Source organism: Staurois parvus, unplaced genomic scaffold, assembly GCF_062004578.1.
Source record: "Staurois parvus isolate SC_StPar_1 unplaced genomic scaffold, SC_StPar_1.0 ptg001488l, whole genome shotgun sequence".
Classification (NCBI taxonomy): Eukaryota; Metazoa; Chordata; class Amphibia; order Anura; family Ranidae; genus Staurois; species Staurois parvus.
Genome location: NW_028319284.1, coordinates 145,906 through 217,994, shown reverse-complemented (window position 1 = coordinate 217,994; position 72,089 = coordinate 145,906). Strand labels below are relative to the sequence as shown.

The 72,089-nt window shown below is 42.3% G+C and overlaps 1 long non-coding RNA gene and 2 pseudogenes across 1 annotated transcript; 2 read left to right on the top strand and 1 right to left on the bottom strand.

Moving 5' to 3' along the window:
• Nucleotides 1–28,607: 28,607 nt before the first annotated feature.
• Nucleotides 28,608–28,925, bottom strand: LOC149435574 (small ribosomal subunit protein mS34 pseudogene; annotated as a pseudogene).
• Nucleotides 28,926–37,078: 8,153 nt separating this feature from the next.
• Nucleotides 37,079–51,125, top strand: LOC149435573 (uncharacterized). Its single transcript, XR_016308452.1, has 3 exons — nucleotides 37,079–40,773; nucleotides 42,105–42,190; nucleotides 49,718–51,125. It is a non-coding gene; the product is annotated as an uncharacterized LOC149435573 (long non-coding RNA).
• A 6,517-nt stretch (nucleotides 51,126–57,642) lies between these two features.
• Nucleotides 57,643–62,680, top strand: LOC149435572 (E3 ubiquitin/ISG15 ligase TRIM25-like; annotated as a pseudogene).
• The last annotated feature ends 9,409 nt before the right edge of the window (nucleotides 62,681–72,089 follow it).

Genomic DNA, 72,089 nt, shown 5'->3' with positions numbered 1-72,089 from the left:
TAAAGTTTTTTTTTTTAACTTAAAGGTAAACGTCAGCAATTTAGTCACTTTTTAAAATGTGCTAGCTTATATGGGATAAGGTCAACAAAGTGCATGACACTTCACAGACTTTCCTTTAATTCTGGTGCTCCAATGCTGCACCTTCAGTTCCTGCAGATTCAGATTCATATGCAGCCTCCCTGTCAACCCCTCCGCTCTGCTGAAGCGCTATGTATTATGTGAACCCATTCAGAAAATACAAAGCCTTCTGTGAATGGACAGAAGAGCAGAGGGATGAGCAGAGAGCTATATGAGAAAGCAGGATTACTCCTGGATCTGTTAGACCCCTGATGCATTCTGTGCTTGCAGTGCCTGTAGATGGAAAGGACAAAGTCCCTGAATTGAAGTTTGCCAAGCTGCTGCCTCTGGGATTCTGAGGCCCTGAGCCCAAAAGTGCTCAGAGCTAAGCGCTTCCAGGTTTCAATCGAAGCGGAAGAGATTAGCCAGCACTCTTTCCATGTGGAACTCACCTGCAGGGATGCCAGGCACACAAAAAAGCTTCATGACTACATGTCGGTAGGAGTGATCAGGTAGCTTTACATCTACATGTAAAGATATAAAAATCATCTGTATTTTCTATGTTTAGCCAATCAGATTCTGTTGGCTGTAAAGCCACAAAATCACTTCTATCTGCTGGCCCATATTTACCCTGCACTTGTGTGCACTTGGGATGAGTTTTAGCAACAGTGGAGATGTTTGGAAGTGGGGCTGTGTACATATGGCATTGGTCACAAGACAGTTAAACAGTAAAACAAATATAAAAAAAGAAAACAAATCAACTAATATGCATTTTTATAACTTTATTGAGATGTTATGCTCTTGAAACAGTCTGATTAATTTGTGTTCCATCAGCTTTAAAAGAAGGTAAGTGAGATGTGTCCCATTAGAAAGAAAGAATAAAAATATTTCTATCTTCTATTGGATGATTTTCCCTATAAGATATGAATAAAGTTTTAGTAAAAATAAAACAACTTCAAAATATAAAGTTTCATCTAAGCTAAATATCGCCCCTAAAAATGTTTGAGCCTATGCTGCCCCCAAATGCACACAGGAATGTCATTGCACCCATTAGGGGCACCTATGTATGAAAACTAAAAATTCTGAATGAACCCTCTACACACTGCTAAACAACCTTTCTAGCAAACTTTGCATAAAAATAGGGATTTTTAGTTCACATAGATTGCAATACATGTTTAAGCTGGTCCACTGCATCACCATAACCACTCTCTGGCCAGTCTCTTCTCTGCTCAAAATGCAAAATACTTGCTTATAGAAAACTTCAGTTGATATTGTGCCAATATGGGGCAAATAGACACAAGATGTAGAAGAGCTATAGGTTGAAGTCTGGTCACTGATCTGCACTATGCAATATAAATTAAATATACCTGTGCTCAAATCCCAACAGTTATACATTTACATGCAGCGGGCAAAATAACTATTGAACACGTCACCATTTTTTTAGGTAAATGTATTTCTAAAGTTGCTATTTACATGAACTTTTCACCACATGTCGATAAAAACCCATGCAATCAATACATACAAAGAGACCAAAACAAATATGTTCAGGAGATAAGGTATGTGTAATAAAATGGAATGACACAGGGACGAAGTATTGAACACATGGAGAAGGGGAGATGCACAAAGGCATGGAAAGTCAAGACACCAACTGACATCTTTCAGTAATTAGAAAGCAATCCTGTCCATTGTCAATGCAAATGAATATCAGCTGGTTCAGTCTCAACTGATGGCCTATAAAAAGGTGTCTCATTTCCAAGGTGTCACACAAGAAACATCTCATGATGAGTAAAATCAATGAGCTCTCTCAAGACCTTTGCAACTTTACGGTTGCAAAACATACTAATGGCAGTGGTTACAGAAGGATTTTTAAACTTCTGAATGTTTCTGTGAGCACTGTTGGGGCCATAATCCAGAAGTAGAACATCATTTCACCATAAACCAGCCACAACCAGGTGGTGCTCACAAGATTTCTGATAGAAGAGTGAAAAGTATTTTCAAAAAGGTTGTCCAAGAGCCAAAGACCACTTGTGGAGAGCTTCAGACAGAAAGAGACATTTAAAGTTTGCTGCACAACATTTAGACAAGCCTGTGAAATACTGGGAGAATATAGTCTGGTCAGATGAGACCAAAATTGAACTCTTTGGATGCCATAATACACACCATGTTTGGAGGTCAAATGGCACTGCACGTCACTCCAAAAACACTATACCAACAGTGAAATTTGGAGGCGGGAACATCATGGTGTGGGGCTGTTTTTCAGCATACGGTACTGGCAAACTTCATGTCATTGAAGGAAGGATGAATGGAAAAATGTATCAAGACATTCCTGATAAGAATCTGCTGCCATCTACCAGGATCATGAAGATGAAACGAGGGTGGACATTTCAGCAAGACATTGTTCCCAAACACAAAGCCAAGGAAACTCTCATTTGGTTTCAAAGAAAGAAGATAAAGCTGCTAGAATGGCCCAGTCAATCACCTGACTTGAATCCAATAGAAAATCTATGGAAAGAACTAAAGACCAGATTTCCTAGAAGGGGCCCACGGAACCTTCAAGGTATGAAGACTGTGTGGAAGAGTGGGCCAAAATCACATCTGAGGAGTGCATGTGACTAGTTTCTTCATACAAGAGGTGTCTTGAAGCTGTCATTACAAAGTAAGGATTTTGAACAAAGTATTAAACTTCAGTTAACGTGTTCAATACTTTTTCCCTGTGTCATTTCATTTTATTACACATAACTTAATCTCTGAGAAAGAGAGATACACACACACACACACACACACACACATTAGGTGTCTAAGGAGCATGACTATATGTTACCAGTAAAAATACTAAATGAACCCTCTGCATGGTGCTATAGCCCCCTTCTAGTAATCTTTGCATGAACACAGCAATTTTTAGTTCACATGCATTGCAATACATGTTTAAGCTGGCCAACTGCGTCAAAGTAATCCCTCTCTGGCCAGCCCTACTCTACTCTAACTCTAGTCTACTCTAACTCTAGTCTACTCAAACTAATTTTTTTTTTTTAATATATATATGTATATGTATTTTATATATATATATTTGTTTATATTTGTATATGATTTATAGTTTTTAATTTTATTACCATACTCCTAATCTTCTCTACCGTAGTTTACTCTAGTTTACATTAGTAGTAGTGGTAGTAGTAGTAGTTTACATTAGTGTACTCCAACTCTACTCCACCTCTTCTCTAATTCCTGCTACTCTTCTCCTACTCTACTCCTCTCCTGCTCCTTCTCTACTCCTCCTCCACTTTTTACATTTTTACTAGTTTACATTAGTAGTAGTAGTAGTTTACATTCGTGTACTCCAACTCTACTCCAATTCCTGCTACTCTTCTACTCTACTCCTCTCCTGCTCCTTCCCTACTCCTCCTCCACTTTACTCCTCCCATATCCTGCTTCTACTCTACTCCTCTTCCTATGCTACTCCTCTCCTTCTCCTCCTCTTTCTCTACTGTACTGTATCTCTAGCCTGCTGCTGTACTCAATACTTACCTCCTCATATTTGGTATATGATTTGTTGCATAGTGAATATGAAAAATCAGTTGTTAGAAATTGGATGGTCCAACCAAAATGATGCCTATGTGGGTTTGGGTGGTTTTGGTGGTGGACGCTTGCGTTTCCTGGGAAATCGGGTAAATTTTTGATTTTCCAGGCATTGAATAAAATGTGGTCTTAGGAGCTTTATATTGTACTTACACTCTGGATTACCTCCAGGAGTCAAAAGCTCAACCATATTTGCAGCTGAATACATGACACAACTGGGATCATTTGCTGCCTGCTGCTGCACTTTTAATAATATAATGTGTTTTAGTGGGTCTTTCAGAAGAACTCTATAGCATTCTTCAGTCTGTTTAAAGGCAGCTGATGTATAATCGATCACCAGTTGACTGTCGGCCATCACCACCCGTTTACCATTATAGGCCGTTACAAAAACATGTCCTGGCAGTAGGTGTAACTGAATGGTTGGTTTTAACACTGGTATTACAAGTGAGCCAACCATTCTTATGTGCATGTTCTGTGTGTGTTGAAATTGATTTTTCATTATTTTGACTACAGCATGGACAACAGCAGAGCTGACAGGCTGATCATTTTCAATGTTAGCCTTGTCCTGCATGCGGAGTCCCAATTGTGGGATCCAGGCTGCAGTAGGGTCAAGTTTTAAAACCTTCGCCTGTGGCTCGCTGTCTTCACATGGTGGCCTCTTTCTTTTCCTCTTTCCACGATCCTGCTGGCGTTCCAACGTAGGCGGGTCCTTTGTAGAGTGGCTTGTTGAAGCTGAAGAAGATAAATCATCTAACATATTATTATATGCCGTGCTACTTTGCTATATATTTATATACAGTATATATATGTGTTTTTGCGTTTTTTGCACACGTTTAAAAAATCATTTAGGGCCTAAAGATGACACAAAACTCCAAAACATTATATATATTTTCTGAAATCAGAGACCTTAGAGCAGGGGTCCTCAAACTTTTTAAACAGGTGGCCAGTTCACTGACCTTCACACTGTTGGGGGGTCGGACTATAGTTTGAAAAAATATGAACAAATTCCTTTGCACACCGCACATATCTTATTTGTAGTGCAAAAAAACAGGAAAAAACAATACAATATTAAAAATGCACTGCACACGGTAACGCACTGGACACCGCAATGCACTGTAACTCACTGGACACCAAAATGCACTGTACACTGTAATTCACTGGACACCAAAATGCACTGTACACTGTAATTCACTGGACACCAAAATGCACTGCACACTGTAATGCACTGTACACTGTAATTCACTGTACACCACAATACACTGTAACGCACTAGACACCAACATGCACTGTACACTGTAACGCACTGGACACCAACATGCACTGTACACTGTAATGCACTGGACACCAACATGCACTGTACACTGTAACGCACTGGACACCAACATGCACTGTACACTGTAATTCACTGGACACCAAAATGCACTGCACACTGTAATGCACTGTACACTGTAATTCACTGTACACCACAATACACTGTACACTGTAACGCACTGGACACCAACATGCACTGTACACTGTAACGCACTGGACACCAACATGCACTGTACACTGTAACGCACTGGACACCAACATGCACTGTACACTGTAACCCACTTGACACCGCAATGCACTGTACACTGTAATGCACTGGACCTGGTGCATTGTATGCTCTCCTCCTCCTCTCCTGTTGCTCCTCTGGCTGCAGAGAAATCAGCCTTAACCACTTCCAGACCGGACACTTTTACCCTTTTCCTGACCAGGGCAATTTTCAGCTTTTAGCGCTATCACACTTTGAATGACATATGCGCGATCATGCAACACTGTACCCAAATGAATTTTTTACCATTTTTTTTAGATAGATAAAGCTTTATTTTGGTGGTATTTATTCACCACTGGGATTTGTATTTTTTTTGCTATGTAAATGAAATGTCCAAAAAAAATTTTTTTTAAAAATTTTGCAAATAAATAATTTTTCATCATAAATCTTAGCCAAAATTTATTCCGTTATCTTTTTAGTAAAAAAAAAAAATCCAAATTAGTTATAAGCAAAAATTATAATTTTTAAACATTTTTTTTTACATTTTTATTTTATTTTTTTATATTATTATTATTATTATTATTTTTTTTTTTACATACTGTCACCCTAGCACCATGGTGACACTGTACTACTTGTGAGGGGTGATAAAGATTTTTTTTTTTTTTTTTACACTGATTGCTTTTACACCCATATAGGATGTAAAAGCAATCATTTCTCTTTCTCTCTGTGTGCATTCCTGCACTCATTGAGAAATACAGAGTGAGCTGTGATTGGTCACAGCTTGTCACATGGTACAAGGCTTTTGTGAATAGCCTTGTACCATGTGACCTCTGTGATCATTCACAGATTTCACACATAGTAAGCAATGATGTCAGAAGTGACATCTTGCTTACTACTTTGCATGTGATCACTGATTGGCCAATCAGTGATCATATGATCGGGACCTCGTACAGAGGTCCCGTCCGACGATCGGTGTTTCACTGTGTCCGGAGGACACAGCAGGCACCGGATCGCGGTGCTGCGCGCTCCCAGTGAGCGCGCACAAGCAGGGTGCGGGGAGGCCGTTTATAGACGGCCACCTGACCCTGCAGTGCCAACGTCCGGCCGTTTATATACAACGGCCGGTCGGGAAGTGGTTAAGTCAGGGGGTGATTCTTCACCAGGCTGCCGCATGCTTGGTCCTCACAGCCGAGAACCCAGCAAGCAGCCTAGCTATTTGCTGGCGCCATATTTTTTTTTTTTTTTTGGGTCAGGTAGATTACTTTGGCGAGCCATTTTGAGGACCCATTGCCCTAGAGAATAAAATAGTGGTAGTTCCAGTTTTTTTTATGTCACACGATATTATCGCAAAGGTCTATGAAATGCAAAATTTCAGTAAAAAATACACTTAAGTTAATTTTAGGGCACAAAAAGCAAAAAATGATCTATTTTTTTAGTAAAATATAAAAGACGAGGTTGCATCGAGTAAATAGATATCCAACATGTCGAACCTTAAATTTGCACACACTTGTGTAATGGTAACAAACTTTAGTAACCCTATATTTTCTATAGGTGACACTTTTAAAGCCCCTTATAGGTCATCAGTTTAGCGTTACAGAGGATATCTCGTGCTAGAATTATTGCTCTCATTCTGGCGTGTGTTGCGATATGTAACGTGTATCGCAATCATCGTTTTCATGCGTAGACGCCCCTGCGCACGCTTTTATGTTTGTACGTGCGTACATATGTGGGGGTGGGGAGTCCTTGAAAAATTTGTTGGGGTTATATATTTGGATGTAACTTTTAATTTTTTAAAAATTAAACATTTTTTTTTTTTTACTTAACTTTTTTTTTCATCACACATGGGACAAAAAGTGATGATTTTTGGTGACAGATTCTCTTTTTTTAAAAACATACAGGGTCTAAAAGACCCTGCATGTCCCTCCTGTGCTCCACTAAATTTAATGCTGTGCATATCGCAACGCATTACATTTTATTCCAGCCTTGATGTCCGGTAATCTGCCAACGGGGACCCGGAAGTGACGTCACATCACTTCCAGGTCAGGACAAGAAGGGGAAGGGAACAGATGTGTTCGCTCTCCTCCCTCTGCTATACACGTTGGCAGTCACTGAAATGGTCCTGAGCCCGCAGATGGGCAAGCGGAGCCGGGGCAGAGGCTGGCAACATAGTAGGCTGTGTGGAAGCAATCGGGCGGCAGCGTTGCCACCTGAATGCTTCCACCTGACAGATGAGCCCTGCTGCTTGCCCGGAGCAGGGCTACAGGTAACAAAAAACTACCTGACCGGCGCCCGGAACTACATGTCCTCGGCGTCGGCCCATATGAATTACACATCCCTGAGAGAGATATACAGTCATATATATAAAAGCAAAGTGAAAACCATAGATATATGTAAACCTTAACTTATAGCAGATATTCAAAGCCCAGTTCTATCCACATAAAAACACTTGTGATTGGTGCTGCTTCTCCTTTAAAATGCTCACTCATCATACTGTATGGACCCCTTAATAATAATCAGGTCTGAATGCACGTTGGATGTAATCTCCACACTCTCCTGGTGTTATACTCCACCTTGCTCTTCTCCAACCTTGGAAGGTAAAAATATCTGTACCGCCAGTTAGCTCCTTTCCTTTAACCATCAGACTCCCAGAGTTGGTCACCAAACTGTCACTTCATAAAGCTCATGTGGTGACACAGACCAGAAAGAACCCTCATCATTTTCCATCTGTATTATTTTTAACACACATATAAAAACATAAGCATATGTATTGACATTGCCCTGTGCCTGATCCTGCACCTGGAATGACAAGCCTGCATAAGCTGTAAGGGAACCCCGCTGCTCCAGTACTCACCTGGAGCCAGAGTGTGTCACAACTTAAGCAGAGGTGAGGTCACCAACTGAAGTCACAACCAGGGGCGGACTGACCCTTTGGAAACTCGGGCACTGCCCGAGGGCCGGGGGTCAGTAGGGGGCCCCATGAGATGCCCCTGGTACCTTTTTCATAGACTTTTCTGAGTTTGGGCAAGGACACAGGGGCCCCATGATCTCCTATTGCCCGGGGGACCCATGAGTTGTCAGTCCGCCCCTGGTCACAACCTACACATTTTGTCACATCCGAACGTCATCAAGCAGAGGTATGGCTGCGACATCCTCCACTCGCTAAGAACTATTTTACAATGAACCATCTGCATGTAAGTTAGCCAGCTGGGCCATGATATATTATTATAAGCAATTATTTTTTACAAATATCATGTGGAAGAGCAGGATTACAATTAAGAACAAATAAGATCAACCAATTTGTACCCAGTAATAATAAAAATCCATAAACCTTTATCTAAGAAAATTGCCGTTTAGTGATGTTGTAATACATAACCATCATCATCAAAAATGCATATACAATCTAATGTCATCTAGTGGTCATTTATGAAAAATAGTAAAATAAAAAAAAAATGAAAAAATGTGTGCTCCCCATTTATAAAATCGCTATCAACACCTATCTAGCTTAGTTTGAATGATAAAATCTCAGAAGTATGAAATATCTCCTCCTTGATACTGGAGATAAAACAATTGAGATCTTTTTCTATCTTCAAATCCTGTGGGCTCAGGGCTTCCAATTTGTAAATCCCCTGGGTTTTCTTTCTAGAATTATTCCCCAGTTGTGTTTTCTTCACTATTTTTCTTTGCATATTAGGGTCACCTACACACACATATATATATATATATATATATATATATATATATATATATATATATATACTGTATATGGCTTGTTCTTTATTCTAGGAAACTATATTCTAAAATTGAGTGATAATTCACAGACTTATAGGTAGAGCTGCCTAGAGGGTACATCTGAAAGCAGCGGCTGGGTTCATTTGCTAGTAGCACACTAAAAAAATTAGAGCTTTCAAAAATAGACGTGTTAATAGTTTATGTAATTTCCATTTTGCTCATAAAAATAAACAGCAGAGAATCCCAAATCAAATCAATATTTGGTGTGACCACCCTGTGCCTTCAAAACAGCATGAATTCTTTAAATCTTCTAGGTACACTTGCACACAGTTTTGAAGGCACTTGACAGGTAAGTTGTTCCTAAACATCTTGGAAATAACAACAGATCTTTAGATGTAGGCTGCCTCAAATCCTTCTTTCTCCTTATGTAATCACATACAGACTGGATGATGTTGAAATCAGGGCTCTGTGGGGGCCAAGCCATTATTTTCTGGACTCCTTTTTCTTGTGTACACTGAAAATAGTTCTTAATGACATTGACTGCATGTTTGAGGGTCGTTGTTCTGCTGTGGAATAAATTAGGGGCCAATCACACACCACAATGATGGTATGGCATGATGGATAAGTATCTGCCTGTATTTCTCAGCTTTGAGAACATCATTGATCCTGACCAAATCTCCAACTCCAAATCTTCAGCTCCATTTGCAGAAATACAGCCCCAAACTTGCAAGGAACCTCCACCATGCTTCTGTTACCTGCAGACACTCATTATTGTACTGCTCCCAAGCCCTTTGCAAACATACTGCCTTCTACTACAACCAAATAGTTCAAATTTTGACTCATCGGCCCAGAACACCTGCTGCCATTTTTCTGCACCCCGGTTCCTATGTTTTCATGCATAAGATATGGAAACAAGGCCTAGGCGACTCAACTATGCATGAAAACTGGCGTGCAAAAAAATGACAGCAGATGCTGTGGTCCAATGAGTCAAAATATGAAATATTTGGCTGTAGCAAAAGGCAGGTAGTTTGCCAAAGGGCTGGAGTGCGGTACAATAATGAGTGTCTGCAGGCAATAATGAAGCATAGTGGAGATTCCATGCAAGTTTGGGGCTGCATTTCTGGAAGTGGAGTTGGAGATTTGCTCAAGATCAATGGAGTCCTCAATGCTGACAGATACAGTCAGATAATTATCCATCATGCCATACCATCAGAGAGGCGTGTGATTGGCCCAAATGTATTCCTCAGCAGGAGAATGACCCCAAACATACAGCCAATGTCATTAAGAACTATCTCCAGTGTAAACAAGAACGAGAGTCTTGGTAGTGATGGTTTGGCCCCCATAGAGCCCTGATCTCAACATTATCATGTCTGTCTGTGACTACATGAAAAAACAGAAAGAGTTGCGGCAGCCTACAGCCAAAGAAGATCTTTGGTTAGTTCTCCAAGATGTTTGGAACAACCTACCTGCCGGGTTCCTTCAGAAACTGTATGCAGGTGTACCTGGAAGAATTTATGCTGTTTTGAAGGCAGAGGGTGGTCACACCAAATATTGATTTGATTTGGATTCCTCTTCTGTTCAATTACTTTCCATTTTGTTCATTAATAAAAATAAATGATTAACACTTCTATTTCTGAAAGCATTCCTTATTGACAGCAATATATATATAAAATCTGTCTAAAGCTCCTCAAAGTATAGGTGGAAGAACTACTCACCCCCCTGCCTCTAGGTCAGGCTGTTCTCTAGCTCCTACCCACTCCTAGCACAACCCCTTGTCTGAGCCGCCCCCTCCTTCTAGCATTGCTCTGCATCTGCCTGAGCTACATGCAAACAGCCTATAGAAGTAGATGCATGTCACAATCTGGATCATCTGCACGGCCCTGTGTGCTCACAATCTGCATTTGGGGCTGCGCAGCGATCACATTTTGACATGTGGCTGTGTCATTGCAGCTGCTGCATCTGCATCCGCTTCTGTAGTTTGTTTCTGCATCCACCCTGAGCTGCATGCAGGCAAAGGCAGCCTGCACACAGGATGGGTGCCAATGCCCATCTGAATGAGGCTTTAATTGCGATATTTGGCATGGATGCGCTTCATATTGTTGCGCTCTACTACTCCGTGCCTGGTGGGTGACAGAGAAGTTGAGGGCTCATGCACATAGGCCCTCTGAGCCATATAGTGTAATACCAGGCATATCTTTGCCATAGGTCTTATATATAGTTGTCTGCCAACAGCCTGTAGAAATCAATACCAGAATGATATCCGCAGCAGCTGTATTCATATTTACACATCCCAGCAGTAATTCCATACAGGGACAAATACCTACAGGGATGCAGAGCATATGTCCCTATACACATCAATCACAAAACTGCAGTACCACGGGGGATGGGCATTAATAAATGGGAACTGCTGCTGCACCTTGGCATTAATTTCTACTAGCTGAATGCAAGACCTGTTATTTGCTAGCACAGGAACATGCCCAGTTTTTATACAGTACAGCTCTCAGTTCCCATGTGCATGAGCCATTAGAGCACATCTTTGCATGAACGATAACCCCCACTGACTACGGGAATTATAGGTCCCTTCTAGCAACAATAGTTACCCCAGCAGCAAGAATATATACCCCAACAACAACAGTAGATGTATGAGCAACAATAGATAGCAAGAATAGTTACCCCAGCAGCAAGAATATATACCCCAACAACAACAGTAGATGTATGAGCAACAATAGATAGCAAGAATAGTTACCCCAGCAGCAACAATAATTAGCCAAGCATCAAGAAAAGATAGCCCAGCATCAACAATAGATACCCCAGCAGCAATAATGTGCCTCTTAGCAGCAACAATAGATCCCCATTCTGTTCCTCAGCAGCAACAATAGATCCACATTCTCTATGTACCATGAACAATTAGTTATGGGGAAACTGTGCACTCAGCGAGGACACTAGGAGTGAGCACAGGCAGCAAACCTACAGGCAGCAGAACTCTCTCAGTCCCTGCAGCCTGTTCCTGGCTCCCCTGTCAAGGCATATCCCCTACCCTATACAGGGAGAGGGCAGCTTCACATAGATCTCTGCTGGAGACGGTCAGAACTGCTGCAGCCGCCGGCCAGCACTATAGAGGCAGCGTTGGCAAATGCATCCGTCTGCTTACTCTGTGGCCGGCACAGCTGCAGAGAACTGAGAAAGTCCCACTCGTTCCCCGCGTACATCAGTGGGGGTGTCAGACCCTAGTTCAGCCAGAAGGAAAGCCCTGTGTATATATATATATCTATCTCACACATGGACATGTTTTCTGTTCAGCATTAGGGACTCAAGCCTCCACATCACAAGGACCCAATGATGAAGAGAACTGAATGACATGTCACTTGGGACACTTCAATAACATTCTAGCAAAATGTAAACAACCCCGTCCACCAAAATGTGATCTAGTGAATGAATTCTACAAATTCTACATAATTAGGGGATTAAAAATGCATTGTATGACAAGTGTATTATAAGGAAAAATCTATTGTTGCTATTAGCAACCAGTCAGAATTCATTTCACAGCCTGGTGCAGCACTGACAGCTAGAGGCTGACTGGTTGCTAGGGGCAACAAGAGATTTCTGTCACAGCACACTTCTCCTACATCATCCCCAGACAGGGCTTTCAGTGATTGCTGCATAGGGATGATGGCAGGCTGTGCATAACACACAGCCCTGATACCCAAAGGGATGCTGGGACTTGTAGTCTGCACAGACTCCAGCCTCAGACTCATCACTACATCCTATATCATGGCATATGGGAGGGGCCTGGAAACCACAGGGCAGGCCTACCACACCAAACCCCACCCACAGGGAGAATAACTAGTCCTCTAGAGGAGGGGTAGGCCTTGTAGGTGGGGCTAGCACTGTAATTGGGATTACTGGTGGGCCATTCAGATTCCTAGGGACACTGCTGGGGACAGGCCCATCAAAACAGAGAAACGGTAACCATAGCAACGGTTTAAAAAATTTATTTAATAACACTCACTTATTGTCTCTGGGCGTTCAGACGTCATCTCCGGTCTTCTCTGAAACAAAATCACTGTAAAATCGCTGTGGATGTGACTAGAAATCACCAGCTATTCTCCCTGCTTCCCTCCTCTCCAATCTCTCAAAGCAGAGTGAGCTGTTGGTGTCAGAAGTGACAGTTGGAGGTCACCTGACCCTGACCGACCAATCACTGGAGACTTTCTTCATTTTCTTGCACTCCGGCTAAACTGCACGATTTGTGGCTCACAATGACTTTATATTCCTAATAAATTATATATTTTCCGAAAGCAGAGACTCTGGAGAACACATTGATGCTAGTTTCAAATTTTTATCTTACAGCATACTAGCACAGCGGTTTAATAAACCCCCTATTGTTAGTAAAAAAATGTATATAAGTTAGTTTTGATGTATACAAACACTAAAAAATTCTCATTGTTTGATGAAATATAAAAGATAAGGTTGAGCCAAGTACAAACCCAACATGTCAAGCCATAAAATTGAAATGGCAACAAACTTTGATACCCCAAATTATCAATAGGTGATGCTTTAAAGGGCTCTTTGCAGGTCATCAGTTTTGTCTTTTTAGATCTGTCCTAATAAAGAAATGGTTTTATCGGATGGCAGTCATTCCTCCATCCTCAGATATAAGCTAGACTAGCACTTGATAGTCCTGGCAGACAAGGGTGGACCAGCCTGGAGCAGTAGTTTTGGTGTTCTTCAGTTCACAGTTAACCATGAATGATGGCCCTAGAATTGTTCTCTCATTCATATTTAATATGTGTGATACAATCAGTTTTTCTTTGGCACACTCTACATACGTGTTTACATTTGTATGTGCATGCACTTATGTAGACGGTGGGGGGCTTTAACCCCTTGGTGACCAAAGGTAAAACAAATGTTAATGCCTGAACACCATTTTGCAACTTTGGCAAGTGTTAGTACAACTGTACATATCGGTGCGACTACTTATTGTATCCAGGTCCATTATACCATGGTGTATTTCAGGACAAAGGGGGCTTTCTTATAGTGGTAAATGGTAATGGATAGCTCCTGATTTTTATTTTTATTATCAAAGGGAAACTGATTCAAATTATTTAAAAAGAAAAGCAAAAACTTATTTTTAAAAATTTAGCTTTTGTATTTTTTGCTATTACCATGCTTTACCACCAAGAAACAACCCAAAATAATATCTCCTACTCCTGATGATCGCAGCGATACCACATATGTGTACATTATTTGTTTGTACCCGTAGTACAGCCCATAGACAACAGTGTGTATTTTGCTTTTTTTTATCCTACCTAAACAGTACTAATTAATAATTTTAAAAATGTTTTTATTTTTTAAATCCTACTTAAAATATACTGTCCTTGACCTTTTACCTTTACCTTAACCCTAATGCTGACCCTGGCATTGATTTAGATCGTACCATGGTATAGCTAATTTTTTCTTTGTTTTCATTTTTTCTAATATATTTTCTTTACACACATTTGTTTATTTACTTCTTCCTCTCGTGCAAGAAGAGAAAGATACAATGTATCCTCCTCCCACCTAGAGTAGGAAACACATGATCCACAATAATATAAAAATCCTGGGCACATGCTACATACGTGTTTACTTTTAAATATGCGTGGGGGTGGCGGCTTAAAACAATTTTTTTAATTCATTTTTTTCACAGGAACAGGTCTCTCCACTACGCCATTTCATTTCACTTCTTGCTTTAGTGGAAATGCTAACATTCTGCATTTTGTCGCACTTTCTGTCCCAGTGGCAGTGGTCTGCAGGATGCATACAGACGGTGAAGGGTGAATCTCCCCAGATGGGGACACCAATAGAAAAAAAAAAAAAGACAAAAATCTAACCCTTCCCCCAGACTATTTCAGTTTCATTCAGTAACAATGGTTGCTAAAACCAATGAAATGCAAAAAAATAAAAAAATCCTTGCCCAGAGTAGTACAATATTACTATGGTAACATTGTATTGCTTTGGTCACCGTGTGTTGAAAATGGTAATAAAATAAAAAAGTAATAAAAAAACTGAAAAAAATAATTAAATTATTATTTATTTTTACATACTGTCACCAGGTCAGTGTCCCTAATCACCACCACACCACTTATATGATAATACTGGACTGGACTGGTGACAATATGTTAAAAAAATATATATATATATATATATATATATATATATATATATATATATATATATATTTATTTACAACTTCAAAAAACTTGCCGTGCCTCTTACTAAATAACTTTGGCTGTCTATTTTCCAAAAATGGGTCATTTGGGGGGTATTGGTACTGTCCTGGCAATTTTGGGCCTCAAGAAATGAGATTGGCCATCAGTACATCAGAATTGATTGATTGGTAGATATACAGTGGGGATCGAAAGTTTGGGCACCCCAGCTAAAAATTTGTATTAATGTGCATAAAGAAGCCAAGGAAAGATGGAAAAATCTCCAAAAGGCAGCAAATTACAGATTAGACATTATTATAATATGTCAACAAAAGTTAGATTTTATTTCCATCATTTACACTTTCAAAATAACAGAAAGCAAAAAAATGGCATCTGCAAAAGTTTGGGCACCCTGCAGAATTTATAGCATGCACTGCCCCCTTTGCAAATCTGAGACCTGCCAGTGTCAAGGATTGTTAAGACCAGGTGATGTCAAGCTCAAAGGTTTTAAATGCCCAGACTCATCTGACCTTGCCCCAACAATCAGCACCATGGGTTCTTCTAAGCAGTTGTCTAGAAAACTGAAACTGAAAATAGTTGACGCTCACAAAGCTGGAGAAGGCTATAAGAAGATAGCAAAGCGTTTTCAGATGTCAATATCCTCTGTTCGAAATGTAATTAAGAAATGGCAATCATCAGGAACAGTGGAAGTTAAAGCAACATCTGGAAGACCAAGAAAAATATCAGACAGAACAGCTCACAGGATTCTGAGAAAAACAATTCAAAACCCACGTTTGACTGCACGATCCCTCCAGAAAGATCTGGCAGACACTGGAGTTGTGGTACACTATTCCACTATAAAGAGATACTTGTACAAATATAGTCTTCATGGAAGAGTCATCAGAAGAAAACCTCTTCTACGTCCTCACCACAAAAATCATCGTTTGAACTTTGCAAATGAACATATAGACAAGCCTGATGCATTTTGGAAACAAGTTCTGTGGACCGATGAGGTTAAAATTGAACTTTTTGGCCGGAATGAGCAAAGGTACGTTTGGAGAAGAAGGGGCACAGAATTTAATGAAAAGAACCTCTGTCCAACTGTTAAGCATGGGGTTGGATCAATCATGCTTTGGGGTTGTGTTGCAGCCAGTGGCACAGGGAACATCTCACGAGTAGAAGGAAAAATGGATTCAATAAAATTTCAGCAAATTTTGGATGGTAACTTGATGCCATCTGTGAAAAAGCTGAAGTTAAAGAGAGGATGGCTTCTACAAATGGATAATGATCCTAAACACACCTCAAAATCCATGGGGGATTACATCAAGAGGCATAAACTGAAGGTTTTGCCATGGCCTTCACAATCTCCTGACCTCAACATAATTGAAAACCTATGGATAGACCTTAAAAGAGCAGTGCGTGACAGACAGCCCAGAAATCTCAAAGAACTGGAAGACTTTTGTAAGGAAGAATGGGCAAAGATACCTCAAACAAGAATTGAAAGACTCTTGGCTGGCTACTGAAGGAATCAGCCTTTCAGCATTACCATACCGCCATTTTGTCTCTTAGCCTAAGCTCTGCCATTTTAAGATAAGTATCCATTTTAAAACTTAGTCAGTGCTTAAAGATGAATTTGTGTTTTAAGACTGTTTTTTACTTTCGATAAGATCCTAAGGTTCCTCTTTTCCCTTCAGGTATAACTTCCCTTTTTCTTTTAGCTAGCACAAGACTGAAAGTCTGCGGTTGGATATATCCTGTTGCAAGATTATTAATAATTATAGCCAATGTTAAATAGGGAAATTGTCTACTTTCTATACTGAACAAAAGTTCATGTTTGAAGCACTTAATAATAATTTACATAAATGCCAAATGATTGGGCATGACTGACGTATGTAATATTCTGATTGGTTTATGCATATCTGACAATTGATTGGTTCTTCTATTTCCATGCATTGTTTTAAGGTTCATATATAAGTTTAAACACGGAAGAATAAATTCAGTTCCTTCTGAGATACCACCTTGTGTCTGTGTGCATTTCCTGTGCCTCAGAGGGGGCTCCAGGCCTGAGGACAGACACTGATCAAGCCCAGGGACTGACGGAGGTCAGTGGCTCGAGAGGAACGAGAGTCAATTCCTTTCAATTGGGGGCTCGTGTCCGGGATGAGATAATCACCCTTCGGTAAGTAAGATTTTTTGTCATTCTGCCAAATAAGTCTCTTGCCGTTAAGGCTCTGATAAAAATTTCATGCCCTATTGTAGCACTGGACCTCGCGTCATAAGACGCCAGTGGCCAGGCACAGAGTGCTGTGGGAAGCACAAGGTCTTTTGGAAAGACCGGAGCAGTTTTGGGAACTGCAAGTCTCTGAAGAGAAGGGACTGAAAGAGTTTCTTTGAGAAGAAACCAGAAAAAGTCAGCGGTTGATCAGTTCTGTCCTGCAACTCTTTGCTTTTCTTCCTATCGCATAGAAGTATAAGATAATTTGTTTGTGTGACACAAGTGTCCAGGTGGTAAGTGTATGAACCAGCGGTTACTGAAGGTATTGTCAATTTCAGTGTGACATGCCCCACCCCTTCAGCTAAACCTTATTGGTTGATGATCTGGATGGGGTGATTGCGTGGCAACACTGAGTTGGGTGCCTATGTAAATGTCTTGTTCAAATTGTGTTGTAGGCTTATTGTTAGAAAAAGTGGGAGGTAGTCAGAGTCAGGATATTATTAGAAGTATTGTATATCCAGGTTATAATCTCCACTTTTGGTCAACCACTAGAGAAAGACCCAATCAATATCTTAAGTCCAGACATTTTTATAAAGTAAATTGTCATTTGGAAGTTGACCCCTGTCTTTTGGGACAGCCTATAGGACAGATTTGTAACACAGACCTTTGTAAGTGTAAAAAATGGGAAGAGGTCGAAGTAAGGATAAACTCCCCCCCCAAATGTTGGTGAGATATGTAAAGATTATGTAGCCCGTATCTGTGGGACAGATTACTATCTAGTTAACCCCTGGGTGGATAAATTAGCAGACTGGAGTGAATTCATGGGAAGTGTTGACCCGTTCCCCCGTGATGGGAGTAATGATACTTTTCATATGGATATGATTAAGGGTCTCTGTCTGGGGGATAAACAGGCTTTTCCATGGTATGAGGGAGATCCTGTGTGGGATCAGAAATATATGGCCAGAGGAGGACAAAATTGGTTAGAATTTGCCCCTCTCTGGTTTCATAGACAAACTGGGAAACAAAATAATGCCAAAGCTAGAAATGTAGATGCCACTAAAAGACATGCATTAGAGTCAGAAATAGACAGACCCACACACCCTCTCATGCCATTCCCTCCCCCATATGTCCCACCTGTCCCACAGCCCACAAAACTTTTATCCATCTCTAAGAAGATATTGATTTTTTAGCCGGACATTATGCAGTCCAGCACCCCACTGCACCTCCAGCACCAAGACTTCCTCAGACCCCTCAAATACCTAGTGCTGTTCACATTTGTACCACACAGCCTAGTACAGTTCAAACTCCCGCGCACTCCCAGGGTGTGGTTCAAATTCCTACCACACAGGGAGCGACAGGGGGAATAGCTGTTTCTTCAACTACTGAAGCAGATGACTCATTTGTTGATGATTCCGCTAGTTCAGGCTCTCTGCTGTTCAGAGCAGCTAATAGTCTAGGTATAGTGGACATGCTAAGTTCATCACACACACGCCATAATACCCAATATGGTATTGATTCCAATACACAACAGATGCCCTTCATGACAATAGGAGACAATCTATTAAAGAAACCCATTGAGATAGAAGACATAAATAGGATTGTCAAACATTGTCCAAGACCCACTGTTTCTTCAACGGCTACTGTGAGCTATTTGAAGAAAGCATGTAAAGGTAGAAATTACACACAAGAGGATATGCGCCTTATCCTCGATGGAATATTGGGACAAACTTCCCCTTGGAATTGGGGTAATGTTGGGACCATATCCATCTTAGAAGCAGGTGACATTACTGCCACAAATTATAAATTAAACACAGAAGATGGTAGGGACAATATGTGGAGAGAGGTCTCAGAAGAAATGGAACGAGCTTTCCAATCTAGATCCTCCCTCCCTACCGCAGTAGCCTGCAAGCAAAAGTCAGGAGAAACTGTGTTAGATTTTTGGAAAAGATTTAATGAGACATGGACAGAAGAGGCAGGACTGACATTGCAAGACACCATGCATAGTCTACTGATCTAGACTTTCCTGTCCAATCTAAAACCCAGTGTCATGTTAACTGTAAAACAGATGATTTCTGAATGGCCCACTTGTACCAGAGAACAATTTCAATTAAAATTGACTGAGAAAGATGCTGCCGGATGTCTAGAGATACCCAAGGCGGTGGCCACTCATTTTCAGGAAGATCCTTTTCCCCACACAAACCCGCCGTACAAGAGAAGGGGGGGTTTCAATAACCGAGGCAGAGGCCGGTTTAGGGGAAGAGGGAGGAATAATAGGGGACGGGACACGGGTTGTTTCAACTGTGGGGCTGAGGATCATTGGAGAAATCAATGTCCATATGAAACTCAGGACCACGCCCAGCATAGCCCCTCCCCAGGCCAACCACAAAGGGACCTCCCACAGCAGAATGTGAGGTTTCCTATCTCTTGGCAGACACAATCACAAAATAAATGAAGGTGCCCAGAAGGTGGTATCCCAGCATTCCCGCTTGTCTCTCATTCTTATAAGGAACAACCCCTTGTATCCTTACATATACAGGGCAAATTAATCCCATTTTTGTTGGACTCCGGGGCCACTCGTTCGAGTCTGAGTGAGGATTATTATAAGGGAGAGGAAATGAATGCTGAACCTTCCATGGGAATAAATGGGATACTGACCAAGACTTATAAAACACTCTTCCAATTTTTGACCCCATACAGGGAATCACTCTGCTAGATCACTCATTCAGAATCATACCCAATTGTCCAGTTAATTTGTTAGGGAGAGACCTCCTGGGAGAGTTGAACATCAACTTGAAATCCACAAAGAGAGGTGGTATTGTGGCTCACTCTGCCAAAATGCCAATCATCCCTGCCATGACAATGATTACTAAAGAAGACCCCTAATTTCCTGCTGGAACAATTAATGACAAAGTTTGGGCAAAAAGTGCCTTGGATGTGGGATCCATTTCCTGCACTCCATATAAGGCCACACTGAAACCATGGGCTCAACCTGTGTTTCACAAACAATACCCTTTGTCAAAAGAAAAGGAGGAAGGAATAGCGCCCATGGTGGAACACTTTCTCAAGGAAGGAGTCCTTGAAGAGGTGATCTCACCATACAACAGCCCAATAAATCCAGTTAAGAAGCCGGACGGCTCTTACAGATTTGTGCAGGACCTGAGGGCCATTAATGATCTTGTGATTCCCATTGCCCCAATAGTGCCTGATGTACCAACACTCATTTCCTCCATCCCAGCTGATGCTGAGTTTTTCACAGTGATTGATCTGACAAATGCATTTTTTTCAATCCCTGTTGCCAAGGAGACACGCCCAATTTTTGCGTTTCATTACAGGAGAAAGACCCTTGCTTGGTGTAAGTTACCGCAAGGGTATGTAGATTCGCCTGTGGTCTACTCTGTCGTCCTCCAGGCTACCTTAAAGCCATGGACTCCTCGCCATGGTTCAGTTTTGGTTCAATACGCAGATGATTTGCTTCTCTGTAGTGTTAATCCGGCAGCCAGCCAGGGGGATAGTGTAGATCTCATGAACTGGTTATGTGAATGTGGTCATAAAGTGTCTAAGAAAGAGCTACAATGGTGTCAGAAAACTGTTGAATACCTTGGTTTTGTTCTCACAAAAGGTGAAAGTCAGCCACAAAAGAGCTGCGGCTCTTATGGGTCTGCCCCGCTCATTGACCAAGAAAGACATGCTCACCTTTCTTGGTATGATTGGTTACTGCCGCCAATGGATACCTGACTGTTCCTACTATGACAACATTTTGAGACAAGCCACAGTTTCAGAAATGTCAGATCTTGTGAAATGGTCAGATGATATGTGCAATGCTTTTGTGTATCTGAAAAATGCTATGGTAATAGCCCCTGGTCTTGGTCTGCAGGAATATGATCAAATGTTTCATCTGTATGCTAGGGAAAATTGTAAAACTATGGCAGGGGTCCTGGCCCAGGAGCATGGAGGAAAACTCTGCCCTGTTGCTTTTTTCTCAAAAATGGTTCCAGTACAGGTCCAAGGCATGCCTGCGTGTCTCAGGGCACTAGCATCATGCGCTATGGTGGTCCAAATGGCTACGTCACTCACTCTGGGACATGAGACCACCTTATATACCACCCACAATGTGTCTATTCTACTCAAGAATATACATACCCAACACATGTCAGCCCAGAGACTTAGTGGATATGAGGTTATACTGTTGTCAAACCCTAAGTTGAGAATAAAATATACCTCTCCCACTTCAGGTCCAGCTCCAATTTTGAATGCCTTATTAGGCTTAAAGGGAGAGCAGGATGAAGTTGTTCCACAGCATGATTGCCTGGAATTGATTCATCAGGACACCTCCCCAAGACAGGATATGTCTTCTGTGGCTCTTCCAGAGGCACAGAATGTTTTTGTAGATGGCTCTTGCTCGAGACCCACTGATACTGTTTACCATGCAGGATATGCGGTGGTGCAGTTGCCAGATAAAGTACTTGAAGCAAAACCCATCCCATACCAGTCAGCTCAGGCCGCTGAGCTGATAGCCCTTACAAGAGCATGTCAGCTTTTTGAGGGACAGGATGTAAATATTTACACAGATTCCAGATATGCGTTTGGTGTGTGCCACGATTTTGGAATAATTTGGGAAAAGAGAGGATTCATTGCAGCAGATGGAAAATCCATCTCACATTCATCTCTGGTGAAGGCTTTACTCAAAGCCATACAACTGCCAAGATCCCTTGCTATCCTACACTGTAGGGCACACACAAATGAACAAACTGATATTGCAAAGGGAAAAGCTCTAGCTGACAAAGTAGCAAAAGAGGCGGCCCTTACCCAGCCTGCCATGATCCAGATGCCAATGCTCACCCCTGAAATGCCACTGTTGGATCAAACATTGCGGGATTTACAGACATATGCTACCTCACAAGATATTAAGCAGTGGAATGCAGCTGGTGTGACCAAAGATCCACAAACTGGACTTTGTGTCACAGAGGGGAGACCATGCATTCCAAAGGCCAGTGCACCTCTGTTCATTTCACAGTATCATGGAGTAGGTCACAGGGGATGGCAGGTTACATGTGAACTGCTGGATAATGATTTTTTCATTCCTGGTCTTCCCTCTTTGGTAAAATCTTATGTGTCTAGATGCATTACATGCATAAGGATTAACCCAAACAATCCTCACAAGGCAAGACATGAACACCTGACATACCCATCAACACCTTTTACCCACCTACAAGTAGACTTTACACACATGCCAAAGGTAGGAAAAAGACAAGAATATCTTTTGGTAATTGTGGACATGTTTAGCCGCTGGGTAGAAAGCTTTGTAACCACAAAAGAAGATGCCCAAACTGTAGTGAGGATCCTCACATGGGAAATTATTCCCAGGTGGGGATGTCCACTCCAGATTAATTCTGACAACGGTCCAGCATTTGTGGCCAAGGTATGTCAGGATTTGGTGAAAACACTCAAAATTGAGTGGAAGTTTCACATTCCTTACCACCCTCAGAGCTCAGGTATAGTGGAAAGGATGAATAGGACCATCAAGGATAAAATTAGGAAAGCTACTGGAGGTACCTATGCAAACTGGAAGAAAATACTGCCTGCAGTCTTGGCAGAGGTAAGGATGACTCCTTCTAAAAAGACAGGTTACTCCCCCTTTGAGGTTCTAATGGGTAGGCCCTTTCCCACTCCCTGGGCCAGACAGCCACTCATGGTAGAAAGAGGGGATTTGGAATTGATTCAGGAGGAATATGTGAGAAAACTTATTGAAACTTTGGACAAGGTTGACAGAAATGTTGCTCGCACCTTTCCTCTTTCTTCACAGGAACCAACTCACTCTTTCCAAGTCGGGGACCGTGTGGTGATACAAGCCCTCCATAGGAATCGGAAGCAAGAGTATCCCTTTGGGCCCCCCACTTCTGTGATTGCTGTCACCAGGACCGCTGTCCTGACTGAGGATTCCAAGGCCTGGATCCATGCCAGTCGTGTAAAAAGGGTGAACCAAGCCCCTAAGAAGCAAGACAAAGACACAGATACAGAAGAAGAAAAAGGAAGTGAAGCCGGTGTAAAAGTCTTTGAAGAAGATGACCTTTCTGATGCTCTCACAGAACTCTGGGCAGACATTTTGCTTCCTCATACTAGCAACCCTGACTGTGTTCCTCCCAGTATGGACAATAACTAACTGTATTTATCACCCTGATGATTATGGAGTGACTAAGAGTATATGTAATACCTCCATCCAAGCTAGTGACCCAGATAATGCAGAACCAGTGCACACACAAAACCATAGTACACAACATTCTAGTGTCAGAAAGAAACGAGGTCTAACCCGCACTAAGAGAAGGATGAGAAGAATGTCAATACAAGATAAGGGATGGGGGTTACAGGAAACACCAGTCTTGACTACTGAGGATGTAAATCAGACCATAGTGTTTACTCTGACTAAAAACCAGGTGTTTGACCCGACTAAAGTTACTTATGATATTGGACCTTATAATGTGTACATGTGTGGGAGGAATAAGCCCTGTGGTTACTGGGAGAATATATGGTGGACAACAGACCCTCATAAATGGGAGACCCTATCAGCTAGAATTCCCTTAGAGGACATAGGCACCTATCAAAGAATCTCTATAGCAAAAGGCCAAGGGAATATCATTTTCACAATAAGGAACCCACAGGTCAGAGATAGTGGGGAATATAGGTTGGGAATAACTGTGTCAGGAACAGACCCCTGGGCCAACCTCATATTACAGGTAAAACCCTCCCCAAGAGTCCATGTCAATACCATAGACAATTCATTCCCCAAAGTTAGGGATCAACTGGATAATGAGGTGACAGGAGTAGTGATGCAATCAGAAGACAGATTAAGCATTGAAACTGGTTACTCTGACAAAAATGAATGGATTGAATGGGTGAGATGGACCACTAAGAGCAAGGGACAGGGAGACTGTGTTTCATGTGCCAATCCCCGCCCCCTACTTGCCACAGTTCCTTTGTTAGAAGAAGAAACTAATATGTCCTGCCTAATTAGAATGTATAAAGATAACATCACTGAGAAGGAATGTTCTGATTTTGTTAAGAAGTTCCCTGTTACCGGATTACGAAATTTACCTTTGGCCTCTAAACCGGTACCAAGAAATTTCACCTGCTTTGAACATGATGATGCTAAGGGTAAAGATTTAGGTACATTCCCACCTAATTACTGTATTAAGACCATCCGCACCTCCGCAGAAGGCTACCGGAAGGAATGGTTTCAGGACCACCGGCGGCAACTGTCAGATGTGTGGTGGCTGTGTGGAGATATGAGACTCAGAGCCAGACTCCCCAGCAGATGGAAGGGAAGCTGCGCTCTGACCCATCTTCTCATGCCTTTCTTTATGATCAAAGTAGAAGATGGGATAAGAAGCTTGCCCATCTTGGAAAAATCCAGATCTAGAAGGTATAAAAGAAATGCACCCCGTGGTTTCTTTGACAATAGAGTTTACATAGATGCTATAGGTGTACCAAGAGGAGTCCCTGATGAATTTAAAGCTCAGGACCAGATTGCTGCAGGGTTTGCCTCTATTGCTATATGGGTACAGCCTAACAAAAATGTGGATTGGATTAATTACATTTATTATAATCAACAAAGGTTTGTTAACTATACTAGAGATGCTCTAAAGGGGGTCTCTGCCCAACTTGATGCAACATCCCTTACTGCTTGGCAAAACCGCATTGCTCTTGATATGTTATTAGCTGAGAAATGAGGGGTATGTAAAATGTTTGGTTCCTACTGCTGTACTTTTATCCCCAATAACACTGCTCCTGATGGAAGCATTACTAGAGCCCTTCAAGGCCTCCAAATGTTGTCTGAAGAATTGGCTGAAAACTCAGGAGTAGAAAATCCACTAGCTGGTTTATTTGAAAATTGGTTTGGTAAATGGGGAACCCTGATGTAAACTATGCTGATTTCCATAGTAATGGCTGCTGCAGTATTAACTCTGTGTGGTTGCTGTTGTATCCCCTGCATCCGAGGTTTAATGCAGAAACTTATTGACGCCACCATTACTAGAACCATGTGGAATCAGTATCTTGATAAAGGACCTACTAAGGGCCCCAGGTACCAACCTGTAAAAAAGGTGTAAGGTCACGTGCGTGACCTAAGAGGGGGTTTGAAGGAATCAGCCTTTCAGCATTACCATACCGCCATTTTGTCTCTTAACCTAAGCTCTGCCATTTTAAGATAAGTATCCATTTTAAAACTTAGTCAGTACTTAAAGATGAATTTGTGTTTTAAGACTGTTTTTTACTTTCGATAAGAGCCTAAGGTTCCTCTTTTCCCTTCAGGTGTAACTTCCCATTTTCTTTTAGCTAGCACAAGACTGAAAGTCTGCGGTTGGATATATCCTGTTGCAAGATTATTAATAATTAGAGCCAATGTTAAATAGGGAAATTGTCTACTTTCTATACTGAACAAAAGTTCATGTTTGACGCACTTAATAATAATTTACATAAATGCCAAATGATTGGGCATGACTGACGTATGTAATATTCTGATTGGTTTATGCATATCTGACAATTGATTGGTTCTTCTATTTCCATGCATTGTTTTAAGTTTCATATATAAGTTTAAACACGGAAGAATAAATTCAGTTCCTTCTGAGATACCACCTTGTGTCTGTGTGCATTTCCTGTATCTCAGAGGGGGCTCCAGGCCTGAGGACAGACACTGATCAATTCCAGGGACTGACGGGGGTCAGTGGCTCGAGAGGAATGAGAGTCAATTCCTTTCAGCTACAAAAAGCGTTTACAAGCTGTGATACTTGCCAAAGGGGGTAGTACAAGATATGAACTCTGCAGGGTGCCCAAACTTTTGCAGACGCCATTTTTTTGTTTTCTGTTATTTTGAAAGTGTAAATGATGGAAATAAAATCTAACTTTTGTTGACATATTATAAGAATGTCTAATCTGTAATTTGATGCCTTTTGGAGATTTTTCCATCTTTCCTTGGCTTCTTTATGCACATTAATACAAATATTTAGCTGGGGTGCCCAAACTTTCGATCCCCACTGTATATACCATGGTTTGTGGACTCTATAAATTTCCTACAGACTAATAATATACAATTATTTGGGTTATTTTCACTAAAGAAATGTAGCAGAATACATTTTGACCTGAATTTATGAAAAAAGGTTATTTATTTAAAACATTTTATAACAGAAACAAAGAAAAATGCATGGTTTTTTTTTCAAAAGTTTGTGTTTTTTTGTTTATTTAGCAAAAAAAAAAAAAAAAAACTCAGTGGTGAATAAATACCACCATAAAAAGCACCTTACAGCATCTGTCTCCATCCTGGGGATAATGGGATCCTGCCGACATTGGGGATCCCTGTAGACCTGCTCCGCTGCCTGGAGCGGGGAATCGGGTTCTGTTTGACCCCCATCCGTAGAGCTGGAGGTTCACGGCCTATGTGGCCTCCGAGAGGGGCCACACTATATGCCACGGCTCATATATCCCCTCCCCTTGATGTGCTAGTGTCCTGCGATACCATGGGCAGAGTTGCTTCCCTCTGATGTGGGTTCAGTTTCCACCTAGTTTATACTTATTCAGTAATATTCAAGAAAATATTTTTCCTAACAAATTCATTCAAGACCATATTGCAAAAATGAATACACCTCAATGAAAGTCTTAGACGCAAAGCTAAGTTTTAGACAATAAAATCCTAATTAACAAGAATTCAACTACAGGTGAGTCTAAATATTCATTAAATAGGTGTACAGCAGTTGATTATAAAAGGGCATTACTTAACAAAGAAAACCCCTCCCATTTCATGCTGTCAGCAATGGCACCACATGGAAGAGAAATTTCACAAGGCCTGAGAAAGAAAATAATTTCTTTACACAAGAAAGGTGAAGGCTACAAGAAGATCAGCAACGCTTTACTTATCAGTCAGAATTCTGTAGCAAAAGTGATACAAAAATTTAAAAAATATGGAACTGCAACCATCTCACAGAGACTTCCAGGCTGTCCACGGAAGTTGACACCTCGACAAGAGCGTCTTCTGATGAGAGGGGTTAAAGAAAATCTCCATGCAAGTTCATTGCAGTTGTCTAAAATAGAAAGCAAAAACTGGGGCAATTGTTTCCTATGACGCAATATGGCGTATACTGCAGAGGAATGGCATGCATGGGTGTCATCCACGTAGGAAACCTCTCCCACGCACAAAAAATCCTGCCTAGAATTTGCCAGGGACCATACTCAAAAAGAAGACTACTGGGACTCTGTACTCTGGAGTGATGAGACCAAGATAAATGTTTTTGGAACTGATGGCTTCAAAACTGTACGGTGTTGCAAAGGTGAGGAGTACAAAGAAAAATGCATGGTGCCTACAGTGAAACATAGTGGTGGCAACGTCCTTCTGTGCTGCCGCATGAGTGCTGCTGGTGTCGGGGAGCTGAATTTAATTCATGGTATCATGAATTCACTGATGTACTGCTCTGTATTGAAAGAGAAGTTGTGCACTTTTCCAACATGACAATGATCCAAAACACACATCTAAGGCCACTGTTGCATTACTGAAGAACAAGGTGAAAGTGATTCAGTGGCCAAGTATGTCTCCTGATCTGAACCCAATCGAACACCTATGGGGAAATCTTAAAAGACAAGTTGAGCATCACTTTCCATCCAGCATCCAGGCTCTAAGAGGTTGTTCTTGAAGAATGGAAAAATTTAGATGTTGCAATGTTGCCAACTTGTTCATTCCAAGCTTAGAAGACTTGGTGCTGTCCTTACAAATCATGGAGGTCATACAAAATACTAGATGTAGTAGTTTTTGCTGTGGGGTGTATTCATTTTTGCATCAACTAATTGGAGTAAAACTGAAGATTTTGTAATCTACGTTACAATATTAACCTTACTTTCATGTAATGAGCAAAACAAATGTTACATAAAACTCAGTTTTGCCAACATTTTGGAAATTGTTCTTGTGTTGAGATATTGAATAAAATCTTACTTTTCAAAAGGGGTGTACTCATTTATGCTGAGCACTGTATATATGGAATGCCTTTAAATTATCAGTAGCACATAATGGTGTGATTTTATATAAAGTTTTATTACAGCCCAGTAAACATCAAATAGGAAAGTCCAACAGTTACTTATGGTCTCATTGAGTAAAAATGACAATTTTCAATTACGGAAGGTGTTGTGCACTCTTTACTCAGTATGGCCTATAACTGAAAACAACCCTCAACAAAGAGCAGAGCCCATAACCCCAATTACCATGGCACTTCGTTGCCATTTTGGTTTGTAGGTCACGCTGCTGACAAACTGTACATGAATCCATGTTTCTAGGAAGTAGCAGAAGTCCATGGCGTTATCACACCGGTGTCCCTGTTTTGGCTCTCCTCACTTTAAGCTCCTTTTGGAGCTCATGATCAGATTCCCGTAATCTCCCAATGTCCAGCATGGGCTCTGTTAAAGGCTTTCCTTCTTTCTGCAACTGAGCCAGAGCAATAGCCCTCAGTAGTGGTGGGTATGGCACATAGCGGATGGGTTCTGGCTCCGGCAGAGGGATAAATTGCTTGAAGTTCTCTTCTTCATGCCGTGGTATAAGACGCCAGTCATGGTACATGACTTTGCTGATCTCCTGCTCTTCAGGCACGGTTTTACCTGAGTGAAGGAAGAAGATGACCATCAATATAAGATCACCAAGTCACTCTACCTCAGATAGGCTCTGCTTATGATCCTGGATGAGAAATACGCTATATGGCCAAAGCTACAAGGACCCCACTCCAAATAATTGAGTGAATGTGTTTTAGTGAAGGGTACTGTTCATTCTACAATTCTCTAGCATACAAAGACATTTAGATTTGGATGTCAAGCCTACTACACACGGGCCAAATGTCGAGAGGTATTTTGACATCTTCCAATTTTTATTGGATTTTTGGCCCAATGTGGTAGCCGGTCTGTCAGAAGCCAGACGTTCGGTCGGCTTCTGTCAAAGAGGCATGATTGAAGAAGGTCTGCTGATCAGCTCCTGATCAGTGCTCTCAGCCAATGGCTGACAGTGTTGACCGAAGTGTTCTGTCCGGGATGGGGGGCGTCCCTGTCAGAACCCAGGGGAGCTCGCTGTACCAATATCAGATCATTAGTATACTATGACATACAAAGCCATCCACAACACTGCCCCAATTTACATATCTGATCTTATCTCTACATATCACCCAAACCGTACTCTCCGCTCCTCGCAAGACCTCCTACTTTCTAGCTCCCTTATCTCCTCCTCCCATGCTCGTCTCCAAGACTTCTCCAGGGCATCACCCATTCTCTGGAACTCCCTACCCCAATCTATCAGACTATCATCTACTCTACTTACCTTTTGGCGATCATTAAAAATCTCTCTCTTCAGGGAAGCCTATCCTGCCCTCTGCTAATACTGGAATCCTCTATGCTTCCAACCACTCCATCCCCCACAGTTTTACCTATTGTACCACTCACCCCTCCCTCCTAGATTGTAAGCTCCAAGGAGCAGGGCCCTCAATTCCCTCTTGTATTGAACTGTATTGTTACTGTATTGTCTCCCATTATAATGTAAAGCGCTGAGCAAACCGTTGGCGCTATAAAAATCCTATATAATAATAATAATTAGTGCAGCGGCTCCTCCTGAGCTGTCCGTTTTTTTTTTCTCATTCAGTGTGTACCAGGCTTTAGTGCAAATAAAAAAAAGTATCATGGACAATACTCGATTGTTCCTAAAGACATTCAGACAATTACAATCTGGTGGCAATTGTTCAATACGAATACCCTTAATTAACCTGAGATGTCCAACAAACTCATATGGGTTTGATGGTCAATAAATGTCCGCAAATCGTTAACCATATAGTGTACTTCACTCTCTTTCTTAAACAGCTTAGTTCATCAATTACTTTTCTACACTGTTTACCAAACTATTCACTGCAAACTCTACAAAGAATTAAAAGGAAACAATGGGGGTTATTTACTTAAACTGGAGGGTGCAAAATCTGGTGCAGCTCTGCATAGAAACCAATCAGCTTCCAGGTTTTATTGTCAAAGCTTAATTGAACAAGCGGAAGTTAGAAGCTGATTGGCTACCATGCACAGCTGCACCAGATCCTGAATGCTCCAGTTTTAGTAAATCTACCCCTATGTATATGTTTAAGAATTTATACTGGAATTTGGAAAATTAATATAATGAGTTAGCTTGGCCAATTATTTTTTTTTTTCTAATTTCATAACCCCTCATTTGCTGTGGCTTCAGTTTGTGTTGCTTGCCTATGAGTAAAAGGTCGGATGTTGCAATCAAATTTTATGGCATACTCCCTTTCAGATGCTATCATTTGAAGGCTGCACTGGGTTCTAAGCAGTCCTGCCAGAAAGACTTGCTTTTTTTTTTCTTCAATAAAGTCATCTGCAGACAACAGGATCTATGAAAACAGAATTATATAACAAAATGCATCCCCAAGATTCCTCTACATTGATATGTTCCCTCAAGACTAGCTGGACGGGATCATCAGAGAGCATGTACGCACGGTTTTAAGCAAACTCCCACACCCCTTCCTTTATAGAAAACAGTATTTTAGATGTCATCCAAACATTTTTACCACCAACCTTAATTATTAAACTAATTGTAAAGGATTGCTTTTTATTTTTTTTTTTAACCACTTCCTGTCCAGCTGTTGTATATAAACGGCCGGACGGTGGCAGTGCAGGGTCGGGTGGCCATTTATAAATGGCCTCCCCGCCCCCTGCTTGTGCGCGCTCCCTGGGAACGCGCAGCACCGCGATCCGGTGCCCTCTGTGTACTCTGGACACAGTGGAACACCGATCGGCGTACGGGACCTCTGTGCAAGGTCCCGATGATGTGATCACTGATTGGCCAATCAGTGATCACATGCAGAGTATTAAGCAAGATGTCACTTCTGACATCATTGCTTACTACATGTGAAATCTGTGAATGATCACAGAGGTCACATGGTACAAAGCTATTCACAACAGCCTTGTACCATGTGAAAAGCTGTGACCAATCACAGCTCACACAAGAATGCAGCCAGAGAGAAGGAGCAATGATTGCTTTTATAGCCTTTATGGGTGTAAAAGCAATCAGTGTAAAAAAAAAAAAAAATACCTAATATAACAGTAATCTTTGTCAATAGAAGATACTAGTGATTGCATTTTTATTGTACCATCACAAGAGGGCAGAACTACTTCCTGTGATAATAGGCAGACACAGAAGTAGGAACAAAAAGTCTAACACTTTGTTTCCTACAGGACAGTGATTACAGTGAACATATCCAGTCACATGTAATTAAGAGTTTTCTGTGTTTGTTACAGGTAAGCAGGAGGCTGTTTAACATGATAAATAGGACAAAATGACTTAACATGCCCTGGTGGTTAGTGAATGCCGCTGTTACTATTATACAATCAGATTACTTGTAGCATAAATGTGAATATATATTGCAGCTATGTGATTTGGAGCTAAGATACAGGGAATGTGATTTCTCTATTGCAATACGCTATTGTATGCAGAATAGGTCACTAGCATATCTGCAGAGGTCAAGGATATTCAGTATTGCAATTAAAGATGTTTATTAATGTATATGAAAATACTTTTTAATGTATATGGAAATATTTAGTAATGTATAGAGGACAGTGATTACAGTGAACATATCCAGTGTGAGGGACCGCCGAGCGGCACCACTAGCACTCCACTGGTCAGGCATGCCCAGAGCGTGGAGTCTAAGCCCCAGGGTACTTGTTCACCAGGGCCCCTGATGGTGGGGATGGACTTGTAGTACCCCGAGACCAGGTCGCCACTACTGAGCACACCTGTCAGTGGTAGGGGTGTTCGCCAGGGGCTCCAACCAGGGAGAGCCAGATGTGAGGAGGTCGGGTGACCCCGATTGGATGGATGGCTGAGCAAGTGCGAAGTCAGACAGGCCGAGTTGGTAACGTAGAGGACGGTAAGGTACAAGGGAGCAGGCAGAGAATCGTCGGGTCACACGCCAGGTCAGCAACAGGAGGTCAGATCTAATGAGGGACATCCAGGGAGAGAGGTCAGGCAAGCAAGGGTCTGGGCAGGAGAAATCAGCAGGTCAAGAACAATCCGGGTCAATAAACTTACAAGGCACAGGTACAGAATCACAGGAAGCAGGTAAGACCAGAAGGCAACGAAATGACAGCTCAGGGACCTTTAAATATCCCGCCCTGCGCTGCCATTGGTGCCTAGCGGGCGGCCGCGGCTTCTACTGCGCATGCGCAAACTCGAACGCCGCGGCCGGCCCGGACCTAGTGCCCGTGTACAGGGCGGAGCAGTGCGCCTGCGCCGGGACCATCGCGGCAGGGATCGAGGGGATCCCTGACATCCAGTCACATGTAATTAAGAGTTTTCTGTTTGTTACAGCCATTCCTAATAAAACACTTCTGGTTTCACCCGACCCATCCTTCGCACAGTTGAATTATTTACCGTATGTGCAACAAAATTGGCGCCCAACGTGGGTCCGGGTAAAAGGAACGCCAAAAGGTCCGGAAGTGAAAAGGAGTGACTACACTGTCCGTGGTGAAATTAAAGAAAAACATTTGGAGTATGGATATCGAAAAGTTGCAAGATGAAATCAGTGAACATCTGATTCACATGACAGTCGATGATCTCATGGAGACTTGCCAGTTTATAAAGGCTTCTGAAGCAAGTATGGCAAAAGGAAAAACCCGGCGCCATTAGATGCGGATAGTGAATGAGGTGTTAGATGAACTGGTAGAGACTGAAAGTGAAGAAGTGGTGACACAATTTCTGCAGGCAACTAAGAAATTCATTGGTGAGTTAGAGAAGAGAGATAACATGGAAGCACCAAGCGATAGTGGCAAAGACCCTCAAGCAGAACAACAGTTAAAGGATTTAAAACAGCAATACTACAGCATACAGGAAAAACTTCAAGAAACAGCCAAGATGATAGAGGGACAGATGAAAGAACTTAGCACTAAAGACAAAGACTCAAAAGAAAGTCCTGCAAATCAAGACCCTAATCTAGTTGCTCAGAGACTTTCCCATACTAACTTGCTAGAAGTTACAATCAGAATGGACTTTAAAATTGCTGGTCAGATAGGTGAAAAGGAACAGAAAGATAAGCTGTCCTATACTAACCTCATGCAACAGATTGACATGGGACTGCAAAAGGGATATCCCGAGTCAGAGCTTGTGGAAGCTGTGGTGAATGCCATTAGTCCTGGGTCAAGTCTCAGAGGCATGCTAGAGCTGAAGAGTGGACTGACCCTAGTGCCACTCAAGAGAATCCTAAAAAGCCATTATAAAGAGGAAAATGCTTCCGAACTATACCAACAATTGATCAATATATCACAGAATAGTAAAGAGACTCCCCAGAACTTCCTATTTAGGGCCATTGCATTGAAAGACCGTTTGCTGTTCGTTTCACAAGGGGAAGGTTCAGATGAACACTTTGGCACTGAATTTATACAAAAGAAATTCTTAAGGTCAGTGGGCACCGGACTGAGAAGTGACCATATCAAGTTCCAACTAAAACAACATTTGGACAATCCTACAGTCTCAGATGAGTTGCTCATAGAGAAGATGAATGAGGCTACAAACATGGAGATGGAAAGGGAGCAGAAACAAAAGAAATCTGAGCACAGTAACCTGACAAAGGGAAGAGAGTGCCAGGCCAACATCCTCCATTGTTCTCAGGTACCAGGCACCCTCCCTTTGCTTCCATTACAAACAAGTAGTCTGGCAATCCAACAGCCTTCAAAGAGTAACTCTGACCTTGAAAAGATAGTAATACAGTTGCAACAAGAAATATTCGATATGAAAACACGTCTCCAAGGTTCGAGAACTCGACAAGAGCATGGCTTTGGAGGACCTAGAACAACTTTTGGACGAAGGACAGGGACTTGTCAATCTTGTGAAAAGACTGATTAGAGAACTGCATGCGACCATTGCTTTAACTGTGGTCGAGCTGGACATAGGGCGAGACAATGCAGAGCGGCCAAACAAAATCAGTTAAACAGGAGAAGGTTGCTGTTAAGGGACCGAAAGTAACCTGTACCAGAACCAAACCTGCGTCCCAAAGTGCAAATCATCTCAGTAGTAAAGAAACCAGTCCCCAAGCTACCATCAGAGCCCTGGCTGGAAAGTTAAACGCAGACTACTGGAGGAAAACGCCAACCTGCCCTGCTCAAAGACTATCCCCGACAGCTGAAAAATTGCCAACCAATGTGAATGGCATCACTTTGAAAAAGCACAACAAGCTACTGGGTCTTATTGGAAAGAGATGCCTTGTGAACTGTGAAATAGACAACACTCCTGTCCAGGCCTTATGGGATACTGGCTCTCAGGTTAGCATTATCAATGAGGGCTGGAGACAGCAAGTACTGCCACACACTGTGCTCCGATCGTTTGAAGAACTGCTGGGACCAGGGGTACTCCAAGGGAAAGCAGCCAATGAGACAGAGATTCCGTTCTCAGGTTGGATTGAGGTAACCTTTCAGCTTACATCGAGCAGTAATACTACCAAACAGTTATTAGTACCACTAATAGTCTCTAAGGATGAGAAAGTAGCTGAGAAGCCAATTATCGGCTATAATATAATTGAAGAAACATTCAAAGAGACAGTTGCTGATGGGAAGAAAGTTATCCCAGGTTTTGTGGACATATTAAGAACAGCTTTGGAACTGCCAACCCCCAAAGCAGAAGTCCTTGTAAGCTTACTACAAGCCAACTGTAGGGAAACCAGTGGTGCTATCGTAAAGACTGGTACTAAGAACCAAAGAATCCCTGCAAATACTGTAACATACATCCGGTGTAGTGCTCACACCAAACCGTCCTTGCAGGCTCAGACAGTTTTGTTTACACCGAGTGAGGCTTATCAACTGCCGGATGGACTGCATATTGATGAGACACTAGTCTCATTTCAAAGAGGACAATTCTCCAAACTGACCATTCCAGTTTGGAATACAACTAAACGGGACATTGTGTTACCAGGTCAAACAAAGATTGGAGGTGTAGAGTCCATAAAAACAACATATCCAGCTCAAGTACAATTGAAACAATCAGCAAATGTGTTTACTAATTCGGTGACCTCTGAACCACAGACACTCAAGGTGGGACCAAACGGGAAAATTGGAAATCCAAATGAGACTTATCCGTGGGTGGGGGATGACAATCAGGAGTGCTGGGACCCGCCAGTGCCTTTGAAACACCTCCCTCCTGAAGATCAACAAATCGTCAAAGAAATGCTAAGGGAAGAATGCAATGCTTTTGCCAAAGATGACTCTGATGTAGGATGTATTCCTTCTTTACAGTTACAGATTCGTCTCAAAGACAGTACACCAGTCACGAGAACTTACATGTCTGTGCCGAAACCACTGCACCAAAAAGTTAAGGAATATCTGCAGGATCTGATAAATCGAGGATGGATTGCAGAATCAAAATCATCATATTCCTCACCCATTGTGTGCGTAAGAAAGAAAGATGGCAGTTTAAGACTGTGTTGCGATTATAGAGAGTTGAACTAGAAGTCCATTCCTGACTGTCATCCAATTCCTAGAATCCAAGACATGCTGGACAGTCTAGGTTGCAGGGGTCTGCAACCTTTAAGACATAAAGAGCCACTTGGACCCGTTTCCGAGAGGGAAAAAAAGACTGGGAGCCGCAAAACCATTGCAACATTTAAAACAAATCCGACACTGCATATATTGCAAAAAACGCTCTGGTCATGAAGGGGGTTTAAGGGCCCAGTAAGCAAAGGGTTAATCAGGGCCACAGTGTATCGTCATAATCACAATCATAGCCTTAGGTCAGTGGTGGGCAACCTTTTTTTTCGACTGAGCCAAATCTCGCCAAAACCACGATTGAAATTTATTTTGAGAGAAACATTTTTAAAACTGAAAATACATCCCCCATATAGTAATTCATCCCCCATATAGTAATTCATCCCCCATAGTAATTCATCCCCCCTATAGTAATTCATCCCCCCTATAGTAATTCATCCCCCATATAGTAATTCATCCCACATATAGTAATTCATCCCCCGTAGTAATTCATCCCCCGTAGTAATTCATCCCCCCTATAGTAATTCATCCCCCCTATAGTAATTCATCCCCCATATAGTAATTCATCCCCCCTATAGTAATTCATCCCCCATATAGTAATTCATCCCCCCTATAGTAATTCATTCCCCATATTGTGTGAATTCACTTACCTTTGCTCCGCGCGTTCCTCTCGCTGGGTTTCCGCGCCGTTCTGGTCTTCAGGGCGGACTGTGAGAGGAGAGGAGTTCGTCACGCTGCCCCGCCTACATCCGGGCTGCCCCGCCTACATCCTGACAGCCAATGTTTGCCAGCGGGCGCCCGGCACACAGAAGAGCTGCATTAAAAGAGCCACGGCTTGCCGACCCTATTGCCTGTCACCTGGTGGGCAGTGTGCTCTGGAGCCGCAGGAAAGGTGAAAAAGAGCCGCATGCGGCTCCGGAGCCGCGGGTTGCCGACACCCGGTCTAGGAGGAACTTCATGGTTTTCTGTGCTAGACCAGAGGAAAGCATACCATCAAGGATTTATGGAAGAAGCCAGTCGACCATTGACAGCATTCATTACACCTTGGGGTTTGTATGAATGGATCCGAATACCCTTTGGTCTGAGCTCTGCACCAGCCGAATTCCAACGCAGTATGGAGACATGTTTAATAGGACTGAGAGATGAGATTTGCCTGCCATACTTAGATGATAACCTTGTCCATAGTAAATCATTCCAGGAGCATGTGGAGCATGTCCGGTCAGTACTCCAACGTTACCAACAACACGGAACCAAGTTAACAGCCAGGAAGTGTGAACTTTTTCAAAATAAAGTCAGATTCCTGGGCAAGATTGTGTCAAAAGAAGGCCACTCTATGGACCCGGCCGACACGGCACCTGTACTTGCCTTAAGAAACAACCAACCAAAGACTGTCGGAGAACTCAGGAAACTATTAGGATTTATTTCCTACTATCGCCCTTACGTTCAAAACTTCTCCAGAATTGCCAAACCTCTCTATGAACTATTGTCAGCAGGTTTGACACCTACCACAACCTCAACCCCAGATAACCAGACAAAGAAGAGGAGGAAACCAATCCCAAAGTCATAAGGTCAACTTCCATCCTATCAGTCTATAGCCTGGACTGACCATCATCAGATAGTACTGAACCAGCTCATTGAAGTGTTAACTCATCCTCCAGTTATGGGTTACCCCGATTATTCCAAACCCTTTGTTCTTCACTGTGATGCCTCACAAGAAAGACTAGGAGCCGTATTATACCAAGAGCAAGAGGAGAAACTAAAGGTGATTGCTTATGGGTCTAGAACTCTCACACCTGCTCAGAAAAACTACCACATGCATTCAGGGAAGCTCGAGTTTCTAGCAATGAAGTGGGCAATATGTGATAGATTCCGAGATTACCTATATTACTGTCCATCATTTGTTGTATATACTGACAACAATCCACTAACCTATGTCCTCACTACAGCAAAATTGAATGCAACAGGACATCGTTGGGTTGCAGAACTAGCTGACTTCAACTTCACTATTAAATATCGTCCTGGGAGAAGGAATGCTGATGCAGATGTACTTTCTCATATGCCATTGAGTCCTGAACAATACATGCAACAATGTTCACAAGAAGTAGACCCCAAAGTCATCACTTCCATAACCCAAGCAATTCAAGCACATCAAAAAGAAAGGATACCTTGGCTATGTCCAATGACGATTGCCAATACAACCGATGCAACACCAAAGAAGGTAACTCAAATACGAAAAGAGACAATAAGAAACGCACAGAAGGAAGACTCTGTGATTGGAAAAGTATGGAAGTATAAAAGCCAAAACAAGTTTCCATCCAAACAGGAACGACAAGGTGAACCTGTTGATCTTTTCATACTTATGAAACAATGGACCAAACTCTACCTCGACGACAATAAAATTTTGAGACGGAAAACATCATCTGGTTCTAGACTAGTGTTGCCCAAGTTGTACCATCACTTAGTATGAAAGGAGTTACATGAAGAGATGGGACACTTAGGAGTAGAAAGGACTGTAAATTTAATCAGAGAAAGATTCTTTTGGCCACATATGCAAAGGGACACTGAGCATTATATCACACGTCAATGTACTTGTCTGAAAGACAAATGGCCAAATAAGCTTGTTCGAGCCCCGTTGAACAATATTGTGACAACTTATCCTTTTGAGATGGTCTCCATTGACTTTCTTCATCTTGAGAAATGTAAAGGTGGATATGAGTATATCTTAGTGGTAATAGATCATTTTACAAGATTTGCTCAGGCATATGCAACCAAGAACAAGTCCGCAAAAACTGTTGCTGACAAAATATTCAATGATTTTGTCTTGAAATTCGGATTTCCTACCAGAATTCACCATGATATGGGTAGAGAGTTTGAAAATCACTTGTTTTTGACATTAGGGAAGCACTGCCACATCCAAAATTCTCACGCAACGCCATATCACCCAGAAGGTAATGGGCAAGTTGAAAGATTTAATCGTACCCTGCTATCCATGCTTCGTACCCTGTCACCAGATTCCAAAAAGGACTGGAAAAATTCACTAGCAAAGGTAGTCCATGCATATAATTGTACTCGAAGTGAAGCTACAGGAAAATCTCCATTCTTTCTACTGTTTGGAAGGTCTCCAAGATTACCCATTGATAGTATGTTTGACACTCCAGTAACTGAAAAATACAAGAACTACTCTGAATATGTGAACATATGGACAGATAGAATGTCTGAGGCCTATAAGGTTGCTTGAAAAATAGCTACTCAAGCTGCACAGAGAGGAAAAGAACACTATGACAAGAAAATTCATGGAGCTGAACTCCTACCAGGTAGCAAAGTTCTAGTCAGAAATCTTACTGAAAGAGGAGGTCCAGGAAAACTGAGATCATTTTGGGAAGATACCATACATGTTGTTATTAAAAAGAAGTGTGCAGACAGTCCAGTGTATGAAATCAAACCAGAAACTGGAAAAGGCAGAACAAGGATTTTACATCGCAATTTACTATTGCCATGTGATTATCTACCTAGTGACCAAGGTCAACAGATACCCAAAAGAAGCAATGCAAGAAAGCAAGGGAAGGATCGAAATACAACTCAACAACCTACACAGATATCTGAGGGAGAATCAGAAAATGAATCAGATCATGAACAAAGAAACTGGAGATCTTTCATCCCAGTCACCCAGCATGACCACCCAGAGGAAAGTACAGAGCTAAATCCAGAAGCTATTGAGTTCTACCCACGTCAGCTGGAAGTAAGTGAGTATGATTTACAAGGAGTCAGAGAGACTGAGCCTATAGAACAAATTGAACAAACTGAGTATGCCTTTGGAGGTATAGAAGAAGAATGCCCAGCAACAGAGAACACAGAACAACTTGTTGAAAGTGATGTAGAGGAGAATGAGGACCTTTCAGATTCACTTCCTCAATGTAGAATACAACCCTACAGGAACAGGAGACAACCAAAGATTTTGACATATGACACTTTAGGTCAACCCAGTAGTGTTACCAGAGTTTCATCTATACAGGTTATAGACCGTATTCCTACATTACCTGTTGACTCTAGCTGGTATTTCAGTTCAGAATGTTTTGCTGAAGACTATAGAAGTTGGTAGAAGTGATTATGTTTATTGATCTATTGTTTACTATTTGGGACACTATACCAAAGTTAATTACCAAAACCAGAATAATTATATGTTACTTTTCTGTTGGTTCAAGTAAGGAAAAATGTAATTGCATTTGTACTGCAGATATTGTAGGTCAGGCAGAAACAGTTTTAGGTGAGGGAACTAGATGTTACAAAGAGACAGAGTCGGCCGATAAAAGTACAGAGCAGTTGATGGCAACGTTATGCTGCATTGTTGATGTACAATGGGTATTCTGCCATTATGATATAAAAGTAATAAGATGTTCCCTAGTTTCTCATCACCTTTGTCTAAACTTAGTAACCTATACAAATATGTATAGAAAGGGGTTTTACTAAATAGTTGGTTACATGCAACTATATCTTGCCAGGTACTATAGCGCTGTGGGCCTGGTGGGAAGCTGTGATGTAATAGGGAGTAGATGTCACAGGGAGGATGTTTCCTCAAGTAACTTGGTTACTACTTACCATTGGCTTCCTATGGTTACTACTAGACAAGTAAAAGAATGTTTTCTTAAAAAAATTCTGCGTATGTCAGGGACGACATAACAAATTTGTGGGGGAGAGTGTAAGAGGTGTAGAAAATAGGCAGCCCCATAAAATTTAAATCCAAAGCCTAATACCTAATATAACAGTAATCTATCTTTGTCAATAGAAGATACTAGTGATTGCATTTTTATTGTACCATCACAAGAGGACAGAACTACTTCCTGTGATAATAGGAAGACACAGAAGTAGGAACAAAAAGTCTAACACTTTGTTTCCTACAGGACAGTGATTACAGTGAACATATCCAGTCACATGTAATTAAGAGTTTTCTGTGTTTGTTACAGGTAAGCAGGAGGCTGTTTAACATGATAAATAGGACAAAATGACTTAACATGCCCTGGTGGTTAGTAAATGTCGCTGTTACTATGATGCAATCAGATTACTTGTAGCATAAATGTGAATATATATTGCAGCTATGTGATTTGGAGCTAAGATACAGGGAATGTGATTTCTCTATTGTAATACGCTATTGTTATGCAGAATAGGTCCCTAGCATATCTGCAGAGGTCTAGATATTCAGTATTGCAATTAAAGATGTTTATTAATGTATATGAAAATACTTATTAATGTATATGGAAATATTTAGTAAGGTATAGAGGACAGTGATTACAGTGAACAGTGACATATCCAGTCACATGTAATTAAGAGTTTTCTGTGTGTGTTACAGCCATTCCTAATAAAGCACTTCTGGTTTCACCCGACCCATCCTTCGCACAGTTGAATTATTTACCGTGAGCTTGAAAGTTTGCATACCCTGACAGAAATTGTGAAAATTTGGCATTGATATTGAAAATATGACTGATCATGCCAAAAAATGCTCTTTTATTGAAGGATGATGATCATACGAAGCCATTTATTATCAAATAGTTGTTTGGCTCCTTTTTAAATCATAATGATAACAGAAATCACCCAAATGGCCATGATCAAAAGTTTACTTCCCCAGAAAGAACCAGTTAAACTCAGCAGCCCCTGTGGGGGTAGCGCTACAGTACATATCATGTAAGTGTAAGTTATGTGTGTGCTATGTCTGCCTGATTTATTTTGTTTAGTCATTTATTTTATATGATTTTTCATCGTTTTTTTACGGGCTCATTCACATTACAATGCACATAAAAACACACTCTGCAGTGCATTGCTTTTTCGCTAATTTTTATACCTGTTTATGCACATTTTCCTGTGTTTTTATGCATGCAAGTTTATCTGCATATGATCTTTTTAAAAGGCATGTTTCTTCTGACCTATTGTTATGGGTGAGAGGTACATTGCAGTGTGTTCTGGCACATTTATATGCGTTTTTGTGCACTGCAGTATGATATTATTCAAATATGTGGCATCAAATTGCACAGCACTGAAACGCAGAGAAACACAGCGTTCTGGTGTGCACATGACACATAGAAAACGATTGTTTTTCTATGTGTCATTGCACTTACCTGCATTTTTCTGCAAGGAATGTAACCTGCCACAGTCTGAAATGCCATTTTTGTACACATGTTCTTTATATGAAGAAGTCAGGGTCTAAATGTATGTAATTATATAAAAACAAAGCAGATTTTCTGTGATTTAAACCCCCTTTGATAGTTTGTGACAAACAATAATTATTTCTCTAATATTGTAGGCTAACCCCCCAGCTGATGCAATAACTGACCACCAAGAGACCAACATGTTCAATATGTCTGCACCTCCTAATGCCCCGGCCAGCCTGTAAGTGACAATCTTTGTTCATAGCATCCAGTCTGAAGCGGTATTATGTGATGAGGGGGTAATACTCTTAGATTATTTGCTTATATCTGAACGGACTGAAATCTAGTCTTTGGTCAGACTGAATCCAACTTTGAAATCGTGCAACTACACTTGAATTTGCACGATTTCAATGTCAGATGTCAGTCCGACTTCAGGTGCGACTTGTTAGACATCTGTGCGACTTCATGCGCAGATGTCTATGCAAGTCGTACCTGAGCTTGCAAAAAGTAGTAAATGAAGTACTTTCAAAATTGGTGTGACTTTGACGGAGTCGGAATCGCACCAATATGACCGCTTCCATTGCGACAATAAGGTGCGTCTTGTCATGAGATTTGAAACTATCAAATTGCATGACAAGTTGCAACAGTGTGACCGAGGACACACATATTAAGGAATATTGACAAATTAACTTAAACCAAGAAAGTGGTTCACATCTTTGGGGGTATTAAAGTGAACCTGTGCTTTGTCCAGGCCCTGGATAGTCTTGGGAGGAATAACTAATTCTGTCAAGATTTTATTACTATCTATGACCCTCTTGGGGCAATTCCCACTTACTTCCTGTCCCTGTGAGAGCCTGTGACTGCAGGAAAAGAAATGAGAGGAATGGTTGTCACCACGACAGGAAGACACAGACAGTATTTATAAACTGACATAAATTGTTACCCTTCCACATTTTACTATAAAAAAAGTGTTTTGTTGCAGTCTCTGTTCCCACTAGAGAGATTTATTTTCACTTCCTGTCCTAAAAGGAAGTGATGAGAAATCTACTCAATCAATCCACAGACCATAGTAAATACCTCTGCAGGGCAAGCAAACTTCTGAGGCTTAATGACCATACTCTGCTCTGTCCTTGCTGCTATACAAAGCAGAACTACACTGCATCTGAGCACCACAAACCAAAAATGACTTTGAAAAATACCACCCTAGAATTTCTGGCCGTGGCCATCTTGAGTAAGGACAAATGATTCATGTAGCATTTATTTCCTGGAATCCATCTGCCTTTAGCTCAGGCACGTAGGCAGGAGGGTGTGCTTAGCTGATAAACCCCCTCCAAAGACTACTGGACTCCTGGGATATATAACATAATTTGCCTAGGCTTGGAGACCAGGAAGTAACTGAAGAAATGTAACAAAATGTTTAAAACAAGCAAATATGATTTACATTCCTACCTATTTACTAATGCTAGCAGCATACGGATTACAAATAGTCAATGTTAATTGAGAGTGTGAAGTTCCGTTTTAAGATTATTCTCATGTATGTAATAATGACTAGAGAAGAAACCATAGAGACATGTAAAACCCAGTCAGTGTGGATGGTTCACATTTATGCTGGCTATTCTCAGATATAAAATCCATGCAGTACCAAGACAAGGTCCTTTAACACTCAAGGCAAAGGTGCCAAAGTGCCCCCTCCTTACCCTTCCAATTTGACCAGTGATTGACACAGATTAGGCAATGATGTAATGTCTATGGAGCAACTGCAGATACCACTGGATGAGCCTGAGTGCTAAGGCTCACTGGAGGAAATAATGATTGAATGAGTTGGAAAACCTTATCCCATCACTATTTTCTTCCTCATAGGTTGAAGCCATTGGCATTTGTAACTTGCTTCCAGGGCCAAGCTTAGGTGTAGCAGAAAAGGCGGTTGCCTTAGGCACATCAGTAATAGAGGGGTGCAAAAATGGCAAGACCTGCAACTTATGCTGCTGAAGTAGTACACAGCTCATGAAGAGGATAAGAGCACACTTTGGCCTTTTTGCCTAAGGTGCTTGAAGACCTTGACTGGCACTGTATGCCCCCATAGTCCTAAACATGCTTAGGTAAGTGAACAGCAAGATGTCTGAAGCTGGTGCGTGTGTATGCCCTCTGATGCCTTAAAGTGGAAGTCCGGGCTAGCACTAAGCTTAAAAGAGAAGTATAGTCAAAGCTCTTTTGGCTGTACTTCTATGAATCACAGGAGTGCCGTTCGTTCGGCACTCCTGTGAATATCTTGCAGGGAGCTTCCCACAGTTAGGCCACAGAGGGTGCTGGCTTCCCTTATTCTCAGTCACTCAGAACAGGTTCCTCAACATGTAGTGACTCAGAGGCCTAGGGTTACAAGGGGTCAGATGAGTCCACTGCCTTTCCTTCACCTGGGCCCGTGGTTAAGTCCTCAGATGAGTCAGTACAGTCTGTGCTACTGAATAAAATAGATGGGCCCCCCATGCTCTTAACATCAATGGAGTCAGGCTCTAGGTCTTGGGAAGCTGGAGACTCAAGTATGAGGGGCGGCGGGAACCAATCAGTTGGAGCTTCATGCACCGGGGGATGATATGCGTTGTCAAACGCCTCCTGGGGCAGTCACCACTCAGCACACAAAGTCTCAGCATGTTCTGATGCAGTCTCTTTTTGGGTCGGGGCCCTCAGAGACCAGGTAATAGAGTGGGGAAGGTGGGAAAAGCTGCCCCACCACCCTGTGATTGGGTGTGCTCCAACCCACTTGGGCTCCAGCTTTCTTCCTCTCGTGTGCTTGGTGTTCTTAACCAACCAACACATGTCCCCCGGTTGTAGTGGTAGCTCGCTCAGAACAGGGTCAGAAGACAATTTTTTGTGTTTATCTGCTTGGCCTTTTGCATTCGCTCCCAATGCTCCTGTACCCAAGAACTGGGTGTTCTTGGCGGGAGGTGCTTTGGAGTTCCCAATAGGAGGTCCACGAGCATTTGGCATATCGCCCAAACATCAGGAAGAAGGGTGTGTGCCCAGTGGACTGTGTTGTTATAGGCCCACACCATGGCTCCAACGTGTTGATGCCAGCAATCCCGGTATCTCAGTTCTAGAGTCTGTAGCATGCCCAGCAGGGTGCGGTTAAACCGCTCACTGGCCCCATTTCCTTGAGGGTGGTAGGGGGTGGTGTGGGACCTCCAAATACCACTGGGGTGGCACAGTTCCATCATGATCATGGATTCGAAGTTTGAACCTTGATCCAAAAGTATCCGCTACAGGCAACCATAGGGTTAAATGATGTGTGGCAGAAGAGCTTGGCGGTGCTGACAGCTGTATGGGCTTTTGTAGGCACCACCACTGCAAATTTAGTGATGCGGTTAATGAAGACCAGTGCATACTAATACCAGAAAGGTGCACTGGAAATTGTCAGAAAGTCCATGGTCACCAACTCAAATGGCTCAGAGGTGGTGATAATCATAGGTGTTACCTTCTCAGGGGATGCTTTGTGGATGGTACAGCTTTTGCACTCCTGGCATGCTTTGAGTACCCAGTGTGGCAAATGGAGACAAAAGAAGTACCTCTGAACCAGTGACTCAGTTCGATCTGCCCCCAAATGGCCTCCCATGATGTAGAGTACTTGACAGATTTCCAAGACTGAGGGACCACAACTTGAGGGATACCCTGTTGTTCAGAAGGGATGCAGGCTTGATGGTAGAGTATATTGTCTCATAACTCCAGCCAATCCCATTATCTCACGATTGCCCTATTAACAGAGGACAACTTTTGGCACTCCCGAGAGGTAGGCTTGTACTTCTGTGAGAGGTTGTGCTGCACTTGATTGAAATCTGGGTCCTTTAGTTGGATCAGTGCTCATTCCTCCTGCCCATAGAGCTCTGCTGTCTTGATCTGTGGGCCATGATCTCGTTCCTAAATGGTATACGAGGCAGGACAGGAGCGACCTCTGTCTTCCAGGTTAGAGTCCACATCCTCTCCTGGGCGCTCCACTGGAAAACGGGACAGGGCAAGCAGGACTGAGCTCCATTGGCTTGTAAAGTATCTTGAGTTTAAACCATGCCAAGCAGGCTGCCCATTTCTGCTCCAATGCCCCTAATTTTGCAGTTTCCAGGTAGGTCAGCAGGTTGTTGTCAGTAAAGACCCCAATGTCGGCCCCCATGATCAGGGAGTAGGCTCCTGCTGGCATATGCAATCAGCCTCTCTTGGCCATCCTGCAACTGGACCAGGACAGCACCTGGTCCCTGGAGTCTTCCGTGCATGTACACCTGGAAGGGCTGGGTGTAGTCTGAGTCGGCCAGTAATGGGGCAGAAGTCAGTTTCTGCTTAAGTGTCTCAAAGGCCTGCTGTTGGGATTCGTACCATTGGGCTTGGATGGAAGGGGAGGGTCCACCCTTCCTCTAGGTACTGAGTAAGTAGGGCAGCTATCTGGGTAAACTTCAGGATATAACGCTGGTAATATCCTACCAGACCCAAGAAGGAGCGTAACTCCCTGATGGTTTTGTGGGTGCCAATCTTGGACAGCTTGTACTTTGCCTGGATATGGGGTCACGCCTCTGGCTTTGACAACATATTCCAAGTACTGTATCTTTTGCCTCACAAGGTGGCCCTTGCTGGAATTGAGGTTTAGTCCATATTGAGCCAAACAGGAGAACACTTGGTCCAGATGTTTCACATGTTTTATTAAACGTCTTGGAGAAGATGATAATGTCATCAAGGTAAACCAGCAGTCTCAAAATTGAAATCCCCAAGACATCTCTCCATTAGGTGCTGGGAGTGTTGCTGAGGCTGAAGGGCATGCAATTAAACTCAAACTATCCCAGGGGTGTAATAAAGGCGTTTTTTTTTTCCTTGTCTTGGTCTAATAAAGGGACTTGCCAGTAGCCACTGGATAGGTCCAAGATGGAGAAGAACTTGGCTTGTCCAAGTACCATCAGGGATTCCTCAACTCAAGGAAGGGGGTTGGCGTCCCTGTGGCTGCGTGCGTTCAGTTTGCGATAGTCCATCCAGAACCGCAAACTGTTGTCTTTCTTGAGCACCAGTGCAATGGAAGCAGCCCAATGACTGCAAATTTCCTGGATCACTCCACCTTGTATCATATTGCAAAGTAGCTCCTTGGTACAACTCTAGGGGAATATCACAGTACAATTCCAGAATGGGCAGTGTGTCCCCATCAGGAGCGCTCCTGCTCCATCTCAGCTGCTAGTTTCATTCCAGCATCCTGGTTTTGGATATAATACATTCTCCCTGTCTGTCCACTTGCAAGGTGATTGATGTGGCCAGTCTCTGGCTGGAGACTAAACCTGATTTAAGCCAGCCAAGTCTGCAGTCTCATGCTTGTGATATTTCATTTGTAACACATGCTCCAAGCTTCCTGTTTGTATGCCCTGCTTGCTAGCCTGGATTTCATCATTGACGTCCTTGAATCTGACATCGACTACTCTCTGAGCTCTGCCTGCATTTTGACTACTGATTTGAACCTGACTAATGCAGCCAGCACGAGTGTACCTGACTGTTGCCACACCAGTCCCAGTGTCACCAGATTGGTGCAGTATGCAACAGTGCAGGGGTAGAAGCCTGTCCAACGGGGTTCAGCACGGCAGATGGAGACCAGCCATCCACTCCTGTCACCCTTTCTCCGGCCATGAGTGCAGAGTCCTCTGTGGATGCCTCCCATGCATAGGTTCCTGTAACTGCAAGCTCCATGGTGGACACAATGGAAGAAATCATGGCTGCTGAGCCTACTTTGTGCCTCACTTCGGTAGATGCAGCATTGGTCTAATACTGCATCTTTCTCACACTGGGTCAAGGACCGAGAACTGAGTGATCAAACACCACTGAACGCTGAGCTCTCGGTCTTCAGCCTGCAGAGAGACAAGAACAATGTTCTTAACCCCAACACCAGTCTCAGTATTACCAGACTAGTGGAAGGCAGTAACCATGCTCCTGATCACCACCACATCAGTCCCAGTTTTAAAGATGAGTGTAGGCCAGCAGCAGTGTTCCTGATCACCGTCCCACCAGTCCTAGTGTCTCCAGACTGGTACAGGCTGCAACAGTTCTCATGTTAGATGCCACGCTCCTGATCCAGCTGCCATGAGAGATCGACGCATGGAGAACCTGGTGGCGTATGCTAGGAAGGTTGAGGGTGACATATTTGAGTCTGCCAATAGCGGGGTATGTATTGTACTACAGTGTCTTACAGAATTTTGTTGATTAGAATGATAAGAGAGATATGAAGATGGCTTCAATTACTGACCTTCTTCTGAAAGTACTAGTAGTCTGTATACTGTGTTATACTATATTTACATTTATTAATACAATTTTGTATCTAAAGGTTTTTTTCTGCATGCAAGACTTCATTTGATGAAGCAGGATTGTGACTTGCTCCCTGTTTAAAGTCCAACTCTAGATTGGAAATGCATCCCCTCCCTCAACCCCTTCACCCCAGCATTATCATCACTTGTAGTGCAGGGTGCAAAAGCTTAGCAGTGGGTTAAACGTGTAACTGGAATTTGGCTTTATACAGTATGTGATTTTGCACTTCCATCATAGGGAGGCCGGCAGATCACTTCTGCTGTTAACACTCACAGCAGAAGCCAATCTGCGAGTGCCGGTGAACAGACATCTGCTGGCACCTGCCAATCGTTGGGCAGGACACAGAACAGAGCTCTGCCTGGGGGGAGGGGGGGAAGGGGTGAAGAATCATGTGTCCCTGCAATCATGTATTCTTCACTTCCCCTTGCAAAAGCACTACCTAGTGTACACCAAGCGCATAGCTAGGCACACAGTTAACCCTTTTAACCCCTTCCCAGCCAATGTCATTAGTACAGTGACAGTGCATATTTATAGCACTGATCACTGTATTGGTGTCACTGGTTCCCACAAAGTGTCAGCTAGTGTCAGTTAATATAAAAATGTCTGCCACAATATTGCAGTCCCGCTATAAGTAGTTGATCGCCCCATTGCTAATATTAAAAAAAATGTTTTAAAATTCCAGTATATGTACCATAGTTTGTAGGCGCTATAACTTTTGCGCAAACAGATCAAAATATGCTTATTGGGATCTTTTTACCAAAAATATGTAGCAAAATTCTGGCCTAAATTTATAAAGACATTTGATTTTTTAAATTTTGTTTTGGATTGGTTTTATAGCAAAAAATAAAGTGTGTGTGTGTGTGTATATATATATATATATATATATATATATATATATATATATATATATATATATAGATATATATATATATATATATAGATATATATAATATTTTTTTTTTTTAATTCAGTCTTTTTTCGTTTATAACTCAAAAAATTAACGCAGAGGTGATCAAATACCACCACAGACATCTCTACTTGTGAGGAAAAAATTACGGAAATTTTATTTATTTACAGCGTTGCATGACTGCGCAATTGTCAGTTCAAGTAACGCAACGCCGTATCGCAAAAAAGGCCTGTTCAGGAAAGTGGGTAAACCTTCTGGAGTCTGACAGCAGATTTTGCTATGTTTATTTTCGTTTTGCTGTAAATATATATAATTTTTTTATATTCTGTATAATATTTTATGTTTATTGATTGCGAGACTTTTAATAAAGAAATATTGGGTAAACCTTCTGGAGGTCAAGTGGTTAAAGCAATCCTGTGTTCTGCCCATGCAGAGAGTTTTTAAGGGACCATGGATTTTAAAGATAATGATTGCGTAATATGGAATATGGAATGGAATTTAGTTATTTTCTGCTTGTCTGTTTACCTTTGTCTATTTCATTTCATCCAGGATGAGTACTACCATTTGATTGAAGAGAAAACTTACAAAATCCAAAGGAACTAGAGAAGAAGCGAAGGTTACGCCAAGAGAATGTTATGAGGAATCAGACCTTATATATACACTATGTGGCCAGAAGTTTGCGAACACCCAGCCATTCCCCCTGAAGGGGAAACCCATACCCATGGGTTTTAATAAAATTTTGATTGCTGAAGCCAGATTGGAAAGTAGATGTATTTATTATACAAGCATGCAGGGCGAGAAACACAATACATAGTATCAGGGGCGGACTGACAACTCATGGGGCCCCCGGGCAATAGGGGATCATGGGGCCCCTGTGTCCTTGCCCAAACTCAAAAAAGCCTATGAAAAAGGTACCAGGGGCATCTCATGGGGCCCCCTATTGACCCCCGGCCCTCGGGCAGTGCCCGAGTTTCCAAATGGTCAGTCCGCCCCTGCATAGTATTGGATTCTAAAGAGAACTCTGTCTAACTAATGATCTCTAATACAATTTATATGTCCTAAACTGGATGGGACTTAGCTTTCTCACTTTCTCTGATGTTCCATCTGTGTAGTAGTTGTTGACTACTTATATTTATTTGCATACAATACCATTGACCAGAATTTTACGGAAGTGCTGAACTATTTAGGAGATAAAGAACATTTTTTACCTTAATGCATTCTCTGCATTAAGCTAAAAAATGTTCCAGTGGAAGTATCGCCCCCTTTATACTTACCTGAGTCCTATCTCAATCCAGCAGAGATTGGGGGTGGGGTGGGCTGCACTGTTTGTTTCTATAGACACACACAGTCAGGCTCAGAAGCAAGCCCACAGTTGTGCCCCAATGAGAAGCAGTTTCCTGAGCGGTGCACAGAGAAGAGGAGGAGCCTACAGCCCTGGCAGGGGGCCCAGAAGAGGAACTTTGGGGCCTCTCTGTGCAATACCATTGCACAGGGCATATAAGTATAACGTATGTAGGCAGGTTGAAATTAGCCAGATAGGTCCTGCTCCAGATGGGAGGGTAGGGGTTAATGCCTTCCAGGTTCTTTGGCTTTTTTTGGCGGGATCTTTGGGTCGAACCCACTGCACATGTGATATAAAAGGGGATGGTGGGCCGAGTCCAGAGTTTTGGAGTGATTGCCTGGTCTTGCCCATTTTCCCAGTTCCCAGAGGAGAGCTACACCTGAAAAGAGTACAAAGATGTCATAGTCTGCCATCAAGATGTAAAGTTGTCAAAACTTTACTGTCAAAGACTCCAGTGCTGGAGAATGCCTCAGAAGGACTCTGTGTAGTCTGGTTAGAAGTAGGGACTAGGGACTTAAGATGTTGACTGTTTTATTGACGCTCTACTGGATTGTTATGTCTGCTTGGATTCTATTGTAATGTTGCACTTTAATACAAGTAAAGCATTAAACTTTGCCTCCTGTCTGGTCTGAAGTCCTTGAAAAGGGTGCATTGCACGTAACTGGCACTATCACACACTCTACAGCTTGCGTCACATGGGGTATGAAGAGTCAGCACGTTAAGAGTCATTCTAGTGGAAGTTATACATGTGGTTGCCATGAGCAATGAAGGTACAGTCAGCAAGCAGCCTGTCAAAATGTGTACCTGTTATAGATGGAATTGCCTCTAGCCACCAGGGAGATGTTGTTGACACTCCCGACGCCTCATTCCGTCTCCCTTAGCTAGAACGGAACTTGAGTGCAGAGGTCCCATCCTGTAAAGAGGTACGGAAGTTCAAGACTTAAAGCCAAGTTCACTTTTGAGCCTGCGCACGATGGTGTTCCATGCTGCTACTGGGACTGGTAGTGGGAAACACTGGACAGGTGACTGTGGTCAGTGTTCGACATGTCCTGTCTAATTGCAAGTTACAGTAGAAGGATATACATTTACACAGGGACTTAACTGGAGAACAGTGCAAGTGTACATGGTGTACATTCATCTCTAATAGTAGGGGCCTGACCTAAGACCGAGTATTTCTTGGCAGCCAGCTTAGCCTTGTCCTAAGGCATTGGTGAAAGCGGCACAAAGCTACCCCTTTTGTGTGAAGTAGGGGAGACCCTGTACAAGGTGCCTAGTGTAGCGAAAAAGAACCCACCCTTGCTTGGCACTCAGTGGGGAGGGAAAACATGGAGGATGTGACAAACAATCACCACTTTGCCCTTTACATGTATGTTATGTAAAAAAAAAACCTGAACCTTTACAAACAGTTTTAAATCACATTTGTTTGTAGAGTTAGGCAGGTTTAGAACATCTGACAATGTTTTTATTGCTGTTTGTGCCATCTTGTCCAGGTTAGTCCTCATTTCTTTCACAGGTGTCACAGGGACAGGACGTAAGAGAAAATCTCCCCAAAGGAGTTACAGATAGAAAAACCTTACAGAATTATTAACTCTGGCTAAAAGGGTAGCACTTCCACCTGGCAGCACTAGGGTCATCGGTTCGAATCCCATCCACAGCACCACCTGCCTGGAGTTTGCATGTTCTCCCTGTGGTTGCATGGGTTTCACCCCACACTCCAAAGACATGCTGGTAGGTTAATTTGCTCCTGTCTAAATGGACCCTAGTATGTAAATGCATGAATGTGAGTTATGGACCTTAGATTGTACGCCTCTTGAGGGTTAGAGACTGATGTGAATTTACAATATGTATATGTAAATTGTAATAATAATATTTAACGCTTCCCCATTCTATGCAAAACTAGAAAAAGTTTCTGGTTAGGCTTTAAAAGATCTCCAAACCTTGAAACCAAATGTAATGCACTCCAGCTTCAAACGATCCATTATGCTCAATCCACAGATCCGAATCATCCTGCAGGGATCGTTGGCATGCAACCTATACAGGCTGACACCAGACCCGCTCCAAGAAAAGGTAAGTTGTAAAGAAAGCCGACGATCCCCGCAGGATGGATCAGATCTGCGGATTGGGGAGTATAATGGATCGGAGTCCGATCCATTATGCTCAATCCGCAGATCCGATCCATTCTGCGGGGATCGTCGGAGGGGGTGTCACCAAGCGTTATTGCACCGGGTGACACCAACCCTAGTCACTCCCCTGATGTAAGGTGTACTGCTTTTACTCACGTGGATCTGCTTTCTTCTCTCTCTGGGACGGAATGTGCCCAGAGAGAGAAGATTTAATAATTTCCTGTACCTGTGTAAATGTAATCACAGGTACAGGAAGATCTCTGAAAGGGCAGGGATCATTCAGAAGATCCAGGCCGAACATCACTGGCCTGAATCTGTTGATTGATTGGTCAGGCACCAAATCACGGCACTGGTGGGTCGGCGGGTACATGTGCGGTCGCCGCAGTCGCGCGAATCACGTATATATACACGTGATGTCGCACAGAGAGTCCCCCCGTAGCAGTATTTCAGCTATAGTGCGGACTTAAAGCAGTTAAGATAGTACCCCTTACCCTCAATTTCCAACCGCTGATTCAGCATCCCCCACCCTTTAGCTGTGTGATGAAGTGCTGAAAAGTCCAGGATAACAAACAGACACTTCACAGGCAGAGCAAGGAAGGGCAAGATAATAGAAATACACAACAGTTCCATGGGAGGAAAGCAATGGAAAAAAAACACCCACCTCCAGAGTGCCCTTAAGACAGAAGCACTGTATACAGGACACTAGCACACGGCTATTTTTATACAAACTCATAATAAAATGGAATATTTATTGAACAGTAACAAGGATGAAATAAAATAAACACACAACTCATATAGTGTTATAGTGGTGCTAAATAAATAATAAATAAAAAAAATGTGAAGTGAATACCACAAAATAAATGTGACCAAAAATGAATAAAACATCCATGATTAACGTGATAAAAAAATCAATTTAAATTAAAGGTGATCAAAAGTCCATGAAAAAACATAATAAAGTGATCCAAAGTCCATAAACTCAATTCTTCTCCTTCACTGCGTACAATAGACTGATAACCAAGTGCTTCACAGAAATCCCCCACATGGATGTGCACTCACCACAGATAATTGCCTTCCAGTGTTGTGGTTGGCAAACAAGCTTCCTGGGATAATCTTCCTATGACGGAGGTGTAGGTGAGACAGAACACACGCAGAGAGCGGTCGGTACACAAGGTTTTTATTGAGGGATTTGGGGCACTTGATCGGTGCAGCAAGGGTTAAGTCCGGGGCACACAGCAGAGGGACAGTTCAGGCAGGTAATGGGTAAAGTCCAGGCTACAACATGGCAGTTCAGACAGACAATGGGTAAGTCCGGGCACACAGCAGAAGGGCAGGCTGGCAGACAATGAACAATCCGGGCACACAGCAGAGGGGCAGTTCAGGCAAAGATAATCCGGGCACACAGCAGAAGGCAGCTCTGGAAAAATCAGGACATGATTTCTAAACTACCATCACTCCCTCATTTTCAAGTCCACCTACACAAATCTTAAATCGTTCAGCTATCCCTGGTGCCACTAAAAATGTCCACGGCTAAGCCATAGTCCTAATAGTTTTCACAATATGACCATTTGTTTGCAACTCATGCCGCCCAATGACATTCATTGAAACTCCACTCTAGCCACCTCAAATTTGAAGGGCAATTTCTAAACTGCAACTGTGCATTCATTTTTAATATTTCAGAGGCATACTATGCATCAAAATGTAGGTCTGGGTCTTGTGATTCTCAAAATATAAAGCTCTTCACTGTAGGATTTATAATTTTTAAAACTACGACCATTTGAAGATGCCAGTGAAGTGAGCAATTTGGAGCAGTTTGTTTTTAACCGCTCTTCTCTGCCCTATTTGAAATCTAATTTTGAATTTGTGACAGTTTGGCCGGCTTCTGGTTAAAGGTTTGGAAATAAGTTTTCTACAGTAGAGAGTATTTGAGGTGTTTCAACTAGCTACATTTATGAAAAGAAATTAGAGCTGTGTGAATATCATCATGCCATCTAAAGGAAAGAGATCTAAAGCTGCGCTGGATTAAACTGGACCTTTCAGACCCACGCTTTCGGGATCCGGAGCCCCACAGCAGCATAGTGGAAATGGAGGCCCACTCCATAAAGTTACTCTGCCCAGTCCAACCTTTTCACAGTTACTCCAACCACTCCAACCACACAACAGTTACTCAAGACACTCCACCCAGTTACTCCGCCCACTCCAGTTGTAGACTACTGGTGGAGGCAAGAACACTTCACACAATTTCCCCAGAAATTGTAGATTTTCTAGTTCTTATTATTATTATAGCCAAATTTACCACCCTAACTCCTCCCACAGTTTTTACACTACATAGACAGTAATATACGTGCGGATTGTTCCCGATTGGTGTGCTATTACTTTGTGGAACGTTTTGCCAAATGGTTCACGAAATGTCAGCGTTTTTGTGGTGAAATTGGTCCCATAGGAATGAATGGCGGAATGTTCAAAACTAGAGTGGGAGCTGACAAAAGCTAGAGTGTGAGCTGAAAAATCAGGACATGATTTCTAAACTGCCATCACTCCCTCATTTTCAAGCCCACCTACACAAATCTTATATCAAAACGTTCAGCTATCCCTGCTGCCACTAAAAATGTCCACGGCAATTTCTAAACTACGACTGTGCCTTCATTATTAATATTTCAGAGACATACTATGCATCAAAATGTAGGTCTGGGTCTTGTGATTCTCACAATATAAAGCTCTTTGCTGTAGGATTTATAGTTTTTACTCTGCCCAGTCCAACCTTTTCATAGTTACTCTAGCCATTCCAACCACACAACAGTTACTCAAGCCACTCCACCCAGTTACTCCGCCCACTCCAGTTGTAGACTGGTGGAGGCAAGAACACTTCACACAATTTCCCCAGAAATTGTAGCTTTTCTAGTTATTATTATTATTATACAGTTTTTATATAGCGCCAAAGGGTTTGCTCAGCGCTGTACAGTAGCAAGGGGGACAGAACATGAGACAAGACAGTAACAATACAATACACAAGGGGTTTGAGGGCCCTGCTCTTTCGAGCTTACAATCTAGGAGGAAGGGGAAGGTGGTACAGGAGGAGATGGCTGTGGGGGATGGAGTGGTGGGAGGAGTGGAGGAGGTTAGTTGTTAGGTGAGGTCGGGTGTTAGGTGAGGTTGGGGTAGGCTTCCCTGAAGAGGAGGGTTGTCAGGAATCTAGGAATGACCAGAAAGGTGTGGACTGACACAGGGAAACGCAGGTCTCAGTTACAGTATAATACAGTTTATTATTAGCCACCCAGATATATATATATATATATATATATATAAACACACAGTGAGCAAACCAACCTTCCACTAATCTTAGGAGGTGCAGGAATACAGGCGTAGTCAGGGCTGGAGAGGTGGAACGGTCAGGCCGGCCGTAGGGTTCTGTAATGACCGTTTGGTGGTACCTCTAGCGGTCCCCAGGACAGGATTCCCCAGGGCGCGGAGTCTAAGTCCCAGTCTGCTTATTCACCAGGGCCCCTGATGGTGGGGATGGACTTGGAGCAGACAGAAACCAGGTCGCGGCCCCTGAGTACACCTGCTAGTGGTAGAGGGATCCGCCAGAGGTATGTGCAGGTAGAAAGCCTGATGTGAAGAGGCAGAAGGTGTGAGCAGGGACCGCTGGATCCGTGCAGAATGGATGAATGGCAGAGTAGTTAGCATGGTCAGATGGGCCAGGTCAGCAATGTGCGGGCAGCAAGGTACCAAAGGAGCAGGCAGAGAATGGTCAGGGTCACAAGCCGGGTTCAGTAACTCACGGGCAGCGTGGTACAGGGGATCAGGCAGAAGGATGGTCAGGCAAGCCAGGGGTTCAACAGGAGACGGTCAGCAGAGGTCAGGATCAAGCAGGGTCAGCAACGAAGCAGGAACACAGGATACCAGGTACAGAGGCTCATGGGAAACCATACACCAAGGCCCAGATCACAGGCCTGGTCATGCCTTAAATACACCTTCTGCAATCAGCCCCAGGTTTGGCTGATTGCAGAAGTGAGTTTCTGGCTGCTGAGAGCACCCGCTGGTCAGCTCTGGTACTGCAGCCCACACGGCAGGTGAGTCCCACCACCAGTGCTGAGTCCATTCCTGACAAGGGTTTTCAGGGTGCGCCTGAAGGTGAGGAGGGTAGGTGACAGTCTGATGGATTGGGGTAGGGAGTTCCAGAGGATGGGGGAAGTCCTGGAGAAGTCCTGCAATTGGGCATGGGAGGAGGAGACCAGGGAGCTAGAGAGTAGGAGGTCCTGTGAGGAGCAGAGGGCACCGGTAGGGTAGTATTTGGGTATCAGGTCAGTTATGTAGTTCGGGGCGGCATTGTGAATGGCTTTGTAGGTCAGAGTTAGCAGTTTGAATTTGATGCGTTGGACAATCGGGAGCCAATGAAGGGATTGGCAGAGGGGGGAGGCAGATGTGGAGCGGTTGGTGAGGTGGATGAGTCTAGCCGCTGAGTTTAGGATCGACTGGAGTGGGGATAGCGTTCGTTTGGGTAGGCCAGTGAGAAGGGAATTGCAATAGTCCAGGCGTGAGATGATAGCTTTTCTAGTTATCTGTTATTATCTCTTCTGTTGTGACACGTGATGCATTAAATCTACTTTGAATAGGCAACGCCTGTGTTTTGTCTCTCATTTTACTCTGCATTGGATATACTGTACTTCAATTTGTATTGGGATTCAAGTTTTATGGATTGTATATTTGCGCTTTTATATGTATTTTATCTTGAGTAACCATTGAATAAAGTATTGACTGTGTACAGTAATAGCACTGTTCTTTAGAAACATTCTGACTACAATTATGCTGTGATTTACAGATAGCCAGACAAAATAGCATTTTCAGAAATAATATGCAAAGGCTGCTCCCATATTTCTCCCATGACAGGTCTATTTTCAATTGGCAGTGTTGACTGCATGTGTTAATGTTCAAGCTGAACATTTTGTGAATGTCTCCCGCCCTTCTAAGAGTAACATTTTCACTTTCATTTCTGCTTCGCTCGTTTCAGCATGGCGTCTGTCAATCTACAAGAAGAGCTGGACTGCTCCATCTGTCTGGACATCTATAAAGATCCAGTGTCACTAAGATGTGGACATAACTTCTGCCAAGACTGTGTGGTGTCTGCACTGAATGCACAGAAGTCCAGACTGTATACTTGTCCCGAATGTAAAGCTGAGTATGCCGAGTGGCCTCTACTAGAGAAAAACAGGAAGCTACGAAACATAGTGGAAGGTTTCCTATCTATCCAGAGAGACCAGGAGAAGATATTATGTACGTATTGTGTTAAATCTTCTACACCCGCTGTTAAGACCTGCCTCCATTGTGAGATCTCTCTGTGTGCAGAGCACCTGGAGGCCCACAACAATAACTTGGATCATGTTTTAACAGAACCCACCTCCTCCTTCGGTAATAAAAAGTGCTCCATCCACAAGAAACCTTTGGAGTTCTACTGCTGTGAAGATACTACTTGTCTGTGTACCTCCTGTTGTTTGGTTGGAAAGCACAAGGGACATGATGTGATTCTTGTAGAAGAGGCTGCCGAGCAGGTGAAGGAGAGACTAAAAAATGCTTTGGTTAAACTTACTCCACTGGAAGACAAACTTGAAAAACAAGTTCGAAGTCTGCAGGAGCACAAGAAAAAAGTGCAGGGGAAAGCACATTCTGAAAAACAACAGGCTACCAACCTGTACAAAGATATCAGAAGACAGGCAGAGGTCCAAGAGAAACAAGTCCTAAGCGACATCTCCAAGGTGGAAGAACATGTTTTACTCAAAGTCTCTGATGTGATCAAGGAGGTGGAATCACAAAAGAGCAAGCTGTCCAAGAAGATACGTGAAATGAAGAAGCTGAGTGACATGACTGATTCAATAGCTCTTCTGCAAGAACAGCAAGCAAATGTAGATGAAGCTTCTGAGGGCCAAGATGTAAAAGTCAATAAAGATCTGGACATCCCTGGTCTGGATGAGGTTTTGGTTATGTTGACTTTGCATAAATCCATTACTGATTTTGTGAACAAGGCAAACTTGAAAGTTTCTTCCCATATAAAAGAGGCTTCTGACATGTTATTGGATGTCAACACTGCCCATATGAATGTGGCTTTATCCCATGACCTGAAGGTAGCATCATTTTACACAACACCTCAGGTCAGGTCAGAATTACCGGGGAGATTTACATTCTGGAGTCAAGTGTTGAGCACCAAGAGCTTCTCCTCAGGAAAACATTTCTGGGAGATAGAAACCAGTCACTTTGGACTTTGGACTGTGCGAATTTAAGGGGTGTGCTACCCTAGCATGGAAAGGCAACAAGAAAGGTCTGGTATTGGAGAAAACAACAAGTCCTGGAGCTTACGAATTGCTCCGAATAAATATTTAGCTATGCATAATTCAGAAACACAGGAAGTTCCTCGCACGTCTCCCTGCTTGAGATATGTCGTGTACCTGGATTACAAGTCTGGACATTTGTCCTTCTATCAGCTGTGCGATACCATCCTACATCTGCATACCTTCAAGGCAACCTTCACCGAGCCCCTGCATGCTGCATTCTATGTGGATGATGGCGCTTGGGTAAAGATAAAAAGTTAAAAGGGGTACTCTGCTTTCTGACTGGTGCAAAACAGGTTCCAAAGTTTGAATTTGTGTATTTAAAACCTGAACTAGGTTTTTTATTGTATACTCACATTGGAAATTACATGATCTCGTAAGTATGTATATCTCATACTGAGAGTTCGCTGTGGAAGCTCTCAATGACTGTAGTAGTAACTGCTATTACAGTGATCGTCACTGTCTTCTGGGTCTTGTGGCAAGCAGCTGCCCCATTCCACACTGATCTGCTCACGTGGCACTGCTCATCTCCCATTCACAAAAGACCTTGTATTTTTTCAATGAATACAAGACTGAATTAACTGAAGAGGAGGGATGGTGATATCACAATCTCCACCTCGTCCATTCAGAGAACATCATGTATTCATTAAAAATGAAGAGGACAGTGGTGATCAGTGTAGTACAGTAGCAATGATTGGCAGCTTCGACATTAGCTCCTCAGGTATGATGTGCATACTTACATCGGTCTGAGCTGGACCAATCAAAATATGCAGTGAAGATCATACCTGAAGTTCAGCATCAATGATCTAAAGTGGTTGTAAACCCTTACATATACCTAGTGAAGTGACTGACCTTATATGATAGACAGGGGTGAAACAAATCCAAATACGTTCCAAGGAATTGTTGCTGTATTGTCTCCCTATATATTGTAAAGGGCTGAGCAAACTGTTGGTGCTATATAAAACCTGTATAATAATAATAATAAGTTGTACCTGTTTATTTGCAGCCATTTGTTCTGTACATCCTTGTAAAACTCAGAGATGAAAAGGATTATTCAAAGATTCACAGAGCAGGGGTGGGGAGCTGCAGTTGCACACTGTATAAGAGCTCTGAGAGCTGATTGGAGGAAAGGGACTCCCCCCCTTCACACAGCATACAGGAACAGAACTGAGGCTGTCAATCACAGGCTGTCTGCTGGAGCTCTCTCCCCTGTCACCTTTTTAGCTCTTGGTATCAGGAAAACATGTCAGAAGTGACTCATGCTGATAACAGAGGAACAAGACAGCAGAAAAACGACACATAGAGCTTTGGAGAGAGGCAAGTAAACACTATAGAAATATGTTCTTTGTTCAGATTTCATGTATGAGGTTTACAACCACTTTAAAGCTGACCTCTGGGGAAAATTTTAAACTACCCTTGTAGGTGGGGCTTTCCCTGCACTGCAAGGGTTAAATGCTCTTTAATCCTAGGGTACCATTAAAAGCAGCTTCACTTAACATATCCTATGCTATGGTTGTGGGGGGCCCTCGGCATCCTCACTTATAATGCAGACTACTGGTCCTGCATTGTATGTGTATGTGATGATGTAAGAGTGCCTGCAACTCATGGAGTGCTGAAGAGAAGTGGCTTTCGGCGATCGGCTACATGGAAAGGGAGAAGCCTGCAGGTGGAAGGAATAAGGTAAGTAAAACTGCATTTAAAGGTACCCTAAGGCCTGGCTCACACCTATGCGTTTTTAGTGATTTTTTTTATTGCAAAAACTCACTACAGTCCATTTAACATAGTTTCCTATGGGACAAGTTCACATTTATGCATTTTCAGCCGTTGTATTTTTGGAAAGGATCAGGGACTTGTTTTTTTTCTGCAGCAAATTGCAACATGCATAGGTGTGAACCACGCCTTAGACAAAAATGAGCATTTAACCCCTGCGGTCCAGGTTGAGCAAAGGTCATTTTAAATTTTCCCAGCTTTATCTAGTATGCAGAGATTTCCCTATGCAGCAAGTGACCAGGGGCGGACTGACAACTCATGGGGCAATAGGGGATCATGGGGCCCCTGTGTCCTTGCCCAAACTCAAAAAAGCCTATGAAAAAGGTACCGGGGGCATCTCATGGGGCCCCTTACTGACCCTGGGCCCTTGGGCAGTGCCCGAGTTTCCAAATGGTCAGTCCACCCCTGCACGTGACTTTTCTATATGTGGACTTTTTTCTTTAGGATGATTTATCCAGATATAGGGCTGGATTCTGCACTTACCCCTGGTTCACATATCCGCGTTCCTGCGGTCTGCGTTTTACGCGGACACAAGAGCCCATTCATTTGAATGGACTCCCACGCCCCAGGACACCCAGTGAAGAAGTCCCTGCACTTCTTCTGAAAACGCAGCCCGCATGGGAACCTCGGTTCCCAGTACATTTGCGATTTCCAGTGCGGGCGGAGTGCCATCAGAACTAATGGCACCTGCCTGTGGGTCCGCATTTCTCTGTGCGGGTGGTGCGGCTGCACTGATTTTTTAGTGCGGATCCGCAGCAGCACCACCCGCACATATGTGAACCTAGCCTTAGCGTATCAGTGTCTGGATTTGTGGAAGATGATAGGCACATTAACCATTAGCCGCCCGGCCAATGGCCGTTTGGCGGCTTCAGATGTGTATCTGCATTCCGGGTGCACGCCATTTGGCGTGCTCCCGCACATGCGCCGTTTGCGCTAGTGCAGAGCGGCGCAGCAGTGCGATCTGTCATCGGCCGTGCACCTCGGACACAGCCGATGACAGATCCGAGTACCGGCTCCCGTTGCTGGTACCATGTGACCTGCCGTGACCAATCACAGCAGGTCACATGACAGTTGTATACAATGGATGGCTTCATTCATGATGCCATCCATTGTATACTAGTGCCTAGCTGTGAATGGTCACAGCTAATCACATGCACATGTCATGTGATTAGCTGTGACCAAATCACAGCTAAGCACAAAAAAAAAAAAAAAAAAAAAGCTGAATGAATCGATTTCATTCAGGTAAATGCTTGCTTATAGCAAAGTAATTCTTTGCTATAAGCAAATTGTGTAAAAAAAAAAAAAAATACTGATCACTTCCCCAAAGTAGTACAATGTTACTATGGTAACATTGTACTATTTTGGTCATAGTAAAAAATGAAAAAAAATCTAAAAAAAAATAAAAAAAAAAATGTAACAAAAAAATAAATATAATAAAAAAATTTAAAAAAATTTAAAAAAATATATATTTTTTTTTTTTTCATACTGTCACCAGTCAGTGTCCCTGTTCACCGCCATGCCAGTTATATGATGATGCTGTACTGCACTGGTGACAGTATGTAAAAAAAAAAAATAGTGAAAATAATTTTTTTCATTTTCCGAAAAATTATGACAAAAAAATACAACTTCAAAAAACTCGCCATGCCTCTTAGGAAGTACGTCGGACTGTCTACTCTGAAAAAAGGGGTCATTTGGGGATATCTGTACTATTCTGACATTCTTGGACCTCAAGAAATTAGATTGGCCGTCAGTACTTCAGGATTGATCAATATTCAGATCTATACCATAGTTTGTGAACTCTATAACTTTCCTAAAAACTAAAAAATACATCCTAATTTGGGTTATTTTCACCAAAGACATGTAGCAGAATACATCTCGGCCTAAATTTATGAAGAACAATTATTTATTTGTAAACTTTTATAACAGAAACAAAGAAAAATGTGGGTTTTTTTCAAAATTTTTGGTCTTTTTTTGTTAATTTAGCAAAAAATAAAAACCCCAGTGGTGATTAAATACCACCAAAAGAAAGCTCTAGTTGTGTGAAGAAAATGATAAAATTTTAGTTTGGGTACAGTGTTGTATGACCGCGCAATTGTCATTCAAAATGTGAGAGCGCTGAAACCTGAAAAATGGCCCGGGCAGGAAGGTGTAAAATTGCACGGTATTGAAACGGTTAAAAGAGCCATTACTGAGAAAGCACATTGACTGGCATTGCCTTTTGAAAATGCTAATTATCTGGCTGTTATGCTGAGTTTTAGCCCTCATGGACTGGGACGTATTTTGGCTGGAAAAAGCCCCCAAAACTAGTGGGTTTCTAGGGGAGTTTTTTAGCTGTAAAAATGCTCTAACGATGAAAAACGCGGTAAAACGACGCAAACTGGCATTTTTGGACTTTTTTGACCAAAAAGAAAAATTTTTTTGGTAAAAAAAAACACAAAGTTTTTTAGCTGTAAAAATGCTCTGATGAAAAATGCGGTAAAAAGCAGCAAACCGGTATTTTTGAACTTTTTTGACCCAAAAAATTTTTTTCTGTTAAAAAAAAAGTTTTTTAGCTGTAAAAATGATCTAATGAAAAATATGGTAAAACGCCGCAAACCGGCATTTTTTGACAAAAAAAAATATTTTTTTTGGTAAAAAGAAACACAAAGTTTTTTTAGCTGTAAAAATGAGCCAATGAAAAACGCAGTAAAACACCGCAAACTGGCTTTTTTGACCAAAAAATAGATTTTTTTTACTAAAAAAAACACATTTTTTTTAGCTGTAAAAATGATCTGATGAAAAACGCGGTAAAACTGCCATTATATGACCAAAAAAAATATTTTTTTTGGTAAAAAAAAACAAATTTTTTTAGCTCCTCCTCAGCCTTTCCACCCACTGCTATCTCCTGCTGTGTAAGCAGATGGCTGTGTCTGCAGGTTTATCCTCTCACCCAGAGATTTAGTGCAGCACAGCTTAGGAGCGGGATAAACCCTGACTCCTGTTCTCCTCTCTCCCTCCTGGCAGTGCAGATTTGAATCCAATCAGAAGGCAGAAAAGAAGGAGCCAATGGGAGCATCAGTAATGACTCATTGTGCGGGCACCATGGATGATGGGAATTGTAGTTCTTAAAGGGATGTTTCACCACCCTTGTCAAATGACGGCTAACAAGTTCTTGACTTCAGCTCCCATAGATCCCTGATAGTGGAAGATTTGGAGCTTCACCATTTTTCTGGGCAAATCTGCTGAGAGGGGGTCAGTTTTAGAGAGGAGAGCAAAGGATATAGGCCTACTGTAGGGGTCTGTATTACACATCCACGGGACCAAAACCATGTAGAGGAGCTAACGGACATTCTTCTGTGCCTGTCCATCTACACCAGAGAGAGAGAGGATGGATCTGTTTTGAGCCTGCTAAGCTGCCCCAGAGACTGAACTTCAGAGAGAGAATTGCTGTGCCTCCAGAATCTGCAATGACCACAGGAATCTGAAATTGTAAATGAACTAATTTCCTGCGAGGGGCTGAACTACACCTCTTAAACTCTTGCCATACACATTACACTCTGCAGAGAGCGTTCTTACCCAGATGTTCATATACATCCACCACAAACACTTAAAGGGGCAGTTGATGTGCACCATCTAAATAAGGGCCCCACCGAAAGCCGACCAACATTAACTATTAGGCGCCAGATAATTTCAGCTGCCTTAAAGGAGTACTCCATACCTTGGGAAAGCATACTCATACCGGCTGCGAAGTTTATATGCAAAATGATGTATCCATTAACGTTTAAGCTGACTTTGTCTGTTAACTTCTCAGTTAAAAAAAAAACTAAACATGTTTGTCTCCAGAATGTGGAACCTGAAGGTGGATGCAGTGGATGCCCTGGTGGCACTGTGGGATCAGTAGCCCTGATATATGCCTTTCTTCTGAAACATTTATCTTTTGAGGTAAAGAAACACATGCATTACAGTCATTTTCAAAGCTCCAGATTGACCTTGGAGAGCGTGATTTGCTAGCCGACACTCCATGACCTCTGCCAAATCTGTCAGATCTGTTATCTCAAGGACTGATCTTTCATCCTGATTTTTGAAGTATACACCATAGGATTGTAAAAGACGTGGGACACCTTTGGGTGCCTCAAGGGGCGCAGTAACGAGGCTTGCTACATTTGCCACACTGAACAGTGGGTGTGGGCAAATTGCATTAACAGTGGGAGGGGCTTAAAGGGGTATGGTTAAATAAAACTGAACAGTTTCAGTAGAGCAGTGGACAGTGTCAGTAGGGCAGAGGTTGGTGTCTCTAGGGCAGTGGATGTTGTCAGGTTTTTTTTTTGTTACTGATTTTTTTTAAATATAATTTTTTTCTACAATATTATTTTTCACAATTGTTAGGAACCCTTGGGGGGCTTTGGTGAAATATAAGGGGTCTAAACAGACCCCTGATGTCTCACTTTTGACACAGAGAAAGGGACTAAGGACAGAGTTTCCCTGGTCCCCATCTCTAAATGACTAGGAAGCACTCTGGGCTGAGCAGCTTCCTGTTCCAGCTTCCATGTGAGTGAAATTAAACAGAGGATAACAAAAGATAAAATGTCTGATCTCTGATGCCTTCACTTTATCCAGTATCACTCACATTGTAAGAGAGAGAGAGAGACAGTGACCAAAGCATCTCATCTATTTGACAAGTAAAGCAGCACTTATCTGGGGTCTGTGGTGTCTGTGGCTGCAGTGATACCCGACATGCGGTGATAGGGTCTCCTCCCCTGCACCTCCTCTTCACGGTCAGCTAACCGCCCCCCTGAAAAATGCCGCCCTAGGCAAACGCCTTGTTTGCCTCATGGCAGATACGCACCTGAGTATACTGTCTTCAAAAATTGCTAGAACGGAATATTGCCTTATAAACCACAATCTATTTGGGCTCATCTGTCAATCATGTGACAGAGCTCAGGCCTGGTGTTTGTCAGCTACACTTGAGCACTGTCACATGGGAGGAAGTCACAGCCCACCAGCTGTCAAAATATCCAATTAGTGGCTGCGTCTGATTGGGTGCAACCACTGTTTGGCTGACATTTCTCTGCCTGACTTTTTCAATCAAAGGATGTCAGGCGGGAGGGGGATGACAGGACGACCCACTAAGCAAATTTCAGCCTGTTCATCACATGTGTTTTAACCTCCTCGGCGGTATGATTCTTTCCGATTTTTTGTGCTGAAAGCGGTACCATTTTTTTGCATGGAAATATGTAGTTTTTTATTGTAGGCTGTAATTTTTAGGAATAACTCACTGAAATCTGTCCGAACAAGAGTCTATTAAACATCCCGGGTATGATAAAATTTGAAACATGAAATCATAAATTATAATTTAATAAATAATCATAAAAAATAATAATATAATAATAATAAATTTAATTCAATAATATAATCAAACCAAAAACACTGAAATTTGAAATACAGAGGCAAATTCGCACATCGCTGAGCAAAGTCGCAAAATCGTTTTCAGTGTCTGATGACCAATTTCCCCACAAATCAGTATCACTCAATTCTGCAAGTGGTTCTGATTTACTATCGCTGTTCTAAAACCGCTTTTGACGTAAAGAGACGCTTTTTGGACGCCATGGACTTTTCTCAGTTTCCAGGCAGAAAGAACATTCAAAATACAGGCAGGACACAGGACAAAGCAGTACGGACAAAATATATGTGAAATGCATTGAAACAGCAATGACAGCAAAAATGAAATTTTTTAAAAATTTCAAATTTCCCACCGGTTACGGCGCCCGTACGTCCCGACGTCACAGGGCGCGTAACACAGAAGCCGGATGCCGGCATCGGCCGGAGGAGATGGCTGGGACGCTGCAGGGGACACATCGTGGGAGTGAAGGACAAGGTAAGTGCTGCAGGGACCCCCAGAGCAACGCCGCGTGGTAAGCCCGAGTGTAGCTCGGGGTTACCGCTCTTGGTATAGAAATTTTACCCCGAGCTACACTCGGGAATACCGCTAAGGAGGTTAATGAGTTGGTAGGGCCCCTTCACATAGGCACTGTTACTTTGCCCTGCATTCATTGATAAATATCACAACAGCAACTTTTCCAGATAATTGTATTTAGAATGCTTGTTGAGCACGTAGAATCTATTCAATTCAGCTACTACAATATGTTATAACAAAAGGAATTAAATAAAATCACATGCATGATACTGACATTCTACTTCTCATACATCCCATGAAAAGAGGAATAGATACTACATAAAGAATCCCAACAAACCTGTGTGTTCACAGAAGCCACAGAGCTCTCTCGAAGGCCAGGGAACAAGTGTTTGGATTACAGATTAGATCTACCTTATATGGGAATCGAACTTGAGTAAAGTAGATAGCACAGTACAGGAACCGGGCTCAAAATACTAGAACTATATTTCATGCTGAAATTCCAGTGCATTCCTGTTAACACAGACATGATTCTCTAAAGCAGAGGCCTTCAAACCTTTCAGTACAAGGTCTTTAAACTTTTCAGGGTGAGGGCCACATCATATATTTTTTACTAAATTTTCATGAGCTGAAAAAAAATCGGTTTTATCAATTAACAAATCAGAACAACAGAAAACATTCCAAATAAACTTAGAACTCTTCAGAGTCTTCCCTTAAGTCTAGTAAGCACAATGAGAAAATTAGACGTAAAATACCACTTTTGAAGCGATTGGTTGATAATCTCATCGTTTGTACACAGTTTTCAAGAGCCGATCATGACAGTTAATGCAAAATTATCCAAAGTGGCAAGCACAAAAATTGTTCTTGTACAACACCAGAACAAATGATTTTCATTTAATCGGTACAGTATTTGTCCAAAAAAAATCAACCAACCAAGACCCTGCATGCTCAAAAACAAAAGAATGCATTACAATACAATACAATACATTAACCAGGGGTGAGCAACTGTGGTCCTCCAGCTGTTGGTGAACTACAAGTCCCATCATGCCTCTGCCTTTGAGAGTCGTGCTTGTAACTGTCAGTTTTGCAATGCCTCATGGGACTTGTAGTTCTACAACAGCTCGAGGGCCACAGTTGCCCACCGCTGTATTAAACTATTTTCGAAGTTGTATTCTGTCGTACAAGAATTTTCGTAACTTTAGTAACCTCTTCATTTTCAATATGACACTAGCAAGCAAAAAATATGGACGATCATACGTCCGATATTCTCATCATGTGTACGAGGGTTTACATTACAGTCCCCTTCAGAGCACCCTTACATCACAGTCCTCCCTACAACAAAGTCCCCATCAGAGTCCCCTCTTATATCAGATGGCTGGATAAAATCTTGAAGTAGGCCACATTTGGCCAGAAGAAGTTAGTTTGGAGACCACTGCTTTAAAATGAAACTGCCTAAATAAATAGTTGAAATATACACACAGACCACTTTATTTACCAAAATACTTGTAAATCTTATCAGCCAGTGGTGTTATTCACACGCCCCTACCACACTGCATAGCCAGGATGGTATCAGCACTATCAAAACACTGCAGCTCTGCAGCATTTTGTGTTCCAAGCCGCTTGATCAAGGTTTCTCAACCAGGGTTCCATGAAATACTAAGGTTCCTCCAGAGGCTGCTAGGGGTTCCTTGAGCAATGAGCAATTTCTGCCTCTCAGATAAGTTTCCACTGACTTCCATCGATCTTTTTAGCTCTCTGTAAGGGGGTAATTCTTCCCAATGATCACAAGTGTAAGGCGCATTCTTCCCACTGACCATCACACTAATGTATCATGAGTTGTAGATAGTCATTTTAGCAGGGGTTCCATGAGACCAGAAAGTTATTTCAAGGGTTTTTTTGTTTTGAAAAGCTTGAGAAAGGCTGTTCTAGGCCTTGCACTGGGATATAAGAATTGCCACATTGATGGCTTTCCTAAATACTACCCTCTTTGGGGCAATGGCCTTTGAATGGCTTCTGAAGGTTACAGAAGCTCCTTTCGATTGTCCTGGACTTGTTCTTGTGCCAAAAAAATGTTCCTTCACTCGCTTAATTTTTTTTAGACAAAGGAAAAAATAGGAAATGCAAAAAGTGAAAAATAAAACCGTTTAAGCAGCAGAACACAATAACATAAGGGAAAAAATATACAAACACTTAAAAGAATTAAAATAAATGGCCCCAAATATCAATAACAAAATACCCTCTAATTTTTCTAAGCATCTAAATGAAGTTTCATATACATATCAACGACAAGATTGGTAATTTTGCAGCAAAATCGGTTTTGCCAGAATCATGGATCCATTCTGCTTTGAAAACCTACCTACCTATAAAATAAAACCCTGGATACATGTAGGAAATAGCTACAGTGGTGAAAATAATTATACAGGATTTATATAACGCCAATAGATTTCTCAGCGCTTTACAATATAACGGGAGACAATACAGCAACAATACAGTTCAATACAAGAGGGTTAGGGGGTCCTGCTCCTTGGGGCTTACAATCGAAGCTATTTGATCCCCTGCAAATTTTGTAAGTTTGCCCACTTACAAAGAAATGAAGGGTCTATAATTTTTATCATAGGTGTATTTTAAATGATAGAGACAGAATATCAACCAACAATCCACAAAAAACACATGATATAAATGTTATAACTTGAGTTGCAGTTCAGTGAGTAAAATAAGTATTTGATCCCCTACCAACCAACAATAATTCTGGCTCCCACAGACTGGCTATGTGCTCATGTGGTACACAAATTAGTCCTGTCAATTTAAGAAGGTACTCCTAACGACAACTCATTATGTGTATAAAATACACTTGTCCACAGATTCTTTCTTCTACTCAAACCTCACCGCCATAGGCAAGACCAAAGAGCTATCAAAGGATGTCAGGGACAAGATTGTAGATCTGCACAAGGCTGGAATGGGCTACAAGGCCATCAGCAAGAAGCTTGGTGAGAAGGAGACAACTGTTGGAGCGATTATTCAGAATGGAAGAAATACAAAATAACCATCAATTGCCCTTAGTCTGGAACTCTATGCAAGATTTCGCCTCATGGGGTATGATCATGAGAAAAGTGAGGGATCAGCCCAGAACTACACGGGAGGAGCTTGGGAATGATCTCAAGGAAGTTGGGACCACAGTCACCAAAGAAACCACTGGTAACACAATACGCCGCCATAGATTGAAATCCTGCAGTGCCCACAAGGTCCCCCAAGAAGAAGGCACATGTACAGACCCGTCTAAAGTTTGTCAATGAACATTTAAATGATTCAGAGAACTGGCAGCAAGTGCTGGTTAGATGAGACCAAAACTGAGCTCTTTGGCATTAACTCAACTTGCCGTGTTTGGGGGAAGAACAATGCTGACTATGACCCTAAGAACACCATCCCTACAGTCAAGCAGAGGTGGAAACATTATGCTTTGGGGCTGTTTCTCTTCTAACGTTACAGGCTGTCTTTGCCACATTGAGGAGCCAATGGACGGGGCCATGTATTGTAAAATATTGGATGAGAACCTTCCTCCCTCAGCCGAAACACTGAAGATGGGTCCTCTAGCATGACAATGACCCAAAACATTCCACCAAGGCAACAAAGGTGTGGCTCAAGAAGAAGCACGTTAAGGTCATGGAGTTGCCTAGCCAGTCTCCAGACCTTAATCCTACAGAAAATTTGAGATCTGTTAAAAAGAGTGGACCAAAATTCCTCCTGAGATGTGTGCAAACCTGGAAACCAACTACAGGAAATGTCTTACTTCTGAGCTTGCCAACAAGGGTTTCTCCACTAAGTACAAAATTATGTTTTGCTTGGGGATCAAATACTTATTTTACAAATTCTGCAGAGCATCAAAGAATATTTTTCCCCACTGTAATTTTATGAAGATCATACTGAATTAGGTACTGTTCTCTTAAAACAATTTCATCTTGAGATCTTGCATGCTATTAGGCTGAATAACTCAACATTTACATATGTTTTTCTCATTAAGTTATTTCAATTAAATCTTAGCACCTGAGTTCCCAGCTCCACCCACTTGCAAGGGCCATTACAAGGGCTATCATTTGCCATAAGGTACCATTGTGTATACAGAACTTGTATCAATTAGTTAGTAAGCAAGTATGATGAATAAGACTTCACAGCATTTGTAAGCAGACCTGGGAGCCTCCTAATAGCTATTCCTAGCAATAAACACACAAATAATAGGAGGTTGTGATACATATCAGGATATGTTTTGTAAGAAGTCACTACTGCAGCATAGATTTTGATTTGCATTTCAAGAACGCATATGTACAGATTATCCCTAAGGTTCACCAAAAAAAATCCTGATCTTGCCCCTGCATTGAAGGGTACATAATTTTCAGTTCAGGACCAGGCTATTTAGGGTTACCCTAGGAGGCACTTATGAGTGAATCCAACTTTGGAAGCACTCCTAGCCATATGGATATTTTTCAGATTTCTAGGTTTATAGGTTGGGCAGCAGAACACTTAGCTTGAGTTCACATATATGCGGTGCGGTATAACGCATGTGATTTGCACAGGAACCGCACCACATTCCTGTGCAAATCGAATGTTATTTGTGTGCGGTGCGATCGGAGCCATACATTTTGTATGGCTCTAATTGCAACGCATCCACACCAAAAATGTACAGGACCCTTTTTTGGGTCCACACTAGAATCGGATCGCATGGGTATTCACACCTATGTGATCCGATTCTGCACATTGCACCATGGTTTGCAGACCGCTTTCGGGGTGTTGCTAACTTAACATACACACCCGCAGTGGTTCGCATGAACGGGGTGCGATTCTGAAGCGGTGCGGAATTCGCACAGAAAACGCTACAAATTCCGCACCGCATCAGTGTGAACCCGGGCTTAAGTGAAGGGTCCCAGCATGTTGAAGGATGAACGCATGGTTTCCAGGGAGATAGTTGCACATCTATGACCACACTATGGGGGTTATTTAGTAAAACTGGAGGGTGCAAAATTGAGTGCAGCTCTGCATAAAAACAGCTTCCAGGTTTTATTGACAAAGCTTAATTGAACAAGCTGAAATTAGAAGCTGATTGGCTACCATGCCCAGCTGCACCAGATTCTAAGTGGATTAGGTTTAGTAAATCCCCCCATGTCTACCTGCAGTACCAGTCTACTGTCATACCTGGTTTATGGTAGTCCAGAGATACACATTAGCCCTTTAGTCTTCCTTCAGCGACCTCGTATAACAAACGTTAAGATTTGTCACTGCCTTTCTACCAGAAGTTTGCAGGAGGAAGGAGTTCCATTGTGATGTCAAGAGAAGCAAAAAAAATGTATACACCACAAGAAAAGGGACTTGGAACTCAACATAAAAAGAGATGGGAAACAATCGCAAGCTAAACTGTATATGTCAAAAAGGGAAGTTTGTTTGAAAAAGGACAGCAAGGAACCTTGAAGATTAACATTTTATGTCA